The sequence below is a fragment of the Stegodyphus dumicola genome, chromosome 10 (assembly GCF_044657685.1).
Source record: "Stegodyphus dumicola isolate Sdum_Otavi_A_Nest chromosome 10, ASM4465768v1".
NCBI lineage: Eukaryota > Metazoa > Arthropoda > Arachnida > Araneae > Eresidae > Stegodyphus > Stegodyphus dumicola.
The window spans coordinates 91,979,298-92,051,386 of NC_140777.1; the positions used below are offsets into that span (position 1 = coordinate 91,979,298).

The window sequence follows — 72,089 nt, forward strand, 5'->3', positions numbered from 1 at the left end:
TTAAAACTTTTTAATCTTATGATATTTGATTCTTGCGATTTCAAAAATAAAATATTTGACTAAAATATGAATAACATTTTAAGAAACCAAATGTAGGATAAAATTGTGTAAAGCAATGGGCACAATGATAAAACTGTTTTAAGCAGCATATGATTATACATCTCTCTTATCTATATACATCTCTTCTGAATGGAACATTGAAAAGCGAGTTAACTGTGCTTTACTGTATTTTCTCTTTTAATATATGCAGTTTTCAAATGCATCGTAGTCTGGGTTACAAAGTATTCTTCCGAAAGAACGCAATTCAAATAAATAAATTCAAATTCTGGAAAATTTATATTAATAAATATATTTTAAAATGCTCAGTTCGAATGAATAAATAGAAAATTTTAAAATAATTATCTGAAGAGACAATGAAACACTAACAATTAAAATAAAAGTCTAAAATTTAAAAATTACCTAAAATATTAACTATGACTAAAAATATAGTATAAAGAAAACTATTTGGGGAAAAAAAAAAAAAAAAAACCGATGCACCTTTGATTTAAACTACACAGTTCAAATGAGCAAATATAAATTTTTAAAACTGTTATTCTAAAGAAATCATGCAACTTAAACAATTAAAATGAAATTCGAAAAAGAAAAAAAATACTTAAAAAATAATAACAATTATAATTAAAAATATAATATAAAGACCATTATCTGAAAAAAATGAGTGATCATAATTTTTTTCCCCTCACGCACGAGATGGAAAGGTGAAGGAAAACAGGTTGTCATATATTAAGAAGTTTGCCAAGTGAACTATTCTTGGTGCAACTGAAAAAAAGCGCCAACATAAACTGTTGAATTTCTCCATAAAATTTCACACTAAATTTTACAGTATTTAGTAACTAGGCATAATTTGAGTCGTAGAATCGAAATATGTAAAAAAAAATGGTACATTATTTAAAAAAAGTCCAATTTTGTGTCAAAATGCCTATGTTAGAATAGTGTTACATATAAATCTAATATATATCCTAAGTCGTGCTTTCAAGACATAAAGAACGCAATTTGAATTTCGTGAATCGGCCCAGTAGAACGGGAGATATAGAACTGTCTCCCATTTCTTTTTTTGAGCATTGTACATACATGTGCTGAGACTTTAGGATGTTTTCAGCTCTAAACGTTCACTACCAATTAACATGAGACAGTATTAATGCCCTAAATATTTTTTTAAAAAACTTACTATAATAATTGATTCAGTCTTGATACTATAATAATTAAATTCAGTCCTCTCCAGCAGAAGTGCATGAATTAATTAATTACATATTTCCATTTTCTTTACCTAATGTGTGTGTGTATGTTTTCTCTTTATACATATATATATATATATATATAAAGAGAAAAAGCTTATTTTTATAACTTCTTCTATAAAAAGAGATATGAATTAAAATAATATTTTATGGATTATGCATAAAATATAACCACACAAACCACACATTTTAAAACAAACGAGATTTCTAATAAATTAACCAGCTATGACCCCGAAAAAATTAAAAATGAAGAAATCGATGTTAAAATTTTATATATTACCTGCTTTCTCCCCAAATCTGGATATATAAAAATATACAATCTCACATGGAAGTCAGCAGTAAACAAGCATAGCAAATTTTGTGTAAATATTGTGAACCTTTCTTTACAGTTGCTCTGTATTTTTAAAGTACCAAGTATTTTTTTAATTCATTTAACTTTATTTTATTTATTCATTTATTTATTTTATTATTATTTTTTTAGTAACAGTACATTTTACTTTTAATAATATATATATTATTTCATTAATATTTAAGGCTTCTAGAAACACAAAGAAATTTTTAAAACTTACTTCAGCTTGCAATTAGTGTGTTCATAATATGCATTATAATCTTACTTATCTAAAAATTGCTAGCATACTTTACTTTCACAGTTCATAAGCAGAAATAAAAATTTCCAATAACATGGAATTTAAATACCTTAAGAGTCCAAATCTTGTAAGTTAAATACAGAGATATCTGGTGGCAATAAATGCAATCGACCACCGAACTTCCGTACATGCAAATCCATGCAATAGTGTTAATGGTCTTCCGTCTTCTACCAATGACGCTACGTATTTGCAATGCACTAATGGAAACGGGGCTTCAGACTGCAAAAATTTTGCATTGTATTTTAACCACGTATTCCATTTAGAAATATAACTTTGTTCAATTAATGATCAGAAGAAATAAAAAATGAGTATATATAAGATAGGTTTGGGGGAAATTTATAATTTTTGTTATCGATATTTAAAAAATTCTAAACAGCTCTAAAAACTCTCTTTATAACCTTTTTTTCTTTATTGCTTCTTAATTTTTTTTATTCAGGAAGTTAGAATTAATGCATTAATTTTTAAGTGAATAAAACATAAATCGGTAACTATATAGATGTTAGAAAGGATGAAAAGAAATACTTTACAAAGTAGTTTAAAAATATAAAAAGTATGCATGAAGCACATTTAAAAATGGATTTGAAAAAAAAAAAAAAAAAAAAAAAAAAAAATAAATAAATAATTTAAGCCTGCATCTCTGAATTAAAAGAATTTCCTTGATTTAATGCATAGAACAAAACATTTGAATTTATCTTTAATTAACTTCAAAAACTATTTGATAACTCACCACTTAAATCTTTATATCACTTGGAAGTTTGCAGCATATCTTATACCATGACACAGTAAAAGCTAAACAATCCAGAAAGCTCAGGAAATACCAAACTCCGGATATACAAAATTTTCAAATAATTAAGTATATAAAAGGGGCAATTCATGGCAGAAAAGCCAAATAAATGGAAGAAAAATTCTTGGTCTGAAATTATTAAAAGAGTCATTTTATTTGTTATTAACTTGAATATTAAAGTGCTATATTAAAATTATGTAAGCTTGTTGAAAGAAAAAAGGGAATTCGAGGTATAAACACTGAAGTAAAACATTATATTCGATTGCAAAATTCTAACAATCATGAAACTTGGTGGTGATCTTGCCAAACTTGCACCAGTCATTCCTGCAAAAATTTGAAGGAATAGATTGTTCTTTATTTACTTTACCAAATTTTACAAGTTACAGGCATATCATATAAAAAACTTATATTGCATGTCATAATTTTTATGTTGTTTAGCTATTGTTCATCCATTTTAAGTCACACTTTTCTTGCTGTCAGGATCATGCTGTTCCTTTGAAGATAAATCCCAAATTTCAATTTTTTTTCAAAATGCAATTGAAACAGATAAACAGCAGTTAACTTACTTCAGTTTTTATAAAATTTAAATCAACTTATTGAAATTTAATCAGGTTTACATTAAACTATACTAAATTGCAACTGTTTGGCAACAGTTTTTGTTTGATTCGAATCTTAATCCTATTTGTGCTTTAAAACAGAGTTACAAGTAAGTCTCTTATTTGCTTAATTTTATAATAAAAAAAGTTTTTGAAATTCGAAAATATTTCATTTTGGGTTAATTAGATGCAGGATAGTTGGGCTTTTACTGCAATTACAGTGCAAATACAAAGTAACATACCAATTTACAAATGTTCTGTTGATATTAGTTATTCAAACTTTATTTACCAAAATGATAATAATACAGTATTTACAAATAAACAATATCAGATTTCCTTGTAAAATTAAGGATCTACAATTGCTTTTGTTTTATATTTTAATCGACTTCTTTCATATGGCACATATCGGAAATTCTCTCCATAAATCTTGAAAATATTTCCATTCAGCTCAAAACAAAAAACAGTTCCCTTTTTGGGGATTGCTGCAAAATAAGAAAACGTCATGAGTGTAATTTTTTGATGAAAGTATTCTTGGTTTCATTTTGAGGAGAAAGATGTTATGTACATACTGGTTAGATTATTATACTTGTTATGCCAGTGGTATCAAAATCACGGCTCACAGGCCATGCAAAGCAATTTTATGCAGACTGGAACACATTTCAGTTATCCATTTGTTACAAAGATTTCAAGATTTTAGTTATTTGAAGTCTGAGCTTACCTTAGCTACATTACCATTGAAGACGAACATGAATAATGTGCATCAAATCTATATAAGGATTAACTTATAGAGTGATTTAAATCTTAACCAAAGATTTGAAGACACAGATTTTAACTAACATTTATGTTTGTCTAAAAATAAATAAGCTCAGTTACAAATTTTTGCATTAAGAATAATCGCTTTATTTGAAAATACATTTAACTGAAAAATCAGTACCTAAAACCTGTGAAGAAGATAATTTCTCACTAAGGTTACAAACTTTATCAGAATTGAAATGCCATAATTTGTCAAGCTGTAGTAAGAAGTAAAAGAAGTTTACAATTATTTACATACAAATACACATACATATTTCCACTTATTCACTGAAGAAAAATTTTATAAATAAGAGAAAGATACTAGGTTTTCTACTATTTACTTTGTTCCACTTAAAAACTTTCTCTGAAATTTTTTAAAGTTTTCATAATTTGCTTATTTTTAAAGTAAGTTACTTAATGATTAATTAAACAAGTATGAACTATTTTAAATAAATGTGAATCTGAAAACTTAATGTTTAGCTACATATATATTTGAAAAAAATGTAACCAATAAAAATGTCTTGCAAGTACCAAACTTTGGCCTTCAGACATGAAACTAACATGAATTTGATTTTTTTTCCCTTTGCAATATTATTATTATTGATTTTTGTGTATTTTGAGAAATATTAAAGGCACAATTTATAATTTAATTATTTTTTATTTTGTTTATAATAAATTTTCATTTTGTTTAAAAAAAATCTATTTTTAGAATGAGGAATTCAGCCCACAGTTTCAGTTTTTGAGCACTGTGTTAGGCAATACAAAGACATTTTAATTCATATATTTGTAGTTAATATAGCACTAGATGAATGAAAAATTACACAATATAAATTTATGGAAGAAATAATAATAATTTAAGAATACAAAAATTCTACATATGCCTTTTTGATTAGGGTTCTTTAGTGTTAACCTTTTTTTTAATTAAAATTTAGATGGAAATTATTAGCTTTAGTAAACAGCATTTATATAACCCATAATTAAAGAGATGAAAAAGATAGTATTAAAATATTGATTTGCAATTCTTATCTAAAAAAGATCCCTATTATTATTTTCATTTATAAATTAGCAGTCATGTTTCTTGCATTTGCTAAATAAGGCTGAAGTAATCATAAAGAATTGGAGTACAAAACAGGTTCATAAAGTCGAATGGTTTCAGGTGTTATACAGGGGGTGAATAGACCTGGTCTATAAGATTATCTTATATGTAAGAGATTGATAGGATGAAGTTAATTTATAAAGGTAAAAATCATATTTTCTAAATATTCCACTTCCAAGATAAAATTAACATGATTGATTCTCTCATTAAAAATTATGGAATATTATGATAAAATATCTCAATTTATTTTTAAATGCTCGGCTGATTGTCAAGTATGATTTTCAGAAGAGCATTTAAAAGCGTGTCTTACATTTTCATTAAATGCACATTTTTAATCAAACTGCACACAGTCATTGACCTGTGACTGTTTAACTACAACGGTGCAAAAGCAAAATATAAGAATTTTCTACTAAAAAACAGAAAATTCTACTTTGTAATTAAATGTTTTCTAGGTATTTTCATTAAAAGTATGTGGTAAAATAAATATATAAAGTACATATGCACAAGGCCTTGACAGGCAAATACAACATGTCCTTGCTCAGCAAACAGAAACACTTATTGTAAAAAAAATTACACAGCAAGACCTGATGCCTTTTTGAAGAATAAAATTCCTGGTAAATCTTAGAAAAATAATAACGAAAACATGCCCACTGTCTAAGAAATATTTCAGAAACTCACCGAACAAGAGAGAAAAATTTAAGATTTTGGAAGCACAGAATTCTCACCATATAGCAGCTAATTTAAGTTTAATACAGTAGGTGATGCTTAATGTGATCTCAGTTAATGTTTCTATTCAGATATGGTTACTAAACTGCCCAAGTCCTGCTACTCTGTGTACAAAAACATGGAAAATTCATCAGTTACTGTGATCAGCAATTTGGTTAATAATAAAAATATAATAGAAAAGATTTTTTAAACTTAAATATTAAAATAAGAGGTAATGTCACCAAATAAGTTTTAAATGGGTTATAAAAATTACCAAGTTACAGATAAATGTTGCCACATAAAGAAGGATTTAAGTTGCAAATAGGCTGTTTCGATTTTAATCTACCAATTAAAATCAGGCAAAGAAAAAACCCTTAATTAGATGTGCATATTCAATAACTCTATCAATTTTTAGAGGATCAGACATTTGCTCCTCTTCATAAGTTAAAAAAAGTCTGCAGAATATTTTTCTTCCCTGAAAAAACAAAATTCCTTGAAAATAGTTATACCAAACTAAGGGCTTTATTGCTTAATTTTAAATTTTACATCTGCAAGTCATCTTCTAATAAGCAATGCCTTTCAAGTATTAACATCAGGAGTAGAGTAGCAGTCAAATACTTTCTGGAGATATTACAAATCATTCGTAAATTAACTTCTGTTTTAAAGACATTGTGATGAGTTTAAAAACAAACTTTTGCATTTTCTTAACTGAAATGCCGTAAAGTTGCTTATTTATATTTTTCTAGTTATATTGAAGCCTATTTTTCTCATTGTTTAATGTTATCAAAATAGCAGGCGACAAATTTGATCACATTAAACAGTTAATATTAAACAAAGCATTCATAGGAGAAGTTTTCTTTAAACTTCATACATGTAGTAACTCTCTTTATTTTGAGTATAATAGTCAATAAATTGCATAAGTTATTCAATACCAGATTTGTAAGACATGCTTTAAAGTATGCCTCTGAAATGCATTTAAAATAGACTACACTCAGCTACAGTATTTGGCAGCTTACATTCCTATTAGCTACCTTTCCCCCCCCCCAACTGACAATAAATTAATTATGACTAAATTCGTAAGTGAAGTCATTAAATCTAACCTGAAAATTAGTTTTAAAATAGCAAAATATTTAATGAATTTTATGTTAAAATCAGATATGTAAAAGCTGCAAACTACTATTGCCAGCATGACACACAAACATAGTGCTACGAATAATAGTGCTACGAATTTGTTATTTAAAAAGCTAATGTTAGTTCAATTATAAATTAAATGGTTTTATTTCCCACGCAGTGCAGCGCGTGATGAATATTAAAAGAAAGCTAAGCCGGAAAATTGAAAATACAAGAGCGCTTGCATTAAACATTAAATAAATATCTCTTTTTGATTTCTAGAAAGTACTAGAAAATTGTTGCGCGTGATTTTTAAAATCTTATAAAAGGAGGAAAACATCTCAGTTCGTTGTTGTTTAGAAAACTGCTCTTGTTTATTGTAGGGAATTCGCGGATTAGCTTACTTTAGCTGTTCTGGAATCAAGTTCTATTGAACATTTGAGTAGTTAAAAGATAATTACTGTGAGATATTGTAATACTGCACGATAATTTGAGGAAATTTAAGCATATTTCTTGTGATAATAATAAATTTTTGCTCATTTTTCATCGGACTTGTGCATTCATTTCGTAACGAACCCGTATGCACGCAACAATAGGCTTTTTTTACTGCTGTGAATACATTATCATCAGTGACTAACAATAAAATTACATAGGCATGAAAGCTTACTTTCCAGAATTACCAGTCATTTACTAAAAACATCAATTTATCAAAGCACAAGAAATGTAAGTTTCATATATTTCAGAAGCCATTTCAGATATAGCCATTTCAGAAATAGGCCAGATTTAACCCGCATCAAATCGCAGAGAAAACTATAAAGTTTATTTTAACACCATTTTGAGAAGAGTCTAAAATCATAAAATAAAGAGAAGATAAAATATTTAATATTAGAAAAATAAAACAGCAAAATTTGGTAAATTTCTCAATTTAATTGATTTTAAATACACCCAAGGACTTAACACAACTCCATTTAATAAATTTTTCAGTGTTAAAAATTTTATTATGTGTTTTTATTTAACATAACACTAGTTTTACAACATAAAGCTCCAGCAACAGAAATATAAGTTGTGATATTAGACATGATTGTTGTGATTGGTTAAGATGGAATAGAAGTGACAAGAAACTACTCCTAAAATGCTGGAACTGCTGTGTTGTAGGCCATACACGGAAAAACTGCAGAACACCCCAGGGCATAGAAAACAAGATCATTCTGCAGAAAGGATGCACGAATGGCCATTTTGGGAGGCAGAATTTGAGAGACAATGTGAAGCCCCATTTTAAAAGTGCTTCAGATTTCTGCAGTGAGTGACAGCAATAACGGTCTTTTCATCATGGAACATAACAATGGAGTTCCTTGCAATATAGTGATTGATACAACAGCAAAGTTACCATCATTTAGAAAGATTTAGCTGAAATGGTTTAAAGATGAACTCATTTGGACGCCATGTGTTACCCTCTAGAGTGCGTCTGGTGATAAAATGGACACTTCCACAAACATCACGTTTCGGTGTGTCGCCTACTACCACACAGCATATGTGGCAGATATTACAGATCCTTGCATACTGGGATTGGACTTTTCCTTTGATTTTAAAAGTAATGAACTACATTCAGAATCCTGAGGGCATAACTATCCATCATCAGAAGGGATCTTCTCCTGGAAAGGCCGATGCCTGTGTGGAAAACCCTGCTCAGAAAGCTGCCGATGTTGTACCAGGGTCGTAGACAAACATGAGCTCTTAATCCAGTCATCCGACAAGTCACAGCTGATCAAGACCTGTGGAGTGATGATGAAGTCAGGAAAGACCAGCTGGAAGATGGCGACATTAAACCCATAACTAACTTAAGTCTTTAAACACAAAACCTACTTGGCAAGGCATTCAAATCTATAGTCCAATGACAATATTTGGTTCACTGGGACTCACTCCATATTCGAAATGGCGACTTGTACTGGAAATTCAAATTGGATGAATGGAAAGGTTTTCCAAGATTTCGAACATCCTTAAGGAACTAGATAGCAGCCTTACAGGAAACATGCAAAAATAGCGCAGATCTTGGGATGTCCATGCAAGTCAGAAAGGACCAAAGAAATGCAGCCGAGGCAAGCTGCAATGTTATAATGTAGAAGCACCTTTTCAACGTATCACCTTTGACATCCTGGGACCCTTGCCATGAGCTACAGATGGCAACAAATACATCCTCGTTATCATAGATTACTTCACCAAGTGGCTTGAAGCTTAATTCCTGATCAAGAGGCTGTCACAGTAGCAGAAGTAATGATACAGCATTGTATTTCCAGGTTCGGAGTGCCTCTTCAGTTACACTCCACAATCAAGGGAGAAATTTTGCCCTGGCTGTAATTAAAGAAATATCTAAGCTATTGGACACTAACAAAACTCAAAGAACATCTTTACACCCCCAGTCAGATGGCATGGTAGAGAGGTTTAATTGAACCATCTTTAATAAAATCTCTTTAGTGATTTTCAGAAACCAACAGGACTGGGACAAGAAGTTACCTATTTATCGTAGTGCTGTCCATGAAGAAAAAGACCTGATGAGAGCTACAGGACATTGATTCAATGAAGGATACAAGGTGTGGTTAAGGAGCCTGATTTGATGGAAATGACTCTGTCCTAAACTACAGTCACCTTGGGTTGGCCCTTACACGGTCCTAAACTGGCTGAACGACATCGTAGTTCGGATCTGTTAGTCATCGAATTCTAAGCCTAAAGTCGTTCATTATGACAGGCTAAATCATTATTATGGCCATAGTATGCAGTGTATATAATGTACATACAGTACAAAGTCAAAAATCGGGATGTCCATTATCCGGAATAATCTAAAATCAGGCCTCAAAGCCACAAAAAAATTTTTTTTGTATGCTTTATGCATGCGCATTTGATTTTTCCTTCCATAATAAAACATGTGGAGATTTTCACTGAAAAATTCCGATTCTTAATTTAACTTAGTACTAAATAAAATACCTCATTATGGAAAAACAATCATGTAAGGATAAATTTGTGAGATTAATAATTTGGCTCCATAGCTGAATGTCTGCTTGACATACATTTCAAACCAAAAAATTCATCTATTTAATATCCCTGACGCTGAGAGTCATTATTTATTATATTTTGCTTCGAATATTTATTAGTCATAGAATTCTAAGCCTAAAATTGTTCATTACAACAGGCTAAATCACTATTATGGCCATAGTATGCAGTGTATATAATGTACATACAGCACAAAGTACAAAGTATAAGCGTAATGTTAGAGCATAAAAGGTTGTCATACTCTTGTTATTCAATTACTAATATGAAAAAAAAAAGTTTAGACATCATTGCATGAGTTATTACTGAAGCTGTCATGTATTAATAAACATATCAAATACATGACAGCTTCAGTCAACTCATTTTTTTATATTAGTAATTGAATAACAAGAGTATGACAACCTTTTATGCTAACATTACACTTTGTGATGATTATAGATTTTTAAATGCTCTAAGAAAAGTTGACGAGGAAAAATTCAACAAAAATTTCTTTTCATATGCTAAAAATAGATTTTTTTAATGAAACTCATAGGCCAAAAGATTACATTTAGTGCTATTTGAATTAAGAATAACTGATATGTTATTCATCATAAACTCAGAAGCAGGCAGAATATGTCGGCACCAGACGGCAGAATTTAGGGAAGATAACATTTTTTGAATTGGGGTAAGCACCGAGCGGCAAAATTAAGGGATAAGAAGTTTTTTATAATGCAAACTTTTTGTAATCAAAAAACATGCATGACCTCGAGGGAGTAACGATTTTCTCCGTTATACATTGTGCAAATAAAACAGCATGGGTGACACCGTTAATGAATGATTGGTCTGAAAATCATTTTATACCCAAGGATCGGCAACATTTGAATTCGGTTGGTTTACCTGATGACTCAAAAATAGTCCTGATTGTAGACAACTGTTCGGCTCATGCTTCACTTAAAATTTTAGTGAAAGATAATGTACCGTAATTTCCGGAAGAAAGGCCACACAGCGTAAACGCCGCACTCGAGAAAAATGGTGGGAAAAAAATTAAAATTACACAGAAACGCCGCAATAGATTAAATTGCGTGTGACATCGTCGTGGGCTGTATAGATGCAAAAACTCAACCTAAGTCCTGATATATGACATACCAGTAAAGAAAAATGCATGAAATGAAACCATAACTCAAAAATAAATGAAAGGTAAGAAATGTATAGCTTCTGTTCCGTTTAGAGACATTTTCAAAAATTTTCCGCTCCTTTCTTACTTAAAAACTATCCAACAAGTACTTGTACCCAAACTGATGGGATCTGTATTTGGCAGAATGCCAAGAAAAAATCCATTCATGCTGAAGGGGAAATACGTCAGAGTTCGTTATTACGAGGCAGGTGGAGTCGTGTCCGCCTTTGAAAAAAATTGCAGAAAAGGCAGGGGTGGGGAGAGGATGGGTCCTGGAAGATTCAGGAGGCAATGGCAGAGGAGAGAGACTATTCAAACTGATGAGAATGTTGATTTGAAAGGGAGAAGAATGTTATTGTTCTGAGATCTCGTTTAGGGTGAATAAGGCATGTAGGTCCGTTCAAGGGAAAGAATGTAAACAAAATAACGTTCGCAAAAATCAACTGAGTGGTCTTTTGTGTGGGAACAGCACCAGTCTATGCACAATGAGAAGGCCATCCAAACTATGTACAATGACCATCATAGGAAATATTTTATTTTTAGTGCACCTAAACGCCACACCCGCTGAAAATTTAAGTTTTAAACACATAAACGCCGCGGCGTTTCTTCCGGAAATTACGGTATTTGTATTATTCTTCCCTCCAAATTGTGCGTCTGTCATTCAGCCTGTGGACATCGGAAGAGTTTGCGCGTTGAAATGCAAATACAAAGTAGCATTTTTAAAATCCATGTTAAATTTCTTGAACAATGGCAAGACTATTCAAGAATTTTTTGAAATATTTTAGCATAAAATCTGCTGTGCTGAGCATCGCAAGATCGTGGAAGAATGTGCCTCTAAATACGTTAAAAAATGCTTGGCATAATTTATGGCCAGCTACCATGTTTCATGGTGAGGACGATGAAGGTGATAGTTGCAGATTTGAAGGTTTTCGGATATCACAAACGAAAGGTGAAATTTTCCTGTTAATGGATTTTGTAAAGTAATGTGGAGAAGCGGTAATAAATGAAGTTGATATAACAGAAGATTTTTCATTCCGTTGACAATGCCCCAATCATTAATCAATTAACGGATTGCAAAATCTGTAGTATGGTTCTACATTTAGAAAATACTGCTACCGATAGTGAAGAAAGTGATAGAGAGGTTACTGAAAACGAAAAAATTTCAATTGACAAGTTAGTCGGTATTCTCGACACAGCAATTACAGGACCTGAACAGTGGAACTTTGTAACTGAACATGAAATTATGTCTGTTAATAGAATTAAAGAGAAAGTATTAGCACAAAAAACAAAGGAACTTAAACAACTTGCATTGAAAGAAATGTTTAATAAAGTAAACAAATAAATATTAAGCGTTTTTTCTGTAAATTTTGATACCCTTTAGATCAAAATTGCTCTTTATTTAAAAAAATATTATTTCATATTTTTAATTGCCTAATTTCTGCATACCATCTTGCCAGATTTAAATTGATGATCTAATATCCTGAAAAATCCCAAATCCGGAATTGCCAAAGTCCCAACGAGTCTGGATTTCGGACTTTGTACAGTAGTTTGATTTTAAATTGGTAAATTTGTGTACTCATTTATTCATATAGTATAATATTTCTTTTATGCTACTTATTGCAATTATTATTTATGTTGTTTGTTATTGTATTGTAATGTTTATTATTGCATTGATGCCTTAGTTGTAAGTATGGCTTCCTGTTCAGGGACTGTAATGTCCGGGATGTGCAGTCCTTGGGAGAGGGGGGTGCAGTGCTATAAATTTTGTATTTCCCTGTGCAATGCAATGCAAGACAAATTTTAGGAGAAAGCTATGCCCAAAAAGTAAAAATATAGGAGCATGTGCATTTAACATTGAATAAATGGATATCTCGGTAATTTGTATAGAAATTCACTAAATGTAATTGACTATTTGTCTATGTTGTCTGTAACCATAATTTCGTAATCTATGACGATAATCTATGAAAACGAGGATTTGTTTGTTGCCATCAGCAGTCATTGCAGAGGTCCCAGGATGTCAAAGGCAATATGTTCAAAAGTTGCTCCTACATTATAACGTTATAACATTGCAACTTGCCTCAGCTGCCTTTCCTCGGTCTTTTCTGACCCGACAGGCATCTCAAGATCGGCACCACTTTTGTACATCATCCTTTGCATTACTCCAATAGAAGCGCTTACAAACTCTCTGGAAAGTGCTCCTTATTCCAAAGTAGCCTCCTGTAGGACTGCTATGTTGTTCTTTAAAGGACGTCCGGGATCTTGGAAGTATCAATTGCCATCAGTAAGCCTTTCCGTCATCCGTTTCGAGTTGCCAGTAGAAGATGTCATCTTTTTATTGCTTTCCAGAAATCTCAAGAAGTAGAAATTGCTAGAAATAATATCACGTGAGCAGTTGAAATCTATAAAAAGCCAGAGAGAGAGAGAGAGCACCTCAGCTAATTTGTTTAGTTATTGCTGATACAAGTTTAGTTCTGTGTGAACTGAGATACCTGAATTAGCTTTCTCTTTAGATATAATGTGTAAATTTTATTAACCTATCATCAGACTTGTGCATTCAATTTATTATGAATCCGTATGCATGCGACAATATGCTACAAAATGTTTGATTAAATTTGCAAATTGATGATTAAACACAGTGGCTGCTTCAAAGTATCATTCTTCTGTCACCGTCTCAACCAATATGTCAACTTATAAATATAAATAAGTGGGAGACTTTTGTTCTGCATTGTGACGTGACATCAAATAGATACCAAACTGATAGACTGAAAGTTACTTTATAATGCATAATTTACGTTCATAACTTACAAAAGTTTTAATCTAATATTCCACTCAGTAGCATAAATTTCAATTTCATTATTAAAGTTATTTTCAATACAATGAGAATAAAACTGATAATTATCTTATACATAAAAATGTGTATGATCTTAGTCATGTACAGGTGAGGGGGGGACAGTTCTATATCTCCCGTTCTATTGGACCAATAAACAAAATTCAGATTGTATTTTTCACGTCTCAAAAGCATGACTTAAAATATATATTAGATTTATACATAGCATCATTCTAACATAAGTATTGTGACATAAAATCAGAATTTTTCTGAAATGACATGCCAATTTTTCTCGATATTTCGATTCTACAACTAAAATTATGTCTAAATTTTAAATTTTGTAAAATTTGGTGTGAAATTTATGGAGAAATTCAAAAATTTTTTCTTGGCGCATTTTATTTATTTATTTATTTTATTTTATTTTATTTTATTTTATTTTTTTTTTTTTGCAATTTTCGCCAAGAACAATTTACTTGGCATACTTCTTAATTTATAGCAACCTATTTTCAATTTTTTTTTTCATTGCAGATGAGCGGGACGAGTGGGGATAAAGTCATTTTTCATACTTTCAAATAGTTTTAACAAAGTATGTAAACCGCACTTGGCATTATAATCACTCCCTGCGCCCCCCGGAAAAAAAATTTGCCAAATTTCAAAATGCTCTAATACATAAATTTGGGTAAATCTTTAGAAAATTTTGAATATAAAACTCTAATTTTTTAGGGGTGCCTAGAAACACATCTACTTTAAGACAATGCTAAAAATTTTATAGGTACAAACATTTTTTCGAAAAAATTATAAAAAATAGTTAAAAGTACAAATTTTAAAAATAAATCATAAAAAATGTGCGAATTATAGTTGGATTAAGCCTAATTCTGGAAGAAGGAATCAAGTAAGTTAAAAAAAAAAAAACAGAGATTAATAAATATATATCAAATTCAATTAACATAGTGGAGCTAAAATGTTGACCGCTAATTTTTAAAAAACTACTCATGTGATTTTTATAAAACTTGGCACTTCGGCATAATTTGAGTCATAGAATCGAAATATGGAAAAATATTAGCATGCCATTTCAGAAAAAAATCCGATCTTTTTGTCAAAAACCTATATTAGACAGATTCAAAGCAAAACTAAATAAAAAATGTAAAATGTGAGATTTTTATAAAATGCCCTAGAATCTTGTTGCACAGTCTAAAATAGTTCAGATTAAACAATCAGAAAAATAATACTAAAAATAGCTTTTTAATAAGAATATATCATAAAAATTTTCTTTGTACCATTTCTTTTTCCTTTCACTCTTAGTGATCAACATTTCTTTAACAAATGCATTTGAAAGAGATGATCTAAATACAGATAATTTAAAAACTGGAAAAAAAAAAAAAAAAAAAAATTGGCAATTTATTGGGAAGTCATTAGATAGAATGAAAATTTTGGAATCTCTAAGCTTTACCAGAAAGGTTAAAAGCTCTACATACACAGTTATTGCAAATTTATTTACTTTCACTTATTTAATAATCATAGTCAAGAGGCTATTGTGAGATACTATGGCGATCTAGCTTTTGCTCTAAAATACAAAATAGCTTAACATTCTTACTTTTTATTTTGTTTTCCTCTGTGATTAATCTGAAGACATTCCTTGTCTCTTGAACAACTATGCCCCTTGCCCCTACATAGTTAGGGCACACAGATGAAGCAACTACAAGCATGCAACCATGATAGTCAGCTTTTAATAGTTTTTGGTAAATGTTTGATAAGTCATCTGGAAGAATCCTCGAAAGAAAAACAAATACAATGAGTGAAGAAAAGACATGAAATTCGGGATTAGCAATTTTTTTAATCATGAAACTTATTGATTAAGAAAAAGTCTGAGCATAATAACATGACCAATGCTGCAACACAAAGTACATCTTTTTAGAAGCAGAATTAGATAAATTACCTAATCACAGCAAAGTGTCTTATATTTGTAAAAGCAAATGACTTTGTGAATGATTTTTTTTAAGGGAAAAATGCCAATGTTTAGGCTATACATGATAAGAAACTACAAGATAGCCCATCCAATAAACAGAACAGAACTTGGACCAAAAATACCACTCTCCCATAGTTTAGCCACTTCAGCTTCTTCTTTTATCTTTCATAAATAAATAAAACATAACTTTAAAAACAAAATGAGTTAGATATTTTACATAATTTAATCAAGTTTTTATTTTTATATTGTATGCATATCTTTCAATTTAAAATCTTGGTAAAAGATTCACTGTTATTTACAAATTTAAAACAACACATCTATTTCTTTAATTCAAGGAATAAAACTATTGTCATTAGGAAAACAGAATTTTTTTGACATACCTATACTTTAATTAACACCGTAATTTATATACTGTTTCGTCTCGGTTAGAATATTTCTGTCTATTTGTACTGACTTAATGTTTGCAGCACCATATAAGGTCAGTGGTGAGAGCCCAGTACTAATCAATAAGCGATAGGCATGCACTCGATCCATGCCGAGTCTCCGTTCCTCTGCCTGATCAAAGCGGCAGTCAATTGTTAATTGTAATCCTTACTCACTCTTTGCCGTTTAAGCGGCATTATTGTGCATAAAAGAAAATAAGTTGTTAAGTTTTTTTCAACTTTTATGAATTAATATACAGGCCACAACTACCAATTGCTATCAACATTTTGGTCCTAACCGATCCGAAGAAAGACCAGCGATCTATAGATAATATAATATCTTTGAATAGGCAACGCAGTTGTCTAAAAGCGAAAGTCACAAAACTGGAACATTCTCTGCATGACTTTCTCAAAAATGAAGGAAGTGAAATTGCAATCGCTATCAAGAATAAAGCGATCCTTGGACAAATTAAAACTGTGGTACTTCAATCTACCAGCAGATGTCTCCATAGAGGAATCCTGTGAAGTTATTGAAGAACTAGAGGACGATCTGGAGAAAATGGAGGAAAATCTAAAATACTTCCTTTTAAAATTAAAATCAAAAGTTAATGCATTACCAGTACTTAATAATACTGTTGAAAATATTAGTATTAAATTGGCCAAAATACCTTTACCTCAATTCTCTGGAAAATATGAAGAACTTCATAATTTTAAATGCCAATTTAAGTCCTTAATTGCTGATAATACGAAACTAAATGAAACACAAAAACTTGATTACAAACCTACCTACAGTTAATAACCAATCCCACTGTTGTTTGATAAAGTAATCAAGTCCCGATAATGCAATCAAGAAATTTTTTGAATTAGAATCCTTGCCAGAAGATAGTAAAGAAGTCGTAAAGAATGAAGAAATATTTCGCGAAAAGCATTTTAATGAAACATACTCACGTGATGAAACAAGTAGATACATATCAAAATTACCCGTGAAGGACGATGCCACTTCTATGCTAAGTTCATCTAAAGAAATTGCTTTTAAGAAACTGAACACAATTTGGAAGCATCTTTATGCTAATAAGACTATGGCTAATTTGTATAAGGAATTCATGAACAAATATTTAAGTTTAAATCGCATGGAACCTATTATGCCCGTGGATAACCGTGATACTTGTCACTACATTCCCTATCACGCAGTATATCGCCCGCAGAAAACTTCAACTCTATTAAGAGTTGTTTTCGATGCATCATGTAAATCATCCAGTGGCTGTTGGCTAAATTCAATTCTATTGAACGGAGGCACAATTCAATTCAAGAAGATTTTTTTTCCCCATAGTTTCCAGGCTTAGGAAACATCGCTTTGCCTTCAGTGCAGATATTAAGCAGATGTATCGACACATACATCCACCGTAAAGAAATTTACAGTGAATTGTTCGGAAACCAAGTCGCGAGGCCCCTGTTCAAGTTTATAGGTTACATACAGTAACATATGATACTAATAGCACACGATTTTTAGCCATGAGAACCATTTCCCAGGGTGGCTGCTGTCACATCTACAGATTTTTATATGGATGATATACTGGCAGGAGGAAATACTCTAAAAGAAGCGAAGGAGTTTCAGCCTGAATTGCCATTGGGCCTTAGATAGAATTTCAGAGACAATCCCTGGTACAGATGGTAAGGTACGTGCAGCTAAAGTTAAAACTGCTTCAGAAATCTGTACTAGATCTATATCAAAGATCTGTTTATTGCCAATATAATATTCAAGTTTCTACTGACTTTATACATATTTGTGAAATTAGTTTACACATTACAAGAATTTAATAATGATTATATGTTTAAAGGAATTATATGGCTTATTTTGAACTGTATGTGTATTGTAACACTTTTTATGTTGACTTATATATTGTTTGCATAATTAATATTTTCAAGTTTTAATGCTCTTTAAACTTCATAATTCAGTTTTAGATCTGTAGTAATCTGACAATTATTTATGTGATTGTCAATTTTGAAATATTGTAATTTTTCACTAATTAATAAATTGAAAGTTTTGTATCAAATTTCAATGCCGGGCAGAATGTTCCGTCTCGGTTAGAATGTTTCTGTCTATTTGTACCAGCTTAATGTTTGCAGTGCCACGTAAGGTCAGGGCGAGAGCCCAGTACTAATCGGTAAGCGATAGGCATGCACTTGGTCAACACTAAGTCTCCTTTCCTCTACCTGATCAAAGCGGCAATATTGTGCATGAAAGAAAATAAGTTTGTTAAAGTTTTTCAACTTGACTTTTATGAAATAATATACAGGCCACAACTACCAATTGCTATAAACATATACCATAACTTTTGCACAAGCACATAAAAACAATTGAAATCACTTTATACAGGATTCATACAAATTTCTGCACATGGAAAAGTACTTTTAAGAACTATTAATGAAAAAAATTAAGGACTCATCAACAAATGGGCACTCAATAAATTCAATTAAAGATATTAGCTATGCCCAAACTTTTACGATACCATCCTACAAATAAAATAGATCCACAAGTACGATGCATTATTATTAAACATAATTTAATAAACATAGTTATAAAACAAATTTGAAAATAAATTCAACTTTATAAAATTTATAAGGTAGCATTAAATATTTTACCCTTGTAATAGTTAAACATATTTGAAGACACTATTATAATGACACTTTACTATTTACTCTTTACTAACAGTTAGCTTTATGTTGACTTCCCTTTTATGTCTCATTTTGTCACGTACTTGCTCAGTTTAGAGGTTTAGTAAATAGCAGGTAGATTTTATGTCAAATGGCATAGGTTAAAATGAGAAGTAAATCATGATGATTCATTACAGAAGACTGCCTGTTGCCACCGCTATTGCTTGCCTAGAGAGAGACCTGCTGATCAGAACAAACCTAAAAGCTTGATGTAGGCACGGTTGGCAAGTTTTGAAAGTTAGTTGTGCTCTGCCTGTCTGACGCACTTAGTGTCATTACTTCCTGTAGTTTCTGGAGTTGTAATCCAGTTAACATATTTTAAGGTTACAATAAGACACTAAAGCACCAGAGGTGATAAGTTATTTTGTATTATTTTAAGTTTCACTAGATCTAAGGAATTAAGTTTTATATTCATTTTTACATTTTCTTGCTGTATCTTGTGACCACAGTAAAGATTAATGAAAGACAATAATATGCAGCGATAACCTTTAAATGTGACTAGTTAGTTACAAATAATTAAATTAGCTAGTTAGATACCCTCGGTCATTACAGAATTACGTGACCACGATTAAATTTATTTTTTAAAAATATTTGTTAAAAAAGCACTATTAAAATCAGAATCGATTAACATGTCACAGTTTAAAATATATGTAACTTATGGCACTGATTCTTAAACACTATTAAGATAACTACACATTAAAAGCTACAAAACATTTACATTTTGCACCAAAAATACTCAAAAAAATATTTATGCATCTTTTTAATTTGAAGTCTTTTCAGACATTCTGTCTAATTTATATCAATTTCCTTCTCTTTAAGCATCTTTTTAGAAATTTGTTTCAATACGCTAAACAATATTCACACTAGTTTCTATGTGTTTTATCTCCTAACTTGTCAATCTCTCGGCTATGTACCTATGAAGTTTTAGTTGATCTGAGAAAAGTTAAATAGTCCCAAACTCCTGACAGACATGAAGCAAATTATCGCTATGTCTGAAAGTAAAGTTAGATAACGGTTTAAATAAACTTCTTATTTAATAAGACCTTAGACATTAAGGTATGTTCTTATGCTAGCAAAATGAACTACAGCTTATGGTTGCCCAATTAAACAGGAACAATCAAATTTAAACTAAAATGTGGACTAGTAGTCAAAGACTACACAATTTAATTTTAATCTAAGCTGGCTATAACACGTCATAACAAAGGCTCTCAACCGGTGGTATGCAAGAGAAAAATAGGTGGTACGCAAAGAAGCAAACTATTAAATACAAAAATTAAAACCTTTTTCTCTAACACTCATAAATTTATGCAGTCTGAGTTTTGTTCAAGAGTGAGAGTGGTGGTGGTAGTAGTACTTTGTATTGGTGGTACTAAAGGTTTTAAATTTTTGTTTAGATGGTACATGTTAGTTAAAAGGTTGAGAACCGCTGCGTCATAACAAACTCGTAATGTGTCCTAATGTAGTTATTGCATAACATACTCAAATATAGGGAGGGATAACACGAAGATGAATAATTACACATTACTAGAACTGGTAGGAACTAATGCAGTGTGCAAGTGGATGCCAGAAACAAATTCTGTCTTACAAATCCAAAACCTCAGTATGAAAACTGTTTAAGTGATTTTCATTCTGATGAGGAGAAGTTATGAAATGAAAAGAAGAAGTTATAGCAAAGGCTGAAATTATAAAGAACTACTTAATTTACATAATAACTGTACATATCTTTGAAGATTAATTTCCTTTCTCTTTATGTATTCGGTTTTTAAATTCAATATGTTTCCTCTTCAGTTAAGAATATTTGGATTTAATTAAAGATTTCTGTTATTCTAAAAAACTAAATGCGTTTAGAATATATAGGAAAAGGTGCTAATTTCATTTCTTTAGTAATACGAACATTCGGAATAAATATGAAACGATATATGGTAAGGACTGGTTTACAGAGCTGGTGTAGCAGAATTTTTAGAATTTAGTGACATGCCGACCAACAAAATCTAGAAACGGGAAAATTTTTGAATTTAGGAAAGCATTAGGCAGCAGAATTTAGGATCCACAGAAACTGCATCAGGTGGGAAAATGCATAGTGCCAATCCTGTGAATGATGCACAGAGCTATAGCTAGGATTTTCAGCGCCCAGGGACAATTGAAGATTTTGAGCCCCTTCTGTATGCACAGAATAAAAGAAATTTCATTCTAAAATTTATAACATCAGTTTGGCACACCCATGGATAGATGTCCCATCTCACCCTAGCTACGCCACTGATGATGCATTGAGACATATAAGATGAATCTTTAAATTGTCAGTTTTCAATTTCTTCGTTAACAGAAAACTTCTTTCTGTAAATGCCTGCACATGTAATAAAATTGGAAGCATTTTTGATATTTTTTATGCTTGTGTCTACTGAAAAGTAGAGAAAATGAAGGGAAGGTAAACATGTTAAGAAAAAGATTTCTAGCATCAGAAGTAAAACATTCAAATACAGTACAAAGTCCGTAATCTGGACATCCATTATCCGGAATGATCTATAATCTGGACCTCAAAGCCCCAAATTTTTTTTGTATACTTTACGCATGTGTGCGTTGAAAGAAATGTTTATTAATAAAGTAAACAAATAAATATTAAGCTTTTTCTTTGTAAAATTTGATACCCTTTAGATCATAATTGCTCTTTATTTCATAACTTATGGTTTCATATTTTTAATTGTATAATTTCTGTATGCCATCTTACCAGATTTCAATTGATGATCTATAATTTGGAAGAAACCCTAATCCGGAATCACCGAAGTCTGACAAGAGTATGGATTATGGACTTTGTACTGTATTATGTTTTCATTGTTCTTCCAAAAATTCACGTCAGTATGAAAACTGAGTAAAAGTTCATCACAAACTTTCTGCAAAATACATTCATTATATGTTAATATCATGAAGACATATTTCTGGAATCTTCTAGATTCGTGGGCCTATAAATCTTGCCTTCGAATCCTTCTAAACTTTCCAAGTTGCAATGTCTAAAACCTTAAAGAAAAATTACCCCTACCAATTCTGTAACAGCAAAAAGCCAGAAATAGGTTGAAAAAAAAAAAAAAAAAAAGAAAGGGAAAAAAAAAAAAAAGTGTAAAATTAATTTTATAAAGAAAACTGATGCATAGAAACAATTACATGGGAAAAACAAAATGAAAAAATTAAATGCACTTTTAATTAATTACATAGCTATTTTGCTTTAATTAAGAATTCTTTTGTAAATTCTGCTATAGCACAATTTAAGCATGTATTACCTTGTTTATGTTTCATATTCAAAATATTGTATAAGTCGTCGCCAAAATGGAAAGCAATGTCACTTTATAATATGATAGCAAAAAATAAAAATGTTTCATTTTAATGTTATTTCTTGGATACAATTTCAACATACAGTACAAAATCCGAGATCCGGACTCCTAGGGACTTCAGCGATTCCAGATTTGGGATTTTTCTAGATATTAGATCAAAAGTTTAGTTTAAAACTTGTGAGATGGCATGTAGAAATTTTAAAATTAAAAATATGTAATCGCGATTTATGAAATAATGAAGCCTTTATGATCTAAAGGATACCAAAATTTACCCAAACAACAACAAAAAAAAAAAAAAAAAAAAAAAGCTTAGTATTTATTTGTTTACTTTATTAAACATTTCTTTTAATGTAAATTGTATAAGTTGCTTTTTTGTGCTAATATTTTCTATTTAATTCTGTAGACAGGCATAATTTCTTATTCAGTTACAAAGTTTCACTGTTTAAGTTCTGTAATCGCTGTGTCGAGGATTCCAATTAATTTGTCAATCGAAATTTTTTCATTTCAATAACCTCTTTGTCACTTTTTTCACTGTCGGAAGTGTTATTTTCTGGATTTAGTACCATACTACAGATTTTGCCATCCGTTAATTGACTGATAATTGCGGCATTGCAATTGCAATGAAAAACTTCTGTCATATCATGTTCATTTATTACCGCTTCTCCACGTTTCTTTAAAAAACCCCATTAACCTTCTAAAACCTGGCATAAATACTCATAATATAACCTTAAGGATGATACGATCCAAAACACTTTTCCTTCCTTCTTTAGTGTTCCTTAATGAGAAAAGTCTTTACGGTTATCATTTGTCCCCTCCATAGACGCAGTAAAATTTACATGTTTATCAGAAGCTGGACAATAGGCTAGAATGGGTTATTATATTTGTGACTTTTTCAAGGTTTTTTTGATTTAATTTAAACTCATCTGTATTTATTTATTATGAGCAAAATATACACAATGTTTATTTAACATTTACTATTTCTGGTCAACCTTGATAATAATTTGTGAATTTTTTGTTTTTGTTTCTACTAGAAATTAGGAAACGAGAACAGAACTTGACAAAATATAACAAATATGAACTAGGTTTATGTGCCTGCAGCTCAGAATGCAATATTTGATAAACTATTTTCATTAATAAAATAACAGTAATGAATAATTTAATGAAATAATAATAAGGAATTCATAACTATTAAATTATTAGAATATGATTCATTACTATTAGGTTTTGAGATGAATTTATAACAATAATAAAGCTTTAAATCTGTTTTTTTTTCATAATTTTGTTATTGTAATATAAAAAAGAAAATCAGAGATATATTAGTTGTGTTTGATTATTTAACTTTAACAAACATTACTTTGGACTATCAGGCAAAGGAAGTATATATGTAGAGAGAATTTTCTTTATAAAATTGGATTTTGCTTATGTTAGCAGGGGAAATATTCTCCGAATACCCATATATTTATATTCAATCCATTTTATACCTGCAGTGTGAAGTGAAGTCTGATGAGACAATTTCTTAAATCTTTGCATTTTCGTGGTGTTCGTAGAGGAAGAGAGAGCAGTTTTAGGCTTCTTTTTAATATGTGGTCAATAGAATTTTAATCTATGATGTAAAATTTTAGAAAATATAAAATTTATCAAAAATATTTTTAAATGTTTATAAAGAATTCTATGTAAATTTTCTTTCATAGTCCGATTTCGTTCAAAGCCATTGTTATACCCTTAATTTTTAATTCTTTAATTTAATAGTCGGATTTTTCCTTAATTTTAAATGAGATGGATATACGAGGGCTGTTCAATAAAACTAAAATTATAAAAAATACAGAATACCTTTAATCGTCATCATTTACATGGTCTTTTTCAAAATAACTACCTGACACGCAATGCATTTATCCCAACATTCTGTCGACTTCTGAAAAACATGTAAAAGTCCGTTTTTTGAGAGCTTTTTCAAAACTGCCTCCACAGCCTTTATACATTCTTTGTTGCTTGCAACATATTTGCCTCACAATAGTTTCTTAAGTTCAGGAAACAGCCAGAAATCGCATGGAGCGAGATCAGGACTGTATGGAGTAATTATCTACCTTGTTCTGCTGCAAAACATACGCAACGAGCAATATGTGGTCGGGCATAGGAAGCCATTTCGGAGCAATGGACATTTCCTTTGAACGTGCTACACCATTGTTCGTAGGACATTCGCGTAGCACGAGCTGCTTATGGTATTACCGGGTTCGACAGCATGTTGATACACAATTCCTTCATAATAATAATAATTAAAAAATATGGTCATATCTTTACCAGCCGATTTCACAATTTTTGCTTTCTTGGGAGTAGGTGAAGATGGATACTTCCATTCACTACTTTGTTGTTTCATGGTTGGGTCATAGTGATACAATCAAGCTTTGTCTGCTGTGGTGATGCATTTTAAGAAATTGTCGATGCTTGTTCCAATCTTTCTTTCCATTCTGTGCACACATCCACTCTATGCTGCATTTGCTCAGGTGTCAAGAATTTTGGAATCCATCGCGCACAAACACATATTAGTTCCAAATGTTCTGCCATGATTAAGTGAACATTTCCTACACAAATATTCAAGAGAGCATGCAGCTGGCATACTGTAATTCTGTGGTCCTCCTTGATGATAACCACAGCTGTGTTAATAATTGTCTCTATGACGGATGTTGAAGGTCATCCCTCATGTTCAATATCTTCCACATTTTGTCTGCCTTCCTTAAAAGCTTTATACCAGCAAAAAACACTTGCTCTTGCTAATGCTTCATCATTGAAAGCTTCACGCATGTCAAAGGTCTCCAATGCTGAGTTTTACAGACGAACCCAAAATTTAATCGCAAAGCGTTGTTCCATCGATGCTTCCATTTCGACAACCGGCCGTATCTCGTAGGCACCCGCAAACACGCTTCAGTTCAATCACATGATACTCAGAAACATGAGCTTGTATACGCCATCTATTGGTAGCTTTTGCTAATACAGACAACAAACTTTTTTTTATGCCAGAGAAATTAACATTTCCAAGAGTGGTTTCACGGTGGTAAAATTAGTTTTATTACTTATTGAACAGCCTAAGTATATATGTTTTACATAATAAATATTCTAATTTATTTTAAAAAGATTAATCTCTCATACTTTTAAAAGAGTAAGGGCATACAGTGTAGGAATTACGTTTTTTATATTTCTTTCAGTGATTAAAACAACAACCCAGGAATATTTTCAAAGGAAAATTTAAAAAAAAAACTGTTTATGACAAATTTTTCATTAAGTATCCTCTTAAGCGTGAAAAATTATGTGTAAAATCTTACGTCATATACAGTTGGCTTTTCAGTGCCATACGCTTTGTATAATTTTGAGACGGATATATCTTTATCCATTTTTTGCAGCAATTCACTTTTAGTTTAATGGACACCAAAACATGCTTTCACTTTGCAAATCCTTTTGCAGCTGCAGAATCAGACACTCTTTTCAACATAATCGAAAGTTGAAACTTTAATTTTCATAAAATTGCCGTAATAAAAATAGCCTGCAAAAAATAATTAAGCTGAATCAAATCAGAAAGTTAAAGAACAACACAACCTGACATATTGACTGAAATTCCTTGGAATCAGTAAAGTATCATTTTAGCGTAGCTTAATAGCGCACGCTATACATTATTTGCCTATGTGTCATGAGATTGGTGACAAAAGATAAGTTGTTCTGCTAAATTTTGTCTTGCTTCTATCATGCACTGAGATAATTAAGCCTGATTGTATTAATTTAGTTACTTATTATACTTACATCTATTCCTTGCACATGCTTAAGGCTTATCCGAGTCCTGAGTAAATAAATTCCCACATACACTTAAGGCTTATCAAGGGCCCTAGATATTTTACTGCCTGACGTAGTCTCTGCGGGTCCTAAATTTTGCTACCAATCACCTCCCTAAGTTCTCAATTTTTGCCGCCCCTAAATTTTGGATCCCAGTGCTTTCCCTAAATTCTAAAAATATTTTGATCCCTTAGTTTTGTTGCTCGGTGCTTCTCTAAATTCCAAAAATCTTGTCTTCCCTAAATTCCGCAGCCTGCTGCAGTCAGACGAGCTCTGGCACTGGTTCAGGATTTATGTGAAAAACAAATCAGTTATTCTTAATTTAAATAGCACTAAATGTAATCTTTTTGCTTATGAGTATCATTAACAAAATCTGTTTTTAGCATATTGAAAGAAATTTTTCTTAAATTTTTCATCGTCAATATTTCTTAGTGCATTTAACTTAAATCTCTAATCATTGCCAAGGGTAACGTATAAAAGGTTACCATACTCTTTGTTATTAAATTTCTAACATAAAAAAAAAAAAAAAAAAAAAAAAAAAAAAAAAAAAAAAAAATGCTTGGGCATCGCTGCACAAGTCATTACTCAAGTTGTCATGTGTTGATAAACATGTGGTGATGAAAGCAAAATATAATAAAAGTAATAATTCATCAGGTTGGCGTCAGGGGTATAAAATATTAGTAAGTGTAAAATAAACGATTTTTCTACCTAGAATGTTTCAGTTTGAGATGTATGCAAAGCAGATATGCAACAAGGAGCCAAATTATTAATCACACAAATTTATGCTAATTTTTTTTTTTTTTTTTTTTTTTTTAATAACGAGATATTTAGTTAATGCCGAAGAGAAATTAAGAATCGGGATGCCACATGTTTTATTTATGGAGGGAAAAAATCAATCTTATGAGTAAAGCATTTTAAGAAGAAAAAAAAAAAGCTTGATGGCGATTTTGAGGTCTGGATTTTTGATCATTTTGGATATTAAACATCCGAATCTCGAACTTCGTACTGTATTAGCATTATTTTAATGAAACTAATCAATGTTATAATGTTTTAAAAAATATTGTTGAAAAATTCCCAGATTTCTGAATTAAAAATTTTCTATGGAAACTGATCTTAAAAATTGCCAAAATGTTGATAAGTCACCAAATTTGGAACCATTTAATAAAGAATTCACATTCCTAAAAGCGAAAGTTTATTTCAGAGCTCTTCATTAGAAAAAATAAAATTTTTTTGAAATGCTTATGTTTCACTTCTTGCTCAGAAAACATGATTATCCCACCATTTATATTAGAAATAGAAACAAATTATAATCCATGAACTATTCATACATTCAAAAGATAAAGATATTTATCAATGAATCGCCAAAAAATATTTGTCCAAAATGCTAATTCACATTCAAAATGGCAGTTGTAAAAACAGAAAGAAATTTCAAATGATTAAAATTAAGAACCTCCTGCCAAATTTTGTCAAAAATAAGGACTTTTAAGGAATTTAAAGGACCGTACAAACCATGCTTATATTTTTGACGATTAAATTTGGTACTTTCTAATTACCTGCACTTCAGTAAAAAGTCAAGAACTCGTTGGAGACTTTGGAGAATTTTTGAGGATGGCAACTAATTTTTTACGAAGCTAGTAGGCAAAAGACACTTTCATAATGGTGACCCACTAAGAATTCATTAGAAGAGCAATGAATAAAACTAAAAAGTAAAATAGACCAGTAATAAAACATTTGCTTTCTTTAAGAAATTTTTCTTTGTGCAGTTGTTCTCATGTATATAGTAATCTGATTTTGCCTATATATCACTAGAGAATTGAACAAACTTTGCACCTGTGCAACTTCCATAGTGCACATTGGCTAAAACAAATATGTGCTGAAGGTATACTTGGGTTGCCACAGAAGTACTTTTGGCGACATACTGCTTTGATTTGTTAATACTTTTTGGTGATTCATCAGGTGAGAGGAGAAATTAAAGAGTTAATAAAAAATAAATACATAAAAAAATAAAAAATACACACTTTGACCTTTCCCCCATTGTCACAAAAAAGGAAATAATCATATTAATTTTATTCAAGATTTTGGAGATGTATATATATATATATATATATATTTGTTAAATTCAAATTTCATTCCTTGCAGTAATGGCGCAAGAGAATTATTTAAATTTAATTTAACTTTACTATATTGTGAAACAAATATATATATATATATAATTAACTTGATTTTCACATTCCTTTTACCCTACAAGGAAAGAATTTTTTAGAGATGTATATGATTCCATTGACAGCAGTTTATCAGCCATTCTGTTGATAAACTGCTGATATTTTGGCACTGAGCCAAGAACATTATAAAAAGAAATAAGGAACTGCTATAAAAATTTCTTAAATATCTTTTAAGAATGTTTATTATTGTCAGACTATACATGAAAACATCAAATTAAAAATAATTTATACTTGCATAATGCATATAAACATGACACAGTAGAAAATATTACAAACCAAAAAGCTTCTCAAAAATACACTGCTCGACATTGAAAATGCGACACCAAAAAGGAGTGGTCAGAAATTTATGCAAATTTTAGAGTAGACACACGTCACCGAGTTATGCGAATGAATGTGCAGGTCTCTGACGCACGTGAAGTAAGATATAAGGGAAGGAACATGAAGAATGGGCAATATTCGTGTTGTTATTTCTGCCAGACGAATTATCGAAGAAAGTTAGTTTTTATCCCAGAGGATAGTGTAATAGAAGAGAATGGCCAGGCTGCCGTCAACGAAGGCACTTCCAGCAGATAGACGATTTTATGAGAGGTATTTTGATCAGACTGAGAAGGGCGGGTTGGTCCTTACATCAAATCGCAGCTGATAACCACATGGATGCAAGCACGGTGCATCGGCTATGGCGAACATGGTTGGAACAAGGAAATGTGGGAAGAAGGAGGGGCGCAGGTGCAGCCAAAGTGACGTCAGCACGCGTGGATTGACGCATCCGCCGACAAGCTGTGGCGGTCCCGCAAGTCACTTGTATCGTGATTCTGCAGCATGTGCAAGATACCCTGGATGTTCCTGTGTCAACCAGAACCATTTCCCGTTGATTGGTTGAACGTGGCCTGCACTTACGACGCCTGTTAAGAAGACTGCCATTGACACCACAGCATAGACGCGAACGTTTAGAATGGTGCCGGACTGGAGCGATGTGGATGACAGAATGGTGAAACGTCATGTTCTCAGATGAGTCACACTTCTGTTTATCCAGTAACAGTCGCCGCATACGTGTGTGGCGTCGACGTGGAGACAGATATAATCCGGCAGCAACTGTGGAACGGCCCACCGTGCGACAGCGTAGCATAATGGTTTGGGGCTCTATTGCCTACGATTCCAGGTCACCTTTAGTTCATATTCAGGGCACTGTGACGGCCCAACAATGCTTCGATAATGTACTGCTGCCGGTGTCAATCCCCTACCTTCAGGAGCTGCCTAATGCAATTTTTTAGCAGGTTAATGCCCGAGCACACAGTGCTCGCATCTGCCAACATGCTCTGCAAGGTCAGGGGTGTTTGTGGGACCCCAAAAAATCCCCTGAAACTTTTACGGACTTACCGACATTTTGGAGTTTCGAGAAGGGAGGGGGAGAGAAATGAAAAATTACAATTATGAAGTAATGAATGACCTAATTATAAAAGTTCAATGAATTACTTTTTTTTGCAAAATTAATAACCATAAATTTTCAAACATACAAACTACTACATTTTATGTAAATATTTTAAATTACCTGAATTAATTCTTAAAAAAAAATCTAATTTCTGCTGCATTTTTTTATTTTCTGATGTTTGTGGGCTTGTCTTTTTTTTTGTGGTGAACTTCATAATTGCAGGAAGGTTGACTTTTATTTTCCTCATTTACAGTTGAAGAAATTTCCTCGAGAACTGCACATAGTAGAAGCAGTTTGCTTTTCTGCTAATGTAGAAGGTTTTTCAGAGACTTTTATAGGTGACTCATCTGAAATACATGTTTTTAAGTCCTCTTGATATAATTCCCAACTTCTGTTCATATTCAGTAAGAGATCTTTGTGAATTGGATTAGTCATTGGATTTTTTTAGCCATATTTTTCACATGAGGTTTCTTTAGAAGCCATTAAATCATATTTAATAGTTTGCACTGCATCTAGGGAATCAATCTTAAGACAGGTTCTATAATCAGTGACAAGTGTATCCATTAAGTTGAATGCACTTTCCACTAATGGGCCATGGAAGCAGCTAAGGCAGGCTTTGACCAATTTAGCCAATGTAGGATACTTATAATCATTTGTGAAATCATCTTTTAAATTAAAAACTTTAGACCTATATTTATCAATTGTACACTTGACTTGATTTCCACTTTCATCAGATGTGTAGAGCATTTCTTTGGTGATATCAATATCACTTTGGTATAACCTTATTTCAGCTTCTACTTTTGACTTTTCATTATCGCTAAAAATATGGGACATAAAAGATAATTTTTCAAAAGCTAATATTGTACTGGTTTTACCTCTTAGATGTGGATCTAATGCTGTAAAACTAATTAGATATGAATTTTTAAGGGGTAATTTCTGTTTCATATGCTGTGCTGTATTAGTATAAGCTTTCATCAGAGAATTTTGGAATTCTTTTGCTATTGGATGATTTTTTGATAATTTCTTCAGTAGAGTAAAAGCTTCTGCACCAGTAAATATTACTTTGCTAGGTAGATGGAATTCTGGATTTGTGACATCAACCTTTGTTATAAATCATTATAATAAATCATTATAAGATGTGCACTCTATATTTTCTGGCTTCATAAAAAAGAGAAAACTTTTGCCATCAATTTATAAATACTGGAATGTATTCAATGAAGCATTGGTTTTTTTGTTTCAAATAATTTAATATATGTGTTGAACTCTGGTAATACTGCTGAATATAATGCCATATGCAATAAAGTTTTGTCTTGCATAACAAATAACCCATTTAGTATTCTTTTTTTTTCCAAGCTAAAGCATCCTTTGTGAGTTGTTGGGAATGCAATCAAGAATACACCCCTTCAACAATTTTTTCTGAGCTGCAGAAATATTTCTTTTATTGTATATAGTTTCAACATAAGAGAAATCATCCCCTTTATCAGTTTTATCCAAGTAGTGAAAATAAAATGCAATAAGAGCATCCCACAGATCTTTGATTCTTTCTAAAACACATAAAATGTACACCCACCTATGGTCCGGTCTCTTCAAGGACTTAAGTTTTTTAATGGCAAGGGATTCACAGATTTTGAAAAAATTTTCTCTTTTACTGCTGCAGCTTTTCATATCAAAATAGATGTCATCAAACAAATCTTCTAAGTATCTACCAAAACATGAAGCAATTTTTTTTTCCACATATATTAGCTGTGTGACATGTGTCACCATCAATATCTAATAAGTGAGGTGCTTTGTTTGATCGTAGTCTGGTTTCAACACCCTTTTTTTTTTCCACGCATGGTGTTACATAAGTCCATTAATACACTAATTAAGTTTGCCCGTGGAATATTATTATCTTCAATAGTATTAACAACTGCTTTAAAAACAGCTTCTGAATTGCAAGATTCCATCTTTAGAGATGTAAAATGATGAACTACAACTTCATTTTGATTGTCGTCATAAAACTGCACCAATATTGCCAGTATACTTTCTTGAGCATTGCTAGTACTTTCATCCAAATTTAGAGAAAATGGAGTCTCCTTTAAAGTTTAATGATATTTTCCTTAATAGTTTTTGCGAGCCCATATTTCATCTTATAACATGCAGTAGTCCTGGACATTTCCAATGAGTTTAGTGCCGTCTGATCGCGGCTCAACTGTTTGCAGAGTTCAATTAAATTGGGAGCTACATTGAAATAAAGAGAATTCTCAGTGATAAACGAAGTTATTAATACCTCTTGGCGTGCTTTTCTTGTCACTATATCCAATGACCGAACATCAGTCTCCAGTAAGTCATCAGTATTTTTTGAATTAGCATAATTACTTAAAGTCATTGAATGTCTAATGCACTTTGAATATTTTATGTGCGTCACAGTTCTAAAACTGTAATGCATGTGAATGATTTGTGAAAGCCTTGAATCCTTCCCCACCATACTTCAGCAGTGAGTTACAAAAAACACAATATGCTTGTCCAGCAACATGTGCTGATGGTATCCCCATTACCATCTCTCCGTTCAATCCAATTCCACCTAAATGCATTCCGGACACCTTCTTCTTATTGTATAATATCACTATTCATATCGAGAAATTTCATAGTGAAATTCTTTTGCGTACATAAATAAAAAAATATTTCAATAAACGAAATGAAAAATTTACACGTGCATCAATAAATGAAACGAAAATTTTACACACGGGAGAAAAAAAAAGTTGAGAAGCGATCACTGACAAACAGCTAATACGGCGAAAAATCCCCCTTCTCTACTTATTGGTGCCACGCCAGGAGAGATAAGACCTTTGAACCCAGAGTCACGTGATCGCACATCTGGTCGAACGAAGTCTCTCCTTTTTTTTTCTGCCGCGCCTACTTGCCGAAAAGAATCCAGAAGAGAATGTCCGAGAACCGGGGGAATGAGTGAACTCAAAATCCCCAGAACACAAACACCCCTGCAAGGTATACAAATGCTTTCCTGGCCACCGTACTCTCCTGACCTGTCACCAATCGAACATGTGTGGGATGTGATTGGACGCCGTTTGCAGACTCTGTCCCTGCCTCGTTCAGAAGGCGAACTGTAGTAAATGGTTGAAAGGGAATGGAGAGCAATCCCTTAATACACCATCCGCACTCTTATTGACTCTATGCCTAGACATGTGTCTTCGTGCATCGCTGTCTGCAGTGGTCCTACATCCTACTGAGCCGACGCCTTTCTCGCTTTGTATTCTATCAATTTGAAATAAAGATCATTTATTGCTACTTGCTGCCTCTTTTTTCCAAATTTCATCACTTTCTGACCACTCCTTCTTGGTGTTGCATTTTCAATGTTGAGCAGTGTATTAATTTACTCTCCTCCCCCCAAAAAAATAATGGTTATTGATGATTTTGTTAATACCACAATGGAAGAACATCTTGAAGCAAATTTAGGCTTATTTTATTACAATTTACACTGCACTTGCATTATATTACCCTCATTAAAATCTGCATTAATTATTTGGCACATATGGAACAGAGATGCTGATAAAACTACCACTAGAATGAGGAACAGTGAAAGCAGTTTTTGTAGACTTATTGTACATGATCTGGCTTCAGATGGACATGTGGAATTTAACAGATTATGTTGTCAGCAATAAATTTGATGGCCACAATGTAATGCTGCTTTTACCTGGTCAGACTTGATACTTCAGTTTTAATTGATTAGTATGTATTAGATACATCTCCTACATACAAAGAGAATTTTGGTACTCTTCCAACAGGTTGCGGGCCATATCTATAACATATAACCTACTCTGTATTTGCGTTTGATAAGTGCATAAATCATGCGATACACCTAACTGATAGTAAATCATCAGACAGATTTTGTTGATCCTGATGTGGTAACATTCAGGCAATAGAATATACACTGGTGTGCAAAAATTAAGGACGAAGTCAAAAAATTAGCATATCAGCTGAACGAAGAGGCAGAGCGGACAGAAAGACCAATCAGGAGATTAAGTATGGTGATGTACGGTAGCACATGCGCAGATATGCAGGTAGATGTACCGGGGGAGTGTCTGAGTAGTATAAAGCATGTTGTCGGTGTAAGATCAGTAGTTCTGGCAAAGAGATTGCATGCCGTATAGAAGTTAAAATCACACCGAGTTGCTGCCTCAGCGAGAAATGGCGAATAATCAATCTGTTACACGACATCTGGATGCTTTTACCTGAGGTCCAATCATTGGGAAGTTGGAGGAAGGCCGCAGTGTGACAAGTGCAGCTGCAGAGTTCGGAATTGCTCACAGCATCGTTTCACGACTTTGGAGACAATTTCAAACTACAGGAACAGCTATCCGAGGGTTTAGTAGTGGTCGTCCACGAGGAACCACAACCGCAGAAGACTGGTATATTGCCTTATAGGCCAGGAGAAACAAGCAGCAGACAGCGGGAGAAATCGCTAGACACACGACACAGGCGACTGGACGACCGATATCGCGTTTTACTGTGACCAGAAGACTGCACGGTGGTGGTCTGTTTGCACGACGCCCTGTACGGTGTGCACCTCTAACGCCTGCCCATCGGAGAAGCCGTTCTCTGTGGTGCTGGGAACACCGGAATTGGAGAGACAATGAATGGGGACGAGTACTCTTTACAGATGAGAGCAGATTCAGTCTGAGTAGCGATTCTCATCGCATACTCATCTGGAGAGAGCGGGGAAGCCGCAATCATCCCTCGAACATCATTGAAAGGGATAGGTATGGAGGTGGCGGTGTTCTCGTTTGAGGAGGCATCATGCTTGGTAGTCGTACAGACCTTCACATCTTCGACGCAGGTTCAGTCAACGGGACCCGTTATTGTAACGAGATTCTTCTTCCATATGTGCGTCTTTTAGAGGCGCTATGGGTCCACAGTTCCTTTTCATGGACGACAATGCACCATGTCATCGCACAGTAGCTACCAAACAGCTCTTAGAGAGTGAGGATATTGAACGTATGGATTGGCCGGCACGATCTCCGGATCTCAATCCCATCGAGCATGTATGGGATTTTCTAGGCAGACGCTTGGCAGCTCGTACCTTACCACCAGTAACGATTCCGGAGCTTCAATTGGCGCTGCAGGACGAATGGGCAGCAATGCCTCAACAACTCATTGACATCCTCATTTTCAGCATGGGCAGACGCTGTGAAACCTGCCTAGCAGTCAGGGGAGATCATATCCCCTATTAAAGACTGGATGTTTCTTGCTGGACTCCCATCACAGGGATGATTCGGCCTTCAGTCGCATTGCGCTCCATGCTACTTTTTCAATAAAGCTTCTTTTAATCCCTCTGATTTCTCTTTTAGTAAGTGCTGCTTACATTACTCATGTCCTTACATATTGGGGATCTTACGGTATTAAATGTGTTGATTTGGAAAGCTTTTGTACAAAGTTATATTGAAAAAACTGTCTCGTCCTTAATTTTTGCACACCAGTGTATATGTTATCTTAAAAAAATCCGTATACAGAATATGACAGAACAATACTCATGATGCTATCTCATCGCCTTGTTGAATAGCGATGGCAATCTGTCAACAATGCGGTACAAATTTCTGGCCATGTTGAGAAACATCGGGACAGTGCTTGGATGCATGAAAAACAGGGATGGCTGTCAGTTTTGTTTCATTACAGGGAGGCTTCGATTGAAATATGCCAAATAGGATCACTTGAACTACTTTTTTAATGTCTTTAAAGTAGTAACGACAATCAATGGATATGATAGATCCTCTTTGGGACTACAACAGCACATATTTTGGTAATGTAGTATAATTTAATATGGTAATCTGGAAATTTAATAAAATTAAGCACAAATAATTTCTTTGTATTTTTTCTTTTTCATTTATGTATATGCTTATGTATATATGCTTAAAGGTATGTGTTATTATTTATGTATATGTTTTTTGTGTGGTTAAGCAAGCTAATGCTAATTCAGAAATCAAACAACAAAAATCAGCGTTATATTTACAAAATTTTCACAGGACTAGTTTCGATGGTTTTACCGAACCACCATCCTCAGCTGCAAAACCACAAATGAAGAAGATAAGAAATAATGATTAGATAAGGTAAGAAAGCCTGGACAAGAATAAGCAAGTGGCGTCATCTGTTGGTGAAACCAGAACTAAAACATAATTTCTTTAAAGGCCGAAGGCAAATTTGGATTATAATTAGGATCATTAACTAGAACAGAAAGATTTTTATGAATGTGAAATGCCTCTAGAAAATCCAGTTCTCCAATGGAAGATGTTTTTTGAATAATTTTGGCAGCAGAAAAATTGAAAGTGTGATTTTCGGACCAACAATGTTGAGCAACACAAAGACTCCTGTGTTTCCTTTTTTCTAACATATGCCTCATGTTCCTTGATGCGAAATTTTAAGGCTCTCTTAGTTTGGCCAATGTAAATTAAACCACACTGGCAAGGAATCCTATAAATACCCCAGGAATTCATATCCGGAATGGGGTCCTTGAGTATGGAACTCGGAATTTTATTGATGTGAGAATAAACAACCCAAAAGTTAAATTTCTGCAAAATATGTGCAACTTTATAGCTAATTGATGGAAAGAAGGGAATGACAGCAGAATTTTTATAATCTCCTAAAACAAGAATGTGCCTTTGATTGTGTTGAGATGAGAATTTTTTAACTGCTTGATTAATAATGTTGGGTGAAAAGCCCCTGTCAATAGCTATTGCTTTTAAATAAGTTCTTCATCAAGGGCTAGTTTGGAGGAGCAAACTTGAAGAGCACGGAAAGCATAGGAATAGAAAGAAGCTAACTTTTGTTTAGTCGGATGACATGATTTAAAGTGTGGTGGAAGGCAAACCGATGAAGGTTTACGGTAAACCGTAGTACTGAAGTTGGATGTGTTACGTTTGACCAGAATGTTGAGAAATGGAAGAGAATTGAAAGTCTCAAGTTCAAAAGTGAACTGAATAGCAGGATCAATGGAATTCATTGTTGAAAGAACTTTATTTAAATCATCTTTATTACCTTCAAACAGGGTAAAAGTATCGTCTACGTAGCGGAACCATGCCGGGAAGTTTAAAGTTTCAAGCAATTTTGATTCATAATAATACATGTAGATATCAGCCAGGATGGGATTGAGGGGGCTTCCCATGGCTAATCCCTCAGTTTGCTTGCAATATTTATTTTGGAAAACAAAATGTGTTTGTTTCAAACAGAGTTGAGTCAGAGAAATCAGCTCATCAATTTCGATGCAAGAGAAATGAAATTCGCGAAGTCTGGTTTCTAGACATCTTAATGCACCCTCCACTGGGACATTGGTGAATAATGATTTTACATCAAAAGAAACCATGAGTAAATTACTGGGAGAAATGTTTTTAACCTTTTTTACGAACTCTATTGAATTTTTTATGGTGTAAATGTTATTGTCTAATAGAGTGGAAAATCTAGAAACTAAATATTTAGCTAATGGATACGAGGCAGTACCTAAAGCTAATGCTATCAATTTATTTAGTTCTGATCATGGTTCACGGGCAGTAGGTCACATGTTGTGAGAATATCAGATTTTTCATACTCCTTATTTAATTTTTAAACTCCTCCTCATACTAAGCGATGAGCAGAAACAATTTCTGGTAGCCATGTTTCTGAACTTAGTGAAGAGCATACCATGAAACATAAATGAGGTAATAACAGTACGGAAGGTTAAACCTCTTCTTAATAATTGGTTAGTGCTTTTGGAGCCAATAGTGGCTGGTGATTTATAGCTACATACTGTATAATTAAAACAAGAACATATGATTTAAACGAAAACATTAATATAAGTCAATGCATTTTAAGTAACAAACAATTAAAAAAAAAAATTTACTCTTTCAATTGAAGAATTCCTTGCATGTATTTTTTCCACAGCTCGTGGACAGGAATAAAAGTCGAAAACCTAAAAAGCATTCATATAAATATAATTTTTTATGTACACCTTAAATACAACAAAAGTATACATAATTAAAATAAAATTTTGAAAAATAAGCACGTTTTCCAATACTTTTTGATTATCTGCACCCTCCAATGAAAAGCCATGAGAAAGTAATCATTATGCTATGTAGTAAGTTGCTAAAATAATTATGTGACAATCCACATCACCAAAACATATTTATGTGGCAATCTCTGTTTGCATGCAGCGAAAATCTGTTCAAGCATATGCGAATGTGCCCTTTTAAAACTCAACATTCATTTTTACTTATTTATACGAAATAAAAAGGAAGTACTGTAATCGCGAAAAGTTTCGGGCATCATAGTTCAACGCAAACATCCATTTTCACCACTATCGAATGCAATTTAACAATGTTTTTGTGTGACATCTGTATGCAAGGACAGGATAAAGGACTCTTTTCCCCCCAAAAAAATTGTAAAACTAATTTAAAATGAATTCTAAAGAGAATTTTTACGTACGTACATATGTATCTTGCATAACTGAAAAACAAGTAGCCTCAGAATGTTGAAATTTTGTATATAGGACTGCTATAACATATAAATGTGCACCTCGTATTTTGGTTGCAATCGGCCACACCAAAAGCATATAAATATATATATATCCACTCTGTTACTTGGCTCAGTGATCTCAGTTTTTTATTCTTATATGTTTGTAAATTGTGCATTTTTTTGCTTTAAAAATGATTGAATTATGTTGTTCTTATCTTCCGATTAAGGTTTTTATGCCTTTAGTAAATCTGTATGCAATATTTTTAGAATTATCAAAAATTTAAAAGTTGTTTAAGTGCCGCTAAGCGTAATAATTTTTTCGATGGCAGCCATTTCTTGTTTACATTTGAAACAGCAGACTAGTAGATTTGTTGCCAATCTAGGGAAAGTAAGCTTTGCAATCACAACGATAACACCTTCTTTTATTATTGCAAATTAAATCAGGTTTAATCCATTCTGGAATTTATTTGAAGAAATAAGTGCTTAAGAAAGTAAGCTTTGCAATCACAACGATAACACCTTCTTTTATTATTGCAAATTAAATCAGGTTTAATCCATTCTGGAATTTATTTGAAGAAATAAGTGCTTAAGATTTACTTCATAATTTTCAGTACAGACATCTTGAGTTTCAACGTATTTTTGCTTTGTCGCGAAGTGAGAACTGAACTAATTGAATGAGAAATACTGAATCGTCTGTGAAAAAGCGTTTCTTTTTTGTTTTGTTTGCTTAATTTCTTTTGTACATCATTTTAGATTTTTTATAGTATTTGAATAGAACATGTGGCAACGATTAGATAATTCTTAAGATGATATAAATTTTGTGCATTCTAAGTTAAAAAAATAAGTGAAATTTAACACTGTTAAGTGAACCTAGGGCCAGAGTGTCGCTATGGTAAACAAATATAGTAAATTTTAAAGAGTGCATTTATTCTACTGTGGTTTATGTGCTATTGACGAAGTAGATTTAATTCAATCCAATAAGTTTGAATAAAATGCAAGAAAAAATGGGTATAATTTAATATTCCGTACAAGGAAGTCATGTAGTGCACACATCAGATTTTTTTTATTAGTATTTGTTTTTGCATCAAGTATGCCTGTTTTTCATGTAATGAATCATAACAAAACTGTGGAATATGCCAGATGATGATAAACAGCATTGCATTTCTGGAGAAATATGGCATTTTGACCAACAATAGAGGATGCATTACACTTCTTACATGACCAAATTTTATGGAAATGCAATGTGAAAAATTGCAAGCCAAATCTTAGAATGTGGGTCAGAAACTGGTTTTATTTATTAACGGCTGAAGCGTGACGCTGAATTTCTGCAATTCACATTTTTTTTTTTTTTTTTTTTTTTTGTAAGCAAAAACAAATTGTTTGAGCATACAAAGAGGAAAGAAGGAAAACAAAAATTACAGAAAAAATTTCTCAAAAAAGCAACTAATTCAATTTAGATGATGGCATGCAGAAATTATACAATTAAAAATATGAAACCGTAATTTATGAAATAAAGAGCAATTATGATCTAAAGGATATCAAAATTTACAAAAAAAAACCTTAATATTTATTTGTATACTTTATTAAACATTTCTTTCAATGTAAGTTGTTTAAGTTGCTTCATTTTTTTGTGCTAAACACGCATGCGTAAACATTAAACGTGCATGCATAAAGCATACAAAAAACGTTTGTGGCTTAGAGGTCCGGATTATAGATCATTCCGGATAATGGACGTCCGGATTACAGACTTTGTATTATAAAAAATAAATATGCACATTATAATGATTTTAATTAATCCAGCTAAATTTCACGGATTTACCTATTAATTAATAAGAGATGAAGAACTAAGAGAGAAAATCTTATGCTCTGTTTAATGGCACATTGGTGCATAGAATATAAAAGTATATTATTTCAGGCAGTGGCAGCACTTAATTGCCAAGTTTTCTAATTTAAATTTCAAAGATTAGTTTAGTACAGTTTGTTGAGGCTCTTAAATCATGGAGTTTCTTAATTACAATTTTATTAAGTTCACACAAATATGAAATATTTCCAAAAACATTGAAAATTCAGGCTTCGAGGTGCACGTCTGGATGAAGGACTGATTATGTTGTGTTCAAAATCTGGTGGCTCTAGGTGCCATTGTTTTTCCCCAAGGAAGGAATATACAGATTCTCCATTATTTAATGATGCAGAATGATTGGTTTTCATTTTATTATTACTTAGTACACTACCATTTTGAAAATGGTTTAACTAAGTTAACTGCCTTTGCTTCATGAGCCTGGTGAATCAACAATGAATTTGTAGCTTTTCAATGGGGATACAGAAAATCAGAAAGCACCGAAAAAAAATTATTCCAACTTTTCTGTTTCTATGACAAGCAAAATAAAACTATTTAGGAACAAGAATAATTTGTATATTTCAAATTCTTCATAACCAAACAAAATTTTAAAAATAAATTAATACTTGGTAGTCTGTGGGTCCACTTTGAAGATGGCTAGTTTGCGCTGTTCATTGGCATTTAACAAAGTTTTTCTCTTCTTCTGCCTAACAGCTGTTCTTCTCTTTTTATACTTATCGAAGCTAAAGATATATTGTTTGTATTCGTCCACAGTTATTGAAGACCGAGGTATAGTATCTTTTATGAAGCTCTTGATATAATCATCGGGAACTTTCTGTAATACATAACACATTAATTACACCATGAAGAATTAAAATTTAATAAAAATATATGTAACAACAGATTGATATGATTCAGATATATATAATTACTTTATTAATTGGGTTACATTCATATGACTCACACTGTGTATGTTCGCGCGGTCCACTACATACACTGTGTATGTAGTGGACCAGATATGACCAAAATTAATAGCAGATATAAAATGCACATGATAAAATAGAAATTTTGATAATGATGTAATAATGAGGAAGAGAATGCAAACTTGTCACCTTCATGTGGTTGCTACAGGAATGTGATCGATACTGCACAGCAGTGGTCTCAAAACTCAAAACTGCACATTCTAAAAGTAACTGATGAGCTTAAATTTTTTTAAACAAAATGAAAATTTTGTAACTAAATATTTATAAAAGAGAAGCATAAACAATATTATTTACAATACAAAGGAAAAATTAAAATTTATTTTCTATCCAAAATTTAAAGGTCTACTATCTACATCAGAAAAAACCATCCAAACCAGAATTTAATGCCTGCAAGAAATCTCTATTCATTACATTTTTATCTGTTCAAAAGCAACATCCAAACGTCAAGCACAATTCCAAATATAGGTATTCATAATAAAGTAGATCTAATAAAAAGTACAAATAAACTGTATTTGTGCAGCCAGCCAATCAACTAGTTATTAACCCAAGAAAACTAGCAGAAGTGTCAACTTTATGGAGGGAGAAAGGGAAAAAAAGGAATATCAAAGAACCATCAGTTATTGGCTGGCCTACCAAATTTACTAGTCTCGCTCATATGAGAAGTTTATCTACTTAATCCTAGTCATGTAGTCTGTCATGCAGCCACCTTATCCCAGAAGACAAACCCAACTTATTCATTCTGTATCTCTTTCTATTCAATCGCAGTCATATATGAAAACTGTCCATATCTTTATATCTCTGAAACTCTCTATAAGTATCATGTGAAATAAATGTAAGGAAAAAATTATATTAAAATTATTGGTACAGCCAAAAGTCGTTAATCTGGACTCGTTGGGACTTCGGCAATTCCGGATTATCGATTTTTCTGGATTATAGATCATCAGTTTAAATCTGGTAAGATGGCATGCAGAAATTATAAAATTAAAAATATTAAACCATAATTTATGAAATAAAGAACAATTGTGATCTAAAGGGTATCAAAATTTACACAAAAAAAAAGTTTAATATTTATTTGTTTACTTTATTAAACATTTCTTTCAATGTAAGTTGTTTAAGTTGCTTCGCTTTATGTGATAATACTTTCTCTTTACTTTATCGGAAGCGAATTATAATGCCGAGGAATTTGATTTAAATCATATCAAAGATGGAGTACATCGAGATGAAATACTACATTTAGTAAGGAATTATAAGCCAAATAAAATAAAAACATCTGCCCTGAAGATAAGAATAGTGCTGACAGATTACCTTTCAATTCATTGCGCGCCACAGCGTTTCGGCATTCCCCCCCCCCCCGGGCCGCAGAGCAGCGTGAAATTGATAAAAAGATTTCGGAATGGTTTGAGAAACGAAGGGTATGCCTTTATCCATTTTTTGCCGCAATTCCACTTTTGTTTAATGGACTTCTAAACATACTTTCGCTTTGTAGATCCTTTACATATTAGTAAATATATATCGGAAATTCTATTTGACATAATCGAAAGTTCAAGCTTACTTTTATAAAATTGCTCTAACAGTCTACAAAAAATAATAAGCCGGATCCAATTCAAAGATTAAGGAACAACGCAATCTGTAACATTAACTGAATTAGATTAATTTTAGCTTAGCTTATACCGTCCGTTATACATTAAACGCGCGAGCGTAAACGTATTACGCGCATGCGCACAGGCATATTCGCAGCCGTAAAAGTTTTACGCGTCAACGCGACGCATGTGCAGAAAGTTTGTAGCCTTGAGGTCCGGATTATAGATCATTCCGGATTATGGGAGTCTGAATTAACGACTTTTGACTGTAATCAGTACACTGCACATTATTGAAAATTCTCAAAACTATCTCTTGAATCATCATAATAATTTTGGACATAGGTAATGAAGTTTAGACGCATCATTAAAAATTCTCAAAACTATCTCTTGAATCATCTGAATAATTTTGGTCATAGATAACTACGTTCATGTTCATCATTGAAAACTCTCAAAACTATCTCCCGAATCATCCCGGTAATTTTGGCCATATTGAAGTAAAATTAACTTGAGAAAAAAAATATTAAGGAGAATAATTAAATAAAAATATTAGCATTATTGTGTTGTAGATTAGCATCATATTAGTGTATTTCAATTACCATTATTTGCTAAAAAAATAGCATAACTGGAAAAGTAATTACCAAAAATAGAATTATTTGTTATTTTACGTACTTGTTGCTCTGATGCTAAGCCATCAATGGACAGTTTGAAATCTACCAAATTTTTATGTACATAATACAGTCAAAAGTCTTTAATCCCAACTCGTCGGGACTTCAGCGATTCCGGATTATAGATCATCAGTTTATATCTGGTAAGATGGCATGCAGAAATTATAAAATTAAAAATATGAAACCGTAATTTATGAAATAAAGAACAATTATGATCTAAAGAGTATCAAAATTTACAAAAAAAAAAAAAGCTTGATATTTATTTACTTTATTAAACATTTCTTTCGATGTAAGTTATTTAAGTTGCTTCGTTTTATGTGATAATACTTTCTCTTTAATTCTATAAACAGATATAATTTCTTGTTCAGTTACAAAGTTCCGCTGTTCAAGTCCTGTAGTTGCTGTGTCGAGAATACCGACTAACTTGTCAATCGAAATTTTTTTGTTTGAATAACCTCTGTGTCACTTTTTTCAGTATCGGAAGTGAATTATAATGATGAGGAATTTTATTTAAATCATATCAAAGACGGAATACATCGAGATGAAATACTACATTTAGTAAGGAATTATAAGCCAAATAAAATAAGAACATCTGCCCTGAAGATAAGGCTAGTGCTGACAGATCAACTTCCAGTTCATTGCATGCCACGACGTTCCCCCCCCTCCCACACACGCAGAGCAGTGTCATGGAGGTAAGAAAGAAAGGAGTGGCCAACCGGCACTAGAAGTGAAGGACTGCTTCGAAGCTTCGGTCACCAGATGGGGAGTTCTTTGTTTACATTCAGAAGCTCGCTTGACGGTGTTCTGATAGTATTTCGACACACGACAGTTCCATACAAATCGAAAAAGAGACACTTTCACATGAAAGAAACATTCATAGTGTGATAGATAATAGCAATTTGTATAGTTTAGTGACATTTAGGCAAAAATCACATCTTGGTTATTTTTCGATAACTAACAACAGCAATTTTGATTATGAATTTGTTTTATAAAATTCTAAGCTGTTGAACTACAAAAATATAAATTTTAACAAAAATGTTATGCTTAAAGAATGAAAAATACCTTACGGTACTTTTAAAATTGTATACGTCTTTCGATACCCTTGATAGAGTATTCGCTACTTTTATTTTATGTTCCAGACGCCAAAATGTTTTAAATAAAATAAATTTTTTTCACATCCATATATTATTGTAACATGTACCTTTTAAAAATTTTTAGAGGAGAGGCTTAACTATTGCTCGTTTTAAACTCAGGATTTTAATTTTATATATCTGAAAAATAATCCCTTTGGGCTTACACGTTTTACTTATTTGGGTTAATTAAAAATAAAATATAGTGAATGCACAGAAATTAAAGATTTGCACATGCCGGAAATGAAAAATATGAAATATGTATGGGTATTTATGCATGTGCTTGCAAAAAACATGTATCTGCCTTTAACAAAATACATAAATATTCATTAAATTATTTATAAATGTATTTGAAATTTATTCATTTATGAACAAATGTGAAGAAATCTAATTATTAAATGCATCTAATTTATAATGATTATAAATGTTACCTAAATATATAATAACCTTAATATTGAATTGTAAACATAAATTGAAATCCTGTTCACAAATACGTTATAAAACTATTTAAGCAAAAATTGTTCGTACTGGAAAGCAATCTGTTAAAAGGCATTGTAAAACAAATGCTATGAGATGCGCACTTAATAAAGTAATAAAGAGTTTTGGAATATGTATTGTTGAAATTAATGGTAAAAAAAAAATCTCATAAGTATAATTAAAAGAATTATTCCCCTTAAATTTTATAATAACTCAGTTACAAGTTTTAAATAATACTTTAAAAAAAATCCTTATTTTATTCCCTTTCAGAAATGTTCAGAGAAAGTTAAGTACTATTTAAAGTATTTTGCTAATTTCTAATAATTCTCTCATTTAAAATGAACCGAATAGAGCATTAATTATAAATTGACTTATATTTTTCAATTTAAAAGATACCTCAGAAGCCAAAAAATCATGTCATATTTAAGAAAGTATTTTAGGAAGAAGCTCTATAAATAGAAAAGAAATAATGCATAATTTTAATATTAATAATACAATAAACTTTGATCTTAATTTTTGTACCTTAACCGAATAAAATCAAATTACCTTAAATTTTTTTTAATGTAATTAACGAGAAAACGTGTGAAAATATTTCATTCAAATTAAACCATTCTGAGAAAACTGTTCTGCGAAAAGTATGGCATTTAATTCCATTCAGAATGATATTGGTATTATTGAATTATGGCAAAGCCAGCGAGGGCTATCTGCCTATCCATTCAGAATGAAATGTTGTTTAAAAATATGTTGTTTTCATATACTTAGGACTCTGAAGTGTTGTAGAAAAAGAAAATATATACATTTATATGTATATTTACAACGTAATTACAAAATTTTTACATCCGATCGCGTCAAAACCCATTGAACTTAATGGTAAATGACCCAATGTTTTGGTCACCACGTAGGGATCGCCGGTGCTTCAGAGCAGGGTACGGGAGAAACCTGTTTAGGGCTACTCCATCTTACTTCCTACCTCCATGAGCAGCGTGAAATTGATAAACAGATTTCAGAATGGTTAGAGAAACAAAGGTTATGCCTTCATCCATTTTTTGCAGTTTTTGTTTGATGGACATCAAAACATATTTTCGCTTGGTAGATTCTTTGGCAGCTCCAGCATCAGAAATTCTATTTGACATAATCGAAAGTTCAAGCTTACTTTTATAAAATTGCTCTAACAGTCTGCAAAAAAATAATAAGCCAGATCCAATTCGAAGATTAAGGAACAACACAATCTGCAACATTAACTGAAATAGATAATTAGATAATTTTAGCTTAGCTTATACCGTCTGTTATACATTAAACGCGCATGCGTAAACGTATTATGCGCATGCACACACGCATGCATAAAGGTTTTACGCGCATGCCTAAATGCCTATGCTCATGCGTGAATGCATTATGCTTTGACGCATGCGCAGAAAGTTTGTAGCTTTGAGGTCCGGATTATGGGTGGCCGGATTAACGACTTTTGACTGTATCAGGAATTAAATTAGGAATTAATAAAGAAGAAATGTGGCACTGCATGATTTCAATTTCAAATTCCATTTGTATTAAAAATTCAAATTATCATTATTCAAAACAAGTCGCATTTCAGATGGCAAGAGATCTCAAGTAGCTCGCGAGCCGTAGTTAAGGTGTCAGAGAGGCCCAGTTTGGCCATGTCAACCATAGAGCAAGTTGTTACATTGATTTGCACTGTAGAAGGACCTTTCCATTCTTGTCAGTTTATTATTATTGTAATTTGTTTATTATATATATCAATTGTTCATTGCTCTTCCTTCCTTCATCAGTGGCACGAGAGACCAAGGTAGGCCCTGACCTTCTCAAGAATTTTCTTCCAGGCCTTTCTTTTCTTAGCCGTGGTCTTCCAATTAATTACTCTTTAAGTGATGAGGTCCCCTTCCAGGCAATCGACCCATCTAAGGTTGAGTCGGTTTCCAGTTCTTGTTCCAGTGGGCGTGGCCAGGAATATTTTCTGCATTGTGCTCTCCTGTTCATTCTAATAATATGGCCAGCCCATTTAATCCTTTCAAATTAAATGTATTTCACGTTCTATGTAGGTAAAGTTCTAAATTAAGAGCGTCTGTGCCAAAAACCATCAACTTGCATTCCTCCGAAAATAGCATCTGCAGCTCAAAGATACCAAGGGCATTTTCATCTTTTTGTGTCATTGTCAAGGTTTCTGAAGAACATGTGAGTATAGGTCTGATTAGACATTTATAAATTAATAACTTTGTTTTTCTTTTAATTAAATTTGATTTTAAATATTTATTTAATATGTAAAATCATCTATTGGCAGCTTTAATTCTCCTCTGTACTTCAGGTGAGATGTTATTAATCTCTGTACTTCAGGTAAGATGTTATTGACCAGATATATAAAGCTATCAACTTTATCTAATTTATAAGTACCTATTTGCAGATGAGTAGCAGTTTGTCACCCTAGTGCATTGCATGTATTTAGTTTTTTCCAGGTTTGTAGTAAGGTGCTGCCTCTCTTTCCAGGGAGAGAAATGCCCATTTCAGAATTCCATTGCTGTACAATATGAAACTATTTTTTTTTATCATGAATAAGTACGCATTAAATATAATCCAACTTTATAACAATATTTCGGAAACAGTTCTATATTAATAATAATATTGAGTTTTTACAACAAACTGAAAATTTCTGAGGTTATATCCAGATATCTTTTCAAAAACATTTTGCATTTATTATTTAAAGACTTTCAATTTGAACTTTTGAAATTATATTTTTATACATCTAGACATAATAAAGTTTGCGAGCCAAATGATGGTGCATAGCGAAACATCGAGCCTATGTCCCTAGCCCTTCATTTTCTTTCTTGCATCAACTGTACATATTGTATAAAATTTCTTTGCTACTGCTCTAATGTAAGGCTTTTCTCTCAAACAAGACCCCCCCCTTTTCTTTGCTTAAAGGACAGGAATTGGTAAAATATAAAATATCTACCTTTTTAATAATAAATTAACAATAGTCATTTAACTATTTTTTTTAATCTGAACATGCTCCCCTCTTCATTCTAAAAATAGCAAAGCAATAATATAATTTTTACTTCTGGTAATTCTGAAAAGTGATCTATCATCTGATCACTATAGGGATCATCTGATCACTATTGTGCAGTTATTCCTGGAATGCAATGAAATCTTAACCTAGCGTCTCGGAAATCTAGTATGTTTAATGTAATTATGTTTTGGTATAAAAGGTCTTTGCTGTGCAATCCTTCTTTTTCGTCGCCCTTCTTTTTGCTCAAGTCTTTTTCATTGGGATGTAAGTACATAGTTTAAATTGTGGAATGCAAATTGTTCCCATTCTGTTTCAAAAGTATAAAGTGACATGATTATTTCTGAAGATCAAGAACAAAAATTATGTTGGACAGTTTCAGTGATGTGCATTTTCTTCAGAAGTTTTTACAACACTAAAATGATGTTCACCATTTTACAGTCTCCATCTTAAATCAGTCCCTCGGCCATGTTCTTCTACATGATTCATCTTGTTTCCAATTGCAGCGTGTTTTCTCATCTCCTGCCAAAATTATTATGTATAGCTATTGTAATAGTACTGTATCCTACTACAATATTTATACAATGATTTTGTATAATTGTAAACAAAATTATTACATACAGATATTGTAATAGACTTACTATAATTACAGGATTCATACCCCTACCCCATATTTTGATCTGGCTATGTCCATGTATACTTACAAATTTAAATTAAGGGGTAAAATTGAAAATGAGTAAAATCTTCATGCATACAAAAGTGTGTGTGTTTGTGAGTATGGCAAAGCCTCGAGGGCTATCTACCTAAGAGGAGGGATGCCTTCGTGGAGGACTTTCTAAGGGAAACTGGCTCGTATACACGTTACACATGGGGAAAACCACGAAAACGCCCATGCAGCCAGCCCGTTCGCGGGATTCGAACCTCGGACCAAACTACCAGTGTTCAGCGACTTTACCGCTCGGCCGCTGGTGGGCCTCATGCATACAAAAAAAAAAAAGAGATTAACTATTTTTTAAAGAATTCAATGTAATTTTCTGGGCCTTTTCTGTATTTAGAGATACCAGCATATCACAACATACTATTTTTTTAAAGTAATTTAAAAACATAAAACCATTCAAACTTACTTTTTCCAAAGTACTGGAACATTAAAATAAAAATTTCTTTTAAAATTTTTGCCACCTGATTAAAATATAACCCATTAACTCCTTGACCATTAGCATGACCCCCCTGACCACTTTTACCCACTTATGAGATTTTTCTGTCATTTGATATATATTATAATTTAAAATATTTTTCTATCTCACTTTCTTTAATGATGTAAATATCATCTTTAGTTTACGAAAACTCCCATTCATTTATGTTTAAAATAAGTAATTATACAAATTTAGCTCAATGCTGTTTAAATTTAATACTCCATGAGCAAATCCAAAAAGCCCTGCCACTCAGAGGATTCAGTATCAGTAATTATTATGTAACCAATATTTCAATATACTTACTCGCAGACCAATTCTTTCACTCAATTTTTCAATTGATGGAGGGAGGTTTTGTAGAAGCTGAAAAATAAAAAAGAAAACTTAGTTTCAGTCAGACAGATTAGTCACTACAGTCAAAAGTCGTTAATCCGGACTCGTCGGGACTTCGGCGATTCCGGATTATCGATTTTTCCGGATTATAGATCATCAGTTTAAATCTCGTAAGATGGCATGCAGAAATTCCAAAATTAAAAATATGAAACCGTAATTTATGAAATAAAGAACAATGATGATCTAAAGGGTATCAAAATTTGCAAAAAGAAAAAGCTTAATATTTATTTGTTTACTTTATTAAACATTTCTTTCAATGTAAGTTGTTTAAGTTTTGCTTCGTTTCATGTGATAATACTTTCTCTTTAATTCTATTAAACAGACATAATTTCTTGTTCAGTTACAAAGTTCCGCCGTTCAAGTCCTATAATTGCTGTGTCAAGAACACCGACTAATTTGTCAATCGAAATTTTTTTGTTTTCAATAACCTCTGTCACTTTTCTTCGCTATCGAAAGCGAATTATAATGACGAGGAACTTGTTTTAAATCATATCAAAGACGGAGCATATCGAGATGAAATACTACATTTGGTAAGGAATTATAAGCCAAATAAAATAAAAACATCTGCGCTGAAGATAAGGATAGTGCTGACAAACCAACTTCCAATTCATTACGCGCCCGCCGCCGAGCAGCGTGAAAATGATAAACAGATTTCGGATTTCAAAACATACTTTCGCTTTAGATCCTTTACATATTAACAAATATATATCGGAAATTCTATTTGATATAATCGAAAGTTTAAGCTTACTTTTATAAAATTGCTCTTACAGTCTGCAAAAAATAATAAGCCGGATGCAATTCGAAAATTAAGGAACAACGCAATCATCAACATTAACTGAAATAGATAATTATTTAGCTTATACATCCATTATACATAAAATGCGCATGCGAAAACGTATTCTGCACTTGCGCACACTCATATGCGCAGTCGTAAAAGGTCTTACGCACACGCGTGAACGCCTCTGCGCATGTGTCAACGCGGCGTATGCGCAGAAAGTTTTTAGTTTTGATGTCCGGATTATAGATCATTCCGAATTATGGGTGTCCGAATTAACGACTTTTGACTGTATTAGACATTTTGGTACTTATGTATTTATTGTCTGATACCATAACTGACAAATTTGAAATATGAAAATTAGGGAAGTTTTTGCGATGCACAAAGCCATTTCAAGAGAACATTAAATTTACTTAAATTCATTTTATAGTCCATATTTGAACTATTTATAATATGATTCTGATGTAAAATATATGAATATTTAATTAGATATTCTAAGTTATGTTTGGCTAATTTCATTTTGCAATTTTCCTGCACTTTGGTACTGAGAAAATTCTGAATGGAAGGAAAACTTGCTTATCAAGTGCTTTTAAATATCATGAAAATAATTTTCAATAATTAATGTACATCCCGTTGCATTGATAAAACTAAGAAATGTATCATATACTGATGCAAAACAAAATTAAATAAAAATGTTAATTGTTAAACTTTGCCTGAATATTCATAAAAAGTTCTATGAATGTCTACAGTAGATTAAAAAAAAATTCAGATAAAATTTAATAAATAGAGGAAAAATATTTTGAAGATCACTAGAGATAGAGAATGGAGTGTGTATAAATCAAATTCCATTCACTGCTAGGAAACTCTTTTTGGTAATAATGTAATTATGCAATCTACCACATTTAGTTAGTTATTTCTTTGTTTAGATGGTGCCTCTAAAATGCTATTTTTAAATGTGAAAATAAATACACATAATTATGAATACATAAACAATAAAGATTTCATTAATTTAAAATCTTTAAAAATGTTAATTTGAGTAAATTTGAATTTGGTGTAATTTACAAAAAAAGCAGGTATGATCCTAAATGCTCAGTCATTGAGTTAGTCTATCAGGATGGCACATTAGAAGATGCACTGTCTTGAGGGGAAGATAATTCATGCTACTAAGCGTAACTTAAGAAAAAAGTTTGCATAAATTAACTTGGCCAAATTATTCAAAGATTTTGCATGTTACAAGAGGAACAGTCACGTAGTTACCAGAATTAATTTTGCAACTACTGAAAATGAAAAATGATATACATTTTCTATTTGTTCCTTAAAAATTCTATAAAACAAATATATATTGAAATAATACCCAAACAATAACATCTTTTATTACATTCAATTAATAAATATAAAAATTATTAAAAATCTCTCCTGTAAAAAAATGAGCATAAAATCAATGAAGCGAAAGGAATACAGTCAAAAGTCTTTAATCCGGACTCGTCGGGACTTCGGCGATTCCGGATTATCGATCATCAGTTTAAATCTGGTAAGATGGCATGCAGAAATTATAAAATTAAAAATATGAAACCGTAATTTATGAAATAAAGAACAATTAGGATCTAAAGGGTATCAAAATTTACAAAAAAAAAAAAAAAAAAAAAAAAAAAAAGCTTGATATTTATTTGTTTACTTTATTAAACATTTCTTTCAATGTAAGTTGCTTAAGTTGCTTCATTTTATGTGATAATACTTTCTCTTTAATTCTATAACCAGACATAATTTCTTGTTCAGTTACAAAGCTCCACTGTTCAAGTCCTGTAATTGCTGTATCGAGAATGCCAACTAACTTGTCAATCGAAATTTTTTTGTTTTCACTAACCTCTCTGTCACTTTCTTCATGCCTTTTTCTATTTTTTGCAGCAATTTCACTTTTTGTTTGATGGACATTGAAACATGCTTTCGCTTTGTAGATCCTTTGGCAGCTCCAGAATAGGAAACTCTTTTTGAAATAATTGAAAGTTCAAGCTTATTTTTTATAAAATTGCTCTAACAATCTGCAAAAAATATTAAGCCGGATCCAATTAGAAGATTAAGGAACAACACAGACTTTGTACTGTATATTGTTTTCTTTGCTAACTTGAATTGAATACAAATTTATTTTCATATATCACGTTTAACCGGTTAGCTTTAAATCTACATGCTTATTATCTGTGAATTTTTACTACCATATGCTTAATATATGGTTTTGTCTGCTAACTTGAATTTACCTGCACTAAAAATCATATTTACGGCTCGACTCATTGGAGCTTGGCAAGTAAAAACGCAAAGGCGCCAACGGGTTCTTTAGGATGAAAATCCCAATTTTTTTAATAATATCTATAACTAATCAGTATTTTATGAACATATTAAAACTTTTTTTGTAATCAATAATAAAAAAGTAACAGAAAAGTTACAAAAGTCTTCATATGCTTTAAAGAAATCTGCATATAATAGTAATTATTGTAGTATTTCTGTCAGTTAATATTTTGTAGTATATAAATGCAGTATTTAAACAGCTTTCAAACATCTGGCCATAAAGTTACGCAGTTTTTTTTTTTTTTTTTTGTAATATCTCCATCATTACTGTTTTTAGTTCGGTTTTTGTTTTAATGTAGTGTCTTCATACTCTAACCTCAAATTATCTCCAGATGTTTTCTGTTGGGTTTAAATCTGTTGGCTGAGGTGGTGTTTTCAGAAGTTGTGGACAATTATATGTAGATACCCAAAAGGCAAACGTTGAAGGCCGTGTGCTTAGAATTGTTATTCCGATAAAAAGTAAAGTTGTTTCCAGTACCCTGAATGAATAATTTTAAATTATCTTTTAAAATATTTAAATAAAGAGCACGGTTCATTTTCAGTAAATACTAAATTATTTAATCCTGATGCTGATATGCACCCTCACACAAGAACACCTCCACCACCATGCTTTACTGTACCAAACAAGGTCGTGGGATTAAGGTCCTCATTTTTTCCCCTCGATACAATTATATGCCCATTGGAAGCAAAAACATTAAAATTGCTTTCATCTGCAAATAAGACATGATTCTAATACACTTCAGGCATATTTACCATTGACTTTGAGAAGAAAGATTGCTTTCATCTGCAAATAAGACATCATTCGGTACTTTTCCGTTTTGCCGGCGCAAGCGATAAAGTCGCCAATAATGGTACAACCGATGCCAAACGGAATATTCTCGCTGGTAACTTTTTACGCCTCATTTTTAAAACAAGTCGCAGCTTTTTTTTTTTTTTTTTTTATCAGATTGATTGTTTCTTTCAATACTGGCATATAATTACACAGAATTTTTATCAGATAGTTCAGTTTTATGTCTAAGGCCATTTTCGGTAATTACATCAATTAGGATGCAATCACAGCGCTTACCCGAAGCCGAAAATATAGAAAAGGTAAAGTCAAGGGTTAAATTCATCTATTCTAATGAGAATGCATTAGCGAAGTAAAGCACTGCGGTTTTACATAATTTATGAGTAAGCTATTTGTACGAATTGAAATATTTCTTGCATTTAAACTTGTGTTCCAAATTAAGATTTAACTTGAAATTAATGTAGATAATTACTGAGAGCATTAGATTTTTGTAGAGTATTTTACGTGAGATGAGATCGCTTGGGGTCACGTGATATGAACCGGTGAATCAGGATGTTGAACCATGAAAGCATAGTAAATTCTTAAATTAATGTCTTTTTACAAATTTATTGTCTTTATTTATTGGCTTTTTATAAAATTTTAAGCGGTATTAAAATGTTTATGCCTGCAAAATAAAAAAATTCTTAGAACTAACATTTTTTTAAATATTTTTTATGTGTATACTGTATGTTGTCGCCAATAAAGTCTGCTTGGCGAGATTTGCGCCGGCGAAACGGAAAAGTACCCATCATTCTAATACACTTCAGGCATATTTACCATTAACTTTGAGAAGAAAGAAGAATCTTTCTATTTTTTGCACTTCCAAAAAATTTTCTTCGAGCAGAGTGTCAATGTAATCCAGTTTATCTGCGTACTTGTTGAACAGTTTTAAGTGAAATAGAAGTAGAACACTTTTCAGTTAATTCTGTAGAAGTCTTTAAGACACTCAAACATGGAATTTTCATAGATTTTCTAACTATAAATCTGATCACATCGAGTCCTCTTTATTTTTGATCCAATTTTCTTCTTTAAAACATTTTATCACATACTGCACGATAGAATGGTACACATTTACTAATTTAGCGATATCCCGAATCCAATTTCCATCCTTATGTTAAAAACTGATCAATTTTCAAATGCTGCTTGTCGTTTCCTTATGGCTATGAGGCAGCTTTAAACATTAAATAAAATATAACAAAGTAAGCAGGCAAAAAATAAAGCCAAACAATTTTTTAAACGTCACCAAAATGAAAAAAATAAGAAAAAGGGTTAGATGATATTTTCATTTATGAAATTTTAAGAAATTGATCAGTATACCTGAAATATACTTGCACAAGGATGAAACTCCGTAATCTTATCTAGGGATTTTAAAGGGCATTAACGCTACGTCAGCTTTATGAAATAATTTACCAGCAGCTAATTGCTTTTATGCAATTATGTGTAGTTCTGGGAACAAATCACCACTGCTTTACAGTAAATATTTTTATAACGCTTCTTTTTCATAATGAAATCTTGTAAATATCTAAGCTTCCACATTAATTTTCCGAATGCACTAACTTAAATATAATATATTTATTATAACTATGAAAAGAGATTATTACAAGAGAACATAAACTCACATTATTACTTCCACTTTTTTTCCCCATTTTGAAGATTTTGAATGATATTTACCGCTTTCCCGTTCTTCTTCTTCGATTTCCGTGGCTTGGCATCTAGCTTGTACTGACTTCGACGTATTCTCAGTACTGCGGACTCATTTCTTCGCGTTCACTACAAAATCTACATTGCTTCATCTTCAAGATAAGAAAAATGCCCCTTCCTTCTACTTAGGATATTTTAGAAACCTTGGCTTTGCCTTAACTAAGAATGAAACATGGATTCTAAAATATCCTAAAGGTTTGCGTATTGGCCGATGCTATTCGCACCAGTGGTGCGATTAGCCGCTTGACCTATTCTCACCAGGCCGATGCTTTTCGCACCACCGGTGCGATTAGCCGCTTAAGCTATTCACACCCAAGGTCCGTCTTGATTCACACCAATATTAACCACGCATGCGCATTGAGTTGTCAAAGGCGGGTTTCTACCTTGGCGTAGTTTATCATTTTTTAAGCGTTAGAGACTTTCAATAGTTTAGTAAGGAAAATGGGTTCCTTTTCTTATAAAAAGAAGGAACACATTTCCTTTTATTAAAGTATATATAAAAAAAGGGCAGATTTTTATGTTTGCAATGTTTATCCTTTTCCTGAACGGTTTGAATAGTTTAAATGACTGACTTGAAGGGAGGGGCAAAATCGTGTTGACAGTTTTTTTACTTCTTAGAATACATTTAGCTTTAAAGATGTGTTTTGCTCAATCAAGCTGTTAATTCATTCTTCTTTGAAAAATTTCGTCCGATAAAAGATACTAAAAATTAGACAGCGGATTTCTGTGTAGAAAATTTAGACAGGAAATAAATTAAAAGTGATTATATTAACTATTAAATGAATTATTCTGTATGCTAGCTTATTTTTTTATGGAAACAGTTGGAATTTTCAGGACACAAAAAGTGCTTCAAAGAACTCTGAAATATTAGTACAAACACATTAATCAATTAAATTGAAATAAATAATGGGATGTAATTTAAAAGACAGGAATAATTTAATGTAAGAGACTTAGATTTAAAAATTTGCACACACAAATCAGATTTTGTAAGGTTTTATTTCATAAATAACTTTGATTTTGAAATATGGCATTTGAGCTTATAAACCTGTGTGGATTCTGAAAAAGTGATGAATATATAAGAATATTATCATTTTCAGTAAGTTTTCTTATTGAATAATAAATTCTGACAGTCCTATGCTATAAGAATAGGTTCTAAGTTTGCATAAAAATTCCTCTTTCTGTAGCCTTTTTGTCAATACACTAAAGATTTTTTTAACTAATTACTCGTCCTCGCTTGCAATTAGAATCATCATTAAATCCCTATTTTATCTAATCATTTCCTGAACATTATCATGCATATAGATTGACTTCGTCTTTGTAACTGATAATTATTACTTGCAAATTATTCTCTTGCTGGTGAACTGACAGACAGACAGACAAGACAGACAGATGTCTTTTGTTGCACCCGTCTTTCTGCACCGATGGGCGAAAAATCAAGCATAGGTGCGAAAGAAAGGCAATTTCGTATTTCAGAGGACAGTAAAAAGGAACTTCGTATATTTTATATGAGTTCGAAAGGCCAGGAAGAAAAGATGGGCCAAAATAAGGTAAAAAAATAAATGGCCCAAAAGTAATGGAGAGAAAAAAAAATTATATTTATAATTTTTTTAAAAAAGGGCCTATAGAAAAAAAAGGAAAGGAAATGAGAGAATTTTGTTAAAAAAAAAAACCCACGATTGTGTCCATGAGTGTAATCAAAGGAAGTTGTTATCATTTACATTAAATAGAGTCCAGGTGTATGTAATGAGTGTGTTTTGTAAAGCTGAATAGATGTGAAGATGGGGGAAAATTAATAATAAAATATAAATATTGGGGGTCCAGTCACATAACAGTATAAGTCTAGTTTAGAAGCTAACTTGTGCTATAACAGGGAAACTAAAATTAAAAAAATTTTTGAATTAAACTTTTATTTTTTTACATGGGAAACAATATGTTAGTCTCTACCTTGAGACACAGTAACAGAAGACACATAAGATCAAGATACATATAATATCATGCAAAATTATACATTAACTTAAGTAACATCATCCATTGCGGTTTCCAACATATTCATATACTCAGAAAACACCATCAGATAAAATCATAAATCTAAAACAAGGCGAGAACACATCAGCAAAAATAAATAAATAAATAAATTACAGAGTTTTTTATTTTAATATTAATTAATTAAAAAAATAAGCATTTTATTTATTTATTAAGTTAATGGTCATAATTGATTATATGTGTACTATTTTATCAATTTGAGGCACGCTGTATTAATATATGCTTTTAAGGCGGTTTGTTGACAAATGTCTGCCTATTCGTTCAACATAAGCAAATTTAGCCCTTTATTATCTCATAAAAAAATGAAGTGCCGTACTGGAAAAGTCTGCTGCCACAGAGAATAGATCCTCGAAATTCTGATGATTTAAAAAAAAATAGCATACTTTATCATGTTATAAATAAATATTTGCCGAATATTACTCTTGTTTTTTTAGCGTTTTTTAGATTAGTATCAATATTGAAAAATAGAGGGCGCCACAATTCCATTTCGGCGGATAGTCAAATTTTCATTTTGGGGTAATATTTAATTTTTCTGCATTAAAATGGTTAATATTTTTATCTTAGGAAACGAAGTACATTTACAGATTCACCATGACACGTTTCATTCATCAAAATGTTATTTCTACAGCACAAAATGTGCACATACATAGATTATATTCAAATACTTTGCAAACCTAAAGGTTTTGGTAACGTCATTGCATCTTTCGCCAAGTAGGAAATTTGGCGAATTTTTTCGCGCCTATGTTGTAGATCGTCTGCAGAGTTGAACAGGTTTTGAATGGGTACAAGTGCGAATACTATCTTAAAGGTTTTTCTTTCCTAAAAGACTCTTATTTTGAAATAACTTGATTTTAAAATTTACCCGCTTTTCTTTTATTATTATTTTTCATGTTTAATCTAAGTTACCTAAATCTCTGGGTCATTGATTATCATCAGAATTTCAATTCAAATTGGTTAAACTGCTATTAATAAAATCCACATTAAAAAATATCTGGTGCAATGTTCATTCCTTCTGTGAGATTGCTGAAATATTTGAAAAGCAATGTTTATAGTTCGATTGCATTTGATATTATTTCTGATTTTCCATGTTTTTGTCATAAATTAGAAATGCATTTACATGCAGATAATAATTATTTTAAATTTCTTTTTACTTAAATATTACCTATAATTTAAGATATTTAGCATAATATTTGAATAATTACTATGAAAAATATCTGTTTTATTATTTCTGGCAAATTTAATCAACTTAACTTGATGCGACTTTTAAACTTGCTTTTAGAGAAACTATAGTTAAATATTAAGGAGATTTCAAAATTTAAACTTTTAAAGCATATTTAATGCTGAAATTTACTTAGTTTTTAAAACGTATGTTTTTTTCTGAAAAGATTTCGTTTTTTGAATGAACAATATATACTTAATGTATACCAAATATGCTCTTTTAAGTAAAGTTAATTATTCAGCGAGCTAAGATTTGGTAACTGAATATCTTAATTTCAAGAGCGGAACAAGATTTTCATGATTATACCTGGATAGCTAGCTGATTTGAAAGAGGGATGGGTTTAAAATGTGACTTTTTCATCTGATTTATGAAAACAAAAAATTAAGTGATTTCAGGATATAACATAAACATTTGCTTTAAATATCTTCTCGATCTCAAAGAAATTAAATTTGCCCTAGGTATAAATAAATAATAATGCCTTTGTTTCTGCTTTTTCTTTAGCAATAATTTCGAGATTTTTTTAATACAAAAATTATGGCATTAACTTTTAAACACCTGATCTGTTTTTAAGAGCAATAAACAAAACATTTAGGAGTTATTTAAGGGCTGAAACAGTGATAATATCAGTGTCAAATTTGCATTTCACTTTTTATATACGTTCAAGATATTCTGAAATTGAATTTTAACCTCAAATAGTTTTTCTTTATGAATTTTCAGTTGATCATAAATTTATTGACTAAATTTAAAAATTCTTGCCTTCCCGTCCTTGAAACACCAGTACACTTTGTCTGAAATAGGATTAAAAACATTATCCTATAACAGAAAGCTGAAAACGAAATATGACGCATAGTTAATAAGAAACAATACCATGTTGTTATTTTATTAGCTTATAATATAATTGTTCAGTATGGTATTTTTGTAAATAAAGGGTATTATTGCGCACTTTGTAAAAAATAAGTAAGCTTTATATTTAATAATTATAACAATTATTAATTATTTAATAAGTCATTATAAGATTATAATTCAATATTTTTTGTGGAATATACTTTTTGAGGATATTTTCCCTAGGAATCCCAGCATTCAATTGTTTGAAGCATTAAGCTCTAAGAAATTGTCTTGCTTCAGCGTAGAATTAATTATTCACAATTCATTCAATTGTTTGAAGCATTAAGCTCTAAGAAATTGTCTTGCTTCAGCGTAGAATTAATTATTCACATGAAGTCCCTTAACCAAAGGAAATGCCTTACAAGGGTGTTTTTTTTAACAACAGCTTTTATTAGAATAAATATTTTTATTTTAATACTATTACTAATATCAAACAAATATTTACGTTCACTAGAGTGAATAAGAGTACTGGATGTTGATGTTTGTTCTGGATTTGTCGCTAGCAACCAAACAAGTTAGCGGCTTGGTGTCTTTATAATTTTCCCCATGCGTTATGCGAGTTCAAGCCAATTTCAATTTGAAAATTTTCCAAGAAGGTATTCTCTTAAAACAGATAGACCAGGACTATTTTAACAATTGTAAAAAATAATCTATGGATATTTTTTGTTATACGACAGCACGAGCAAAATGATTTTCTCTGCAAAAACATATGCACCAGCACTGATTATCGGCCGCCGTTAAGTTAACTATATCTCTTATTCTTTGCAGTACTTTTATTTTTTTTTCAAAGAAAGTTTTGTCAGTAAAATGCACTATTTATAATCTGTATTTTGTTCTTCTGTTACGTAAATAGCCAACTTAAAATACATATTTCGTAAGCTGAGAAAGCCCAATAGCGAGCGAGCGGTTTCTTTCTATTCAAAACTGTTTAGCGCATGTTACCTTATTATAAAAATCTGATGTGTACACCACATGACTTCCTTGTACGGAATATTAAATTATACGCATTTTTTCTTGCATTTCGTTTAAACTTATTGGATTGAATTAAATCTACTTCGCCGACAATGCATAAATAACCACAATAGAATAAATGCATTCTTTAAAATTCACTCTATTTGTTTACCATAGCGACACTCTGGCGCTAGATTCACTTAACAGTATTATATTTCGTTCATATTATAACACAGAATGCACAAAATTTATATCATTTAAAGAATTATCTAATTGTTGCCTCATGTTCTATTCAAATCCTATAATGAAGCTAGAACGATGTATAAAAGCAATTAAGCAAACAAAACAAAAAAGAAACAGTTTTTCACAGACGATTGAGTATTTCTCATTCAATTAATTCATTTCTCACTTCGCGACAATGGAAAAATACATAAAAACTCAAAATATCTGTATTTTCTTCTTAATTACTTATTTCTTCGAAAAATCCCAGAAAGGATTAAGCATGATTTAATTCGCAATAATAAATGAAGGCATTATCATTGTTGTTGCGAAGCTACGTTTCTCTAGATTGGCAACAAATCCACTACTCTGCTGTTTCAAACGTAAACAAGCAATGGCCGCCATCAAAAAAATTATTAGGCTTAGCGGCACTTAAAAGAACTTTAAATTTGTTGATAATTCTAAAAACATTGCATAGAGATTTACTAAAGGCATAAAAACCTTAACCGGAAGATAAGAACAACATAAGTCAATCATTTTTAAAGCAAAAAATGTACAATTTACAAACATATAAGTGTAAATAAACTGAGATTACTGAGCCGGGTAACAGAGTGGATATATATGTAAATATATAAAATATGTTACGGTGAAACATCGAAATTTGGAGAATGTCGACTTTCACCGGTGAATGTCAACATTCACATAGTCTCTTGGTGTATGTCCGAAATATTTTCCAAATACTCTTATTTCTGACTTACACTGGTCAATGTCGACATTCAACATGTACTAATGGTGAATGTTGAACATATAACAATATTATATTTTCTTCTTCGTAATTCAGTCGCGAGTAAACGCACTTGAGACTTGAAATAAGAACTTAAGAACGTGAGAACCTAAAGCACACAATACATTCAAAATGAGAAAGGAAAATAATAGAAGTTAAAAACTTACTTAATTATACAGTACGTTCTAAATGAGAAAATAAAATAATAGTAATAAAAATCTTACTAAATTATGTGATTCAAATCTTATTTATTGCAACAACTTAAACTATTATGGCACTTTATGATCTCTCTTTTCGATTTTCACCAGAGCATATCCGTGATTTTCGACATACACCGGTAAGGATCCGAATATACAAGAATGCAGTGCAATATTCGATCTTTCACCGACGTATTTGGTGAATGTTGATATTCTCCGGTGAAAGTCGACATTTTCCAATTTCGGTCTTTCACGGTAACATATATACGTTTGGTGAGGCCGATTGCAGCCAAAATACGAGGTGCACATCTATATGTTATAGTAGTCCTATATACAAAATTTCAACGTTCTGAGGTTACTCGTTTTTGAGTTATGGAGATACATACGTACATACGTTCTTACAGATGCCACGAAAAATTCTCTTCAGAATTCATTTTAAAGCAGTTTTATAATTTTTTTCGGAGGAAAAGAGTTTTTTATTCTGTCCATACATGCAGATATCACGCAAAAACATTGTTAAGTTGCATTAAAAAGCGGTCAAAATGGATATTTACGTTGAAATATGTTGCCTGAAACTTTTCGCGATTACAATACTTACTTTTTACTTCGTACAAGGAAGTAAAAAAGGGTTCAAATTGGTTTTTAGCTTAAACATTATTTTCAGTATTAAACATAACACCAATTATGTCAATAGTATTCAATATTAATCGTAGGTTTGTATTCATAAATGTGGGGATTTTAAACGATGAACAAATTAAATAACGAAAGACATTTTAATTAGACAAACGATTATTACATAAATTTAACATTTAAGAGAATTAAACAATAAATGATTCGTCAAAGTTCTTTTTGAACAGAAGCAGCGTCTCTGCTCCCACGTCAATCGTCTATTATCTCAAAACGGTAATTCCCATAATTTTTGCTTGGCGCCTTCGCAGCTCGTAGAGAGAATGACGTCACGGCATCTGGTTTTCATCACAGCTCCAAGCGATCGGCACTACATTTCGGCCATCCGAGGGTGGACTGGCCCTCCGGGACACTGCAAAATACAAAAAAAAAAAAAAAAAAAAAAAAAAAAAAAAAAAAAAAAAGCAACAAGCAAGAATATACAATAACAGAAATAAGTATTCGTGAAAAATTTTAAGGTGCCGTCCATTTCTTGAGGAATTCGGCACATGTGGTGGTGCATATGGGACCCTCATGGCATCCTTCCTTTATTACGTCATAGGTCTTGCCACCCTTAACTTTCGTGATCTTATAAGGTTCAAAATACTTCGCTCTTAATTTTAAGTGTGGTCCGAATTGAGTCCTTTTGATTGCCACTAAGTCACCAACTTTGTACGGCTGTGCTTGTCTTCTTTTCGCATTATATGTCTTTTTATTTTCCTGTTGGACTTGGAAAATTTGCCTCTTGGCTTGCTTTCGTAATTCTTCTCTTTGAGACTCGAATTGAGATTGAAACTCACTTTCTATCAGTTCTTTGAGCTGATCGGTGCCCTTACTGTTCATTTTAGTACCGAAGAGTAATTCGAACGGAGTGGTGTTAATGCTTCTTTGATATGTTGAGTTAAGCGTCCTCTGAACTTCGTGTGTGTGTTTATACCATTCGGTTGGTTTTTTTAAGGACAGTTTCGCTAATACTGATATAATGACTTGGTTGATTCGTTCGACTTGTCCATTTGCTCTCGGCAGGCCTGTGGTGATTAGATGATGTTTAATATCTTCTTTAGCACAGTAGTCAGAAAACTCACTGGATGTGAAAGCCGTTCCTCTATCAGAAATGATCTGACAAGGGCTTCCAAAAATGGCCTTCTGATTCTCTAACTTCGCTATCACCTCGGCTGAGGTCGTAGATTTTGTTGGATAAATCCAAGTAAATTTAGTAAAGGTGTCGACCACTACTAATAGGTGCTTGTAGTTTTTATGGGTACTTTCCAGAGGACCCAAGTGATCTATATGATAAGTATGCAACGGAATGTCCTCCTTGAATCGCGGATGTAAAAATCCTTCCTTTTTTCCTGCTTTGCGATTTATTAAGATGCAATGAACGCAATTCGCGATAACGTTTTCTATCTTCTGCCGAAGTTTGGGAATGAAATAGTATTCATCCAGGTGTTTCTCTGTATGTTTGATACCGGTGTGCCCTTTCTCGTGAGCATCTTTTATGATTTCAGTCTGCATACTTTCCGGTACGACTATCAATTCTTTACCGTCAATAAACTTGTATAGTACGCCATTTCTATTACAATAATTTTCATAACTTGAGGTTTTCAATAATTCCTTAATGGTTTTTATTTCAGTGTCATTTTCTTGAGCAAGTTTTAATTTAGGTAAGATATTTTCAATAGAAATGCATAAGACGTTTACAGGAGCTCTACTTAGAGCATCTACATGTGGCATTCTAACACCTTTACGATGCTCTATAACATAATCGAATTCTTGTAACAACAGAGCCCAACGAGCAACACGCGTCGCTAAATCTCTTTTTTCCATCGTCCGTTGAAATGCTGAACAGTCCGTTACTACCTTAAATGAAATTCCCAAAAGGTAAACACGGAACCTTTTCAGTGCTTCTACGATCGCGAGGACCTCCAACTCGTAACTTGAGTACTTTTTCTCTGCATCAGAGGTTTTCCTACTCATAAAATAAGTGGGGTGAAAACTGCTATCACCTGGGGGTTTCTGCATTAGAATCGCCCCATATCCTTCTATACTGGCGTCTGTGTGTAGTCCGGTTTCATAATTAGGGTTATAAATTGCAAGTACAGGCTTCTCAGCTAGCGCTGATTTCGAACGATTGAATGCGATCTTTTGTTCTTCACCGAATTCGAACTTATTACCCTTTTTTAGCAGGTCGCTAAGTGGCTTGGCAATTAGAGAGAATTTATTAATAAATTTTCTGAAATACCCTGTCAGCCCAAGAAAACTTTGGATCTGTTTTAAATTAGATGGTTCAGAGAAATTTATAACAGCTTGCGTCTTCAAAGTGGATGGGAAAATTTTACCCTCTTCTATGACATGACCTAAAAAGTCAATTCGTTTCTTTAAGAATTGGGATTTTTTAAAATTTATTTCCAATCCGTATTCACTCGCTAGATTTAAAACTTTTCTCAGCCTCTCGATTCCCTCTTCGTATGAGGCGGACAAAATGATGATATCGTCCATGTACGGCAAAACGATGCCATCGTTAACTAACGGTCGGAAAATGGTATTTATGAATCTCTGGAATACAGCTGGTGAGTTACAGAGTCCAAACGGCACTTTCAAAAACTGGTACTGTCCTTCATGCGTAACAAATGATGTGTACTTCCGACTTTCCTTTTCGACGTCCACATGAAAAAAGCCATTTTTGAGATGAATAGTGCTGAAAATACGTGCTTCTTGAAGGCGGTCTAGGATATCCTCAATCAGGGGAAGGGGAAATCTATCCTTTACGACAACTTTGTTTAAACGACGATAATCAACGCAAACTCTTGGTGTCCCGTCTTTCTTTTTAACGATGACCAATGGGCTGGAATATTCCGAAGAACTCTGTTCTATAATTCCTGACTTTAGCCACTCGGATATTTGGGTTTCAACAATTTTCTTTTCCGCAAACGGTAATCTATGCGGTTGATGCGATACTGGTTCGTTATTTTTAACGAAAATTTTTAACTGTATGTCCGTAGATTTGGTCTTACATGGCATATAGTTCGAAACTAACTGTTGAACAGTCTCTTTAAAGTAGTTTGGAACACTAGGTGCAATGTTTATTTCGTCTTCGTTACTAGCTAGGTCAACAGGTAAAACAGATATAATATTTACTTTCTCTACACTCTGTGACTTACTTTTTATGGTAACCCCATTTTCATTTATTAATATTTCACCTTTTAATATTACGTTTAAGCCTAAAATGGCTTCATGTGTCATTACATTGTTGTCTACAACACAAATATCTGCAGTACACTGGAAATCATTAATTTTAATATTACCTTTAAAGAAACCTAGAGGTTTTACTTGACATTTACCAAACCCACTCAGCGTTGAACTTACGGGCACGAGGCCTTCGATATTCAGTTTATCAAAAGTCGATCTACATAACAAAGTAGTTTGACTTCATGTGTCTATTAACGCGGTTACATATACATCATTAATTTTTACTTCTTTGGTCAACTTCGAGACTACATCAATATTCACGGTTGATACTTCTGGTTTCGAATTCGTATTTGAGCATTCGAAACTTCGGTGCCCAAATTCTTTACATTTAAAACACTTGACTCCCTTATCTTTATGAACACATTGCTTGGAAATATGACCGCTTTCACCGCAGTTGAAACAGGTTGTATTACGTTTAATTTCAGGAATTGTTCCTCGACTATCGGTTACGTTACGCTTTGTTTGGTTAACAGAATTTTTTGAATCATATTTATGTCTAGATTCAATTTTTTGTTTACTTTCAAATTTTGTTTTAGACGTTCGCGACTTTTCTTCATCATCACATATCTGTTGATAAAGCTTCAATTTGTTCTTAAAATCAGTTAATGTTTGTGACCCATACAAACAAGATTTTTTAAACGCGGAGCCTGATATACCATCTATAACATATCGTATTAAAGCAACATCTTCAATTTGACCATTTTTAGCAATTCTTTTCATATTTAAAAAATACTCATCAAATGTTTCATTGCTCTTCATTTTTTGTTTTGATAATAACTCATGCAGTTCGGCCGAATTGCAGCTGGATCGGAATTCATTAAGAATAGCATTCTTAAAAATTTGCCATGAGTTCAACTTTGGTTCACTAAGAACAAATAGTTTTGCTTTGCCTGTCATCAGGCGTTTAGCAAAAATCAGTTTTTGTAAATCATTTAACTGAAGAATGGTAGCTGCATCTTCAAAACGTTCGACCCAACTACTGACATTTTCGTGCCTTTGGCCATCAAATTGAGCAACAAAAGATTTGATGTCTTCAATAGTAACATTTATACTACAGTTATGAATACATTCGACTTGTTTTCAATTGTACTAAGAATATTATCATTAGCACATTGGGAAGGAAGTTGTCTCACTGTGGCACCAGAATTGTTTCTTAGTTTCGTTTCATCTCGAACATTATCATCTACTTCATTTTTATCCCCACCATCCACACCCTCTAAATCACTTTCGTTTTCACTTTCTTCTAAAATTACATTATTTTTAAGCAATTCTAAATTATTCAGATAAGAAACAATTCGGGTTGCTAAGTCATCTTGTGCGCCAGAGCTATCAATGCATAAAACATTGGCAATGGAAATTAATTCATAAGCCTGAAAATCTTGTTTGATTTTTTCGAGTTTTTCATTAAGTTCTTTACTATTCTCTTCTAAAGAGAAACCACTAAATTGTCTTAACCTTTTTCGATTATTTCTGTCGCCCACATCGTTAAATATTATTTTGTGTAATAATTTTATATTATGCGCTTTTTCACTTTTCAGGACATCTTCCATTCCCGGCACATCAATTAGAAACATAGTTAATAAAATTGAGAAAATCACTCACTTCATATAATGGTAATCCACGATGTTCCTGGCTCTATAATCCGAAAGCAGAAACGAAACAAATTACTTCCATACCATCCAATGGATCACAAATGGTGTCGACAAAAGGCGAGTAGAAACAGGTTATGTCCGATGGATTTTTGGCCACAATTCACGTCTTGACACTTGACATCCAGTATTATTAAAATTAATTCCAGTCTTTAATAGAGCCGCACACTATTTACTCACTATTACGCAGTTTCAGTTCAGGTAAATCAGCATACATTCCTAGGAGTTTGATGAGGTTTTTGTTCGAAACATAGTTGATTATACATCGTAAAACAGTCCAGCACAGCAACAGTTATTCTTCAAAACCGGTAGTAATCCAGGAAAGCAGGTAAAACTACAGTTCATTCGAGTGCTTAATTGCTATCCCACTTCTGAGAAAATTTTTGTGGGGATTTTAAACGATGAACAAATTAAATAACGAAAGACATTTTAATTAGACAAACGATTATTACATAAATTTAACATTTAAGAGAATTAAACAATAAATGATTCGTCAAAGTTTTTTTTGAACAGAAGCAGCGTCTCTGCTCCCACGACAATCGTCTATTATCTCAAAACGGTAATTCCCATAATTTTTGCTTGGCGCCTTGGCAGCTCGTAGAGAGAATGACGTCACGGCATCTGGTTTTCATCACAGCTCCAAGCGATCGGCACTACATAAATATAATGTACACAAAAGTGGCAGTAGAATAAATTTATATGAAATTTTATATCATAAAAATTTAGTTTAGAATTGTTCACAGCACTTGAAGATCCTAAAAGGAGTTGCGTATCGTAAGGGACGTTTAAAAGGAATGAATTCGTATTCGTTCACATGAGGAAAAACGAAGAAACCTCCCCTGCAATAAACCCATTTGCCGAGATTTGAATTCCTTCAAATTACCAGTCTTTAACGAGCTTACCGATCTTAGCGCTCAGGGGGCACACATGTTTAAAAAATTGTTTTGTATTATAAGTAAAAATTATTAGTAGTATTATTAGTAAAAATTGCTATGTATTATAAGAAAAGGGGAACAGAAAAATTTAGAAAAATGTAATAAGAGCACAATAAGAATTTAATTCACTTAAAAGAGCATCCTTTTTGTTGGGGGGGGGATTTACAGAAAATAGTAACGTGTTTTCAGCTGAGTTCATTCATCAGAGCAAAACTTTGCATGTAAAGCTGTTTTTTGAAATGTTTCACTATACAAGTAATACAAAATGAAGCATAGAATTTTTTTTTCTCACATGCACCCAAATGCACGCATTACCCTTTCCTGGATTTGAAGAACTCACAGAGAGAGAGAGAGTAGAAATACAGACAACAGATTTTTATTAGTGTCTGACTAATAGCTTTGGGAATAAGTAGTCTTTCAGTCACTCAAGCTCCGACGCATTCAAATGCGAACGGTTCTCAGAAGCTATTCAAATAAACAGGGCCAACGGGTTTAGTTATACTACATTACAAAGAAGATAAAAGTGGCGTCCACTATGTTAGAGGAAAGGCTTTTTGGTGGTGAAATCTGTCAATGCGTACATCAAGGGTTGGCCTCTTATCTGTTGATCTACGTCTGTAAAGAAACATGTGTTCAAAAAGACCACTTTTATACTTCTAAATACTTTCGTTCTGACAGCAAGATTTTTAAAAAAAATCAAGTTGTTTTCAATATAGAAAAAAAAAAAAAGTAATAAGCTAATTTAAATTGTTTTTCACAGAATCAAGTAGGAAGATAAAATATTATTATATTTTCGTAGAGATTATTTTGCGAGTAATGTTTTTCAAGTTACGAAAATCTCACCTAAGTGCATGTATTTTCAAATCAGATTTATTTAATGCCTAATTTACTAAGTTGTCTTAATTTACCAAACAATCGCACTTTCGAACATATAAAATATACATTAATACATACATAAAAATGAAATAAAATTTGAAAATAATGCAATTTAGGAATTAGTGTATTAAAATAATTAAAAATTTGTTGTGATATCACTTTTTACGTTATATACATTTATTTTATTTTTGTAATATGCGTTTAAATTTATTTTATTTCGGTATATGCATTTATTAGCCTTTGTTGTCAAATTTTGTCCGATTATTTGAATATGGCAAAGCAAACGGGATCTGTCTTTAAGATCTAAGGACAGACAAGTCGCCGTGGTAGGCTTTCTAAGTAAAACTCACTCATATCCATGTGACTCATATCCATGGGAAAAACTATGAAACCCAACCATGCAGCCAATTTGTTCGTTTTGGTTTCAGTGCGAGTGGAATTAGTAGTAATCAGCGGTTTTAGCTAGGTGGGCCATTATTGGGCTCTGATAGAATTTGAAAACCTGATAAATCGTATTTAATAAGCATAATATCAGTAAACGAACCAGATTTATAAAACATAAATAAAATGCTTGTATCCGGACATAACTAAATCTCGATATAACACATAATTACACTGATAAAGTGAGGTGTTATATCACTGAATTCTAATACTAAGCGGAATATACATTAATTCTACATATAGAAAGTTTTAGCAAATTACGCGGGCAATGTCTGTCGGCAAAATCCTTATTATATACATCGTTATTTTAAATTCATTGCATATGTCGTATTTTTACTCTTGCCTCAAAACACATTTAATTTACAAATAACTTTATTTTTTATTTAAAATTAATAAGTTTATTTCCCTATAGAAATTTCTCTTGATCTTTTCAGTTATAGGATAACACGCGCGAAACAATTTTCTCTTTTGAAAATGTTCGGAGTGACTTGGCCAGTGAACTTATCTGTTTTCGTGAAGTCCAGACTGCTGTTCTCTGCTTTTGTTCGCTTTATTTATGCATGTAATTTTTTTAATGTTTATTTATACATGTAACCTTTAATGTTCTAGTTAACTTACTTCTGTAAGCCCCGTGTTGTACATATGTGGTGCACGGGAAGTCTGTATGTTCTCAAAGGAAAAAAATATATATATATATGCGCTAGTAAGAAACTGCACTTCGACAGCAACTCATTTCGATAATGGTAAAATATTTCTAAACATAAGAAATTTGTTACTTAAATTTATTTTTTCATTAAACAAAAAACAAAACAGAATGAGACATTATTAAAAATGTTTCATTGACATTTCATATTCTGAAAACAAGAACATTGCTATAAAAGAAAAAAAAAAAAAAAAAAAACAGCATATTTCATTTAACGGGGACCAACTTTGTTGCATAAAATTTTCAATACAAAATACTTTAAGCATGTTATGCTGTAATCGTTTGGTTTACTTAATTATGACAAAGCACTCGAGACTTATTTACATAAGGGAAAGGATGCCTTCGTGGAGGACTTCGTGGCTTGTGTACACGTTACACATGAGAAAGACACGAAAGCCTCCATGTAGCTAGCCTTTCGCCGGGATTCGAACCCCGGATAGAACTAACAGTATTCCATTGTGGGCTAGCTTGGATAACGGAAAATCTCATAACAAAGGCAAAATGATAGCCAGTATAATACAAAGTTATTGCCATTTCAATAGCATAAAGTGACTTTCGCGATATTGTATTTTATTTTATTTAGCTCATGACAAAATATACGAGGACTATTTGGTAGTTTGACCTGGATTGAAACCTCTGTGAACTGGCTCACCACATCTGCGTTTTCGTGAATTTTACCTATATGTAACACCGGTACGAGATAGTTTCCCTTAGAAGGTCTTTCACGAAAGCATACCCTCTTTAAACAGATCGAACTTTGCGAGCTTTGTCATTAATCTAACAGTCCAAACGTAATCCCAAGCGAGGACTCGTAGTCAGAGCACGTCTTCGTGAAGGACTTTTTAAATGCAATTGGCTTATATTCGCGTTAAATATAGGCAGCAAAAATCCACGAAAACTGCCATCGCGAACACATAGTTATTGGTTTTTAATTTGGTTTGGTTTTATGTGATTACGGCAAAGCTTCGAGGGCTGTCTGCCTAAGAGGAGGGATGCCTTCGTGGAGGACTTTCTAAGGGGAATTGGCTCGTATACACATTACACATGGGGAAAACCACGAAAACGCCCATGCAGCCAGCCCGTTCGCGGGATTCGAACCTCGGACCGAACTACCAGTGTTCAGCGACTTTACCGCTCGGCCGCTGGTGGGTCTGTTTCTAAGGGATACTGGCTCGTATACACGTTACACGTGGGGAAAATCACGAAAACGCCCTTGCAGCCAGCCCGTTCGCGGATTCGAACCTCAGACCGAATTACCAGTGTTCAGAGACGTTTACTGATCGGCCGCTGGTAGGTCACAATTATTGAGTACCAACGGATTAATTAAGTTAGGAATTTAATAACTTTCATTCGTAGTGCTGCTATCAGCACTGACATTTGGAGAGGTTATTTTCTAACGAAATTCTTTTAATGTAATTAATTTAATTCGTTAGCTAATTGTTCCTCTGACTAATTTTTGTGCACAGTATATGTAACTCTTTCATACATTAACTGTTTTACTTAACTTACACTCCATTAATTTTAAGTGATTTTATACCGGTAGATTTCTTTCCAAAAAAGTTCCAAGAAATGCATACTTTTTCCCTAGATTTTAAAACTAATTTGTATTTCAAATCTTAATAATAAAATTTTTAAAAACAAATATTTCTAGAAATTCCTGCGGCATGTGAATTTATTCGATTTAATTGAAGTTTTCGAGTAGAATATCTTCCTTTCGACGTCCAAGAAATTTTTATATGTCAGTTCGCGTTTACAAGGAACACACAGCCACATATTCGAATACAAAAATCAGGCATACTGAAAGCACATTTTTAACATTTCAAAATGTAAAAAGGAAAAATATATCATTAGAAACACCCGCACTTGAAATACGAGGGCAAACAAAATAGTTTGCAGCATTTTATATTTTATCCTGTTCTTGATGTTGTAGTCAACTTTTAATACATT

The 72,089-nt window shown here is 32.2% G+C and overlaps 1 protein-coding gene across 3 annotated transcripts; it reads right to left on the reverse strand.

Moving 5' to 3' along the window:
- Positions 1 to 2,901: 2,901 nt before the first annotated feature.
- Pop4 (ribonuclease P/MRP subunit POP4) lies at positions 2,902 to 55,601 on the reverse strand. 3 transcript variants are annotated; one of them, XM_085825246.1, is made up of 6 exons: positions 55,244 to 55,601; positions 49,597 to 49,653; positions 40,879 to 41,087; positions 37,805 to 37,873; positions 15,639 to 15,814; positions 2,902 to 3,047 (listed from the first exon to the last, which is right to left on the reverse strand). In XM_085825246.1, the coding sequence occupies exons 1-6, from the start codon at positions 55,268 to 55,270 to the stop codon at positions 2,917 to 2,919; spliced, it is 669 nt and encodes a 222-aa protein (XP_085681372.1). In that variant the 5' UTR covers positions 55,271 to 55,601; the 3' UTR covers positions 2,902 to 2,916. The 3 variants fall into 3 exon arrangements, with proteins under 3 accessions (XP_085681372.1, XP_035226440.1, XP_035226441.1); XM_035370549.2 differs by lacking the exon at positions 2,902 to 3,047 and adding an exon at positions 3,575 to 3,801 and having other exon boundaries at positions 55,244 to 55,590; XM_035370550.2 differs by lacking the exons at positions 2,902 to 3,047; positions 55,244 to 55,601 and adding exons at positions 3,575 to 3,801; positions 54,402 to 54,887.
- Positions 55,602 to 72,089: the final 16,488 nt, after the last annotated feature.

What these genes read in the sequence shown, in the direction of transcription:
- Pop4 (XM_035370549.2), bottom strand. Translation starts at nt 55,270, where the DNA reads ATGGGGAAAAAAAGTGGAAGTAATAAT. An exon ending in AAAAAAGTGGAAGTAATAAT is followed by an intron (nt 49,654 to 55,243) that starts GTGAGTTTATGT and finishes TTTATTTTTCAG; the next exon opens with CTTCTACAAAACCTCCCTCC. An exon ending in GGAATTCTTCAATTGAAAGA is followed by an intron (nt 15,815 to 37,804) that starts GTAAATTTTTTT and finishes TTTTCTTTCGAG; the next exon opens with GATTCTTCCAGATGACTTAT.